Consider the following 72,089-nt stretch of genomic DNA (forward strand, 5'->3'; position numbering starts at 1 on the left):
TAAGTCTTCTGAGAGACTTTTATGACAACTGAGGGAGACAGATACATAGACATAAGGCTAAGCAATGGGTCAGGCTCAGGGATTGCTATGGAAGATTGGAAGGAAGGATAAAGTGAACCCGAGGGGTCAAAGGCACCACAAGAAGTCCTAGACAGTACTCTGCCCTGGGCCCACAGCGGCTCACAGAGACTGAACCACCAACCAAAGAGCTTGCAAGAGCAGAACCTAGACGCCCTACACATACGTAGCAAATGTGCAGCTTGGTCATCATTTGGGTCCCCTAAAAATAAGAGTAGGGGCTGTCTCTGAGTCTGCTACCTACAGCTGGGTTATTTTCCTCTAGCTGTGTTGCCGTGCCACTCCCCAGTGGGAGAGAATGTGCTTAGTCCTGCAGTGACTTGAGATACCAGGATGGATTGGTGCCATTTTGAGGCCTGCCCTTCCCTGGGAGGAAGAAGAAGAGGGAATGGGAGGAGGAGGTGGCGTGGGACTGGGAGAAGAGGAGGGAGGGGCCTGGGATGGGGATGTAAAGTGATTAAATAAATAAATAATGAATAAATAAACAGAGGAAAAAGATATCTGAAAAGTTATATAGAAACATAATATTGTTTATACTTTTTTTTTAAAGCCCTATAGCCAGGAGTGGTGGCTCATGCCCTTAATCCCAGCATTCGGGTGCAGAGCACCAGTGGATCGCTGTGAATTCAAAGCCAGTCTGGTTCTACAAAGCAAGTCCAGGACAGCCAAGGGTAACACAGAGAGACCTTGTCTCAAAACCACCCGCCTCCAATAAGCCCTATAATAAATGTAAGTCTGGGAATAAATATGCACATGGAATTTAAGTGAAAATTTCCATTTGAGATGACTCTACATTTTTCTACTTTCATCATTAAAAATGATTTTACTTAAGTAGAATTATAAAAACAAAATTTCTTTCAGCCTGTTAAGATATTCTGGGGACATCCAGTTTTTATTTCATTTCATAAAGATTCTGAGTAAAAAAATATTTTCCACAGAATTATTGTTCTTTGTAAAACATTTTACTATTTTAAAATATTTAGTGTTTATGTTTAAATGTTTTTACAAATATGTATGAATTAGTGTATTTATGTATATTTAAGAGGCTTTATTGCTCTTGCAGAAGACACAGGTTTAGTTTTCAGCATGCAATAGCAGCTCACATTCACTTTTGTTCAGGTAATAACATTTCACTTATGTTTATTAAGGCAAACCTACCTAAAGGTGAGTCTCTTACACACAAAAAGAATTGAAAATGAGGTAGGGAGGGATTTGTTGGGAAGATAAAGGGATCTGTTGGAAAATGAGAAGATGAAATAGAAGATAAGTGAATGAATATGACAAAATACAATAAAAGCAATGAGAATTTATGATACTATGAGATAAATAGTACATTTTATAAAACAATACATTTGTCTGGATGTCTTCATAAATCTGAGAATTTCCTGTGACAAGTAATCTAAAGATAATCTTCTAAAAGATGTTCTCATAATTACATATTATTTAATTTTTGCTTTTCCAGGGTTATGACTGATAGATTTTGATAAATGTGAATGAAGTATAAAAATTAAATTATGCAGAAGAAAATAAACACAAATGATTGATGCTTGCAACATGTATTTATTTTAAATTTTATATTTTTGACTCAGCATGGATTGCAATAAATGGGTCTTCAGCAGAGTTACTTATAGAAAAGTGAGCATTGCCATCACTGCCAACATATACTTTTATTCCAGTGCAATTGCCATCAATTTTATCTCCAGAAATGACATCACAGTATGTGCCAGCAGGAAGACCAGTCTGTAACGTTGTTGACAAAGGCCTGAAAAAGTGGAAAGTTAATTCTAAATTCAAATTCAACATATAAGCGCAAAAGAGCAAACTATCTCCAAAATAAATAATTGCCTAAACTTTGTACTGTAAATTACAAAAAGTTATACTTTACTAGACAAAGTCCGAGTAAACATCAGAAGAGCACATGGTAAGTTGAAAACTTGGTCACACAACAAGTGCTGGCAGAGATTGGGGAGGTTGAGTGATGTGGACTGGTTGGATGAATTCTGTCACTGAAGACAGCTTTGAGAGTAAGAAGACTTGCACCTGTTCTAGCTAGCTCTTTCTGTATTGTGCTTGTGGGTCAAAAGGTGAGTTACCAAATTCCTGCTCCTGACCTCATACCTTGCCTTCATGTAGTCTAATTGTAAGTTCAAATAATTATTTTCTCTATAAGTTGTTGTGGTCATCGTGATTAATCATAGCGCGCGCGTGCACACACACACACACACACACACACACACACACACACACACACACACACACAAAATGACCTAAAAGATCAAAAGAATACATTCAAATAAATTTTCAATTACTTGCAAAGAAATTGGATTGAGATCTCTTAGTATAGTTGCACATGTGAGGAAATTACTAAAGGAGAAGTTGCATGTGTAACAAGAGAAAGGCCAATCACTGGAAATGGTAGAACCAAATGACAACTGTCTCTTGAGGAAAACCATTATCCATGGCCAAGTATACAAATGTGTTGAAAAGATTTATCACACAGAAGCAGAGAATTATAATATAGGCAGAAACGTTTTATGTCAAAAATAAAACAAAAGAAAAGAAAACCAAAAACATATAATAGTTGCGATACAGAGTTAAAGGATGGAAGAAAGTAATTTGAAATCTACATTCCTCATATTTTCTAAATGTTTATGAGTTTTGTACAGGTGTCACATGAGTGTATAAATAAAAATATATGCAGATGGTAGTGTAAGAATACATCTAAAGAAACAGAAACAACAAAACTCTGCCTATAACAAAACCCGAGAAAGTAGAAAAACACATTAAGAGCAAGAATCTTTATTTTCAGGGTTTCAAGTCACTGTACTTTCTTAAATGCAATAATGAAAAGATTTTCAGCTACAAATGAGCAGAAAACAAAAGTAAGAGTCTAAGAGTGTAACAGTATCCAATCCTACTTTAATTGATATTCACTCACCAGTCATCATTGTTGAAGACAATGAATCCTCTGTTTCCTCTGCCAAAAGCTACTTGGTTGCTGTCATTATCCCACCAGTTAGCAAAAGGCTGACCATTGACTACGTTTCTGAAGGCCACCATGTTCCTAAGAGCACAATGTCATGTGAAATGCTGGTATCCTTAAATGTCAACAATTTAAAATAAAAAGTGAAACAACTTTCTTAGAGAAAAAAATTTACAGAGGAAAGTCCCACCTTATTTGACGCCATCGATGTTCACAGACCCAGTCATTGCCACATGTGGTGTCTGGGTTAATGGTCACTTCTTTGGTTGCTCCATTGTTATTTGGTGGTCCAACCCAATCATTGATATCCTTAATTAAGAGGGAAATCTCAGATTTTTAACATACATGCTCCATTTCCATTGCACTAAACTCAAAGAGTTATGCTACTGAGTACGTGAGAAAGTCATATCCAACTCTCCACTCTACTGTGGAGAATGTTCTGACCATTGGCTAGATCTGGGTAGGGGTTTAAGGTTTACCGCCTGTATTGTCCTTGGCTGGTGCCTTAGTTTGAGCGGGACCCCTGGGCCCAAATCTGCCCATCATAATGTTCTACTTGTAGGTTTCTAGTACCCTCTGGATCCTTCTACTTTGCCATTCTCCCATGCTTGTCTCATCTAGAGTCCCAATAGGAAGTCCTCCCCACTGTCCCAGTTTCCTGGTACTTGAAGGCTTTCATGGGACATGCCCCTTGGGCTAATATGCCTCATATTTGACCATTTTCCCTGGAGGGGGAGACCTGGTGGCACTCAGGGGAAGAACAGCAGGTTACCAAGAAGAGACTTGATACCCTATGAGCATATACAGGGGGAGGTAATCCCCCTCAGGAACAGTCATAGGGGAGGGGAATAAGGGGAAAATGGGAGGGAGGGAAGAATGGGAGGAGACAAGGGATGGGATAACCATTGAGATGTAACAAGAACAAATTAATAAAATAATATATATCTTGGAAAAAAAGAGTTATGCTACTTCAATCTGTCTAGTATCTACTTACTCTCAAATTCCTTCAATAATTATATAAACCATTACTGAGTATTTACTATTTGAGTGTATGCACTATAGTTGTCTAAAGTCATAGTTCAGAGACTTATACATTTTTATTCATTCAGTACCTTTCCATGCAACATTTTCTTCACATATCCTTTATCGTTTTTGTATAACTAAAAATAATAAAAGCTTTAGCATCAGAAAGACTAGGATTAAAGAAGAGGCTCCAGTGGCATGGGCATTCAGAAGACACCTAGAGGCCCACACAAACATTGCATGGTCCACTCACAGCAGAAGCCACTATGATGTGCAAGTATGTGGTAGAAAAATGGGAAGAAAGAAATACAGAATGACTGAGCACTATGAAAAGAGGTAGAAGTAGAGATATGAGCATGGGGAGAAATAGCCTGATGTGAGTAGCCTGCCTGGCCACCTGAGGACATGGTGAAATCCTAGCCCATTCTGCCACTGAGGACCATGTATGGATCCCTGGTCATGAGGCACAGGAATCTTTGTCAATGGCCATAGCTCGTCTTTTCATCAAAGGCCTTGGGGTCATCCTTGGTGTGGACTATGACTCGGGACCTTGTATATGTCTAGAGCTGGCTCCACCTGTTACTAGCTGCAGCATTTGGAAGAGCAGGCCATGCACCACACCCAGGTAGCACAGTAGAGCTGGCACTGGTCCTGGGGCTAAAGGGAGGGTACAGGTGAACTTGTTTTGAGAGTATGATCATAAGAGACATAGCCCTGCCCCTCATCTGCTCTATAGTGCAGTGGGTGAGGTGAAGGAGAGGTTATCAGCCCCCAGCAAGCTGAGGGAATAGAGCAGGAAAGCTGGCTCTTCCCCTTGTTGTCTGTGGCTTTGAATGTGTTAGCCAGTGCAGTGCTAGAGATCTCAGTAATGTAGGTTCAGGAAATAGTTGGCTGACAAAATGAGCCACTTCTTAGGTCCAGTTCCAAGGCTATTACTGGGCCCATGCCAACATCTACTCCAACCATAAAGTGCTGGAGCATGTGATGATACTAAGTGATTTGCAGTGAACGGTACTGCAAATGAAATGCTGCAGGATTTCCATGACACAAGGCAACAACAGGATATCTTACAGAAGGGCCAACTAGGATCCATTAATAGTGTAAAAGAAGCCAGAGACCTCAAACCAGACAGTGACTCATTACAATGAACATGTGTGGACAAAAATGTTATACTGTACGACACACTGTGACACCCTTCAACTTCAGCAATCAGGTTTTGCTTGTTTCTTTTTTATTATTATTTTTTAAATTTTTCTTTTAGTGTTGAGATAGCAAGGGGGATAGATATCAAGGGACAGGGAGATTAGTAGAATTGAGGTGCATGATGTGAAAACCACCAAGAATGAATAAATAATTTTTTAAAAGCAGGTTCCAGTACCAATGACATTTCATAACTGATTCAATATACATGAATTTTCTATGTGTGAGTTTTATTATTTATAAAATATTTTGTTTGGCACAAAATATTAATGTCTGTGAAATTCTTTAACAAATATAATTGATTTCCAAATTAATACTGGTTTGTTTATACCACATTTCAAATAAATGTCCTATTAAATATATCCTGATAGTCTGTTATAAATTTTCCAAAATTTTAATATCCATTTCATAATAGTCAGAAGACTTATACATCTTTCTGAAACAAATGTTCTGGGCATTTCTAGAGAAGCAGTGTTTCTCACATAAACCCAGAGCTGGACAGTTTGATGACTAGAGATCTGCTGTCTCCACCTGCTGTGCTCTTCTGATACAAATGAATCACAAAGCATGTTTAAAATTGCAAGGTGCCAGGGACCTAAATGCCTCTCCTGCAAGAGTTTTACCCTGTAAGTCATCTTCATGATCTTTAGCTGCTCTCTGAAATTGTTCAGACTAAGATATTAGAAAATAGTTTTGTAATGTTTGCTAATCTTGGATAAGTCTTCCAACTTATGACTTAATTTAACATAATTTTTCATGTATCCTCTATTTCCAATTAGTTTCAGTTAAACTTTATTATTTCTTTTCTAAAAATCTAAAAGTACTAGCAAATATTTATCATGGGCAAATTTTAAACAAAAGCGGTTTACCTTCTTTATAGATGTTACTATGTACAATACCCACATCAAATTGACAAGGTGAGCACTATTAGACTCCTATGTTTTACTTTTTGTACCTTGTTCTCTAATTTTTAACTATTTTTTCTATAGTGATAAAGAGGAGAATACTTCTATAATATACTTACATTACTTAAGTTATATAAATAAATATTTGATGGCATGTACTTTGTATAACAATTTCATGTGTAACTAAAACAGGAATGTTTCCTTTTTCTTAAAAAAATATATTCAGACTTACTCTTCCATTCTGAAAATATCTTGGCCACCGGTAACTTGACATTACTCGTGTGAATCCATAAGGATGGGCCAACATAAATCCAACAGCCATTTTGTACAGTCTAAAAATTAACAAATAATATGACAATAGAAAAATAGGAAGTTTACCATCACTAAAGGGCATGTAACAAAATGGTGAAGAATGGTTTTACCTACCTGGCATCCCAGAATGTCAAGATGGATGCTCCTCCAGCCCCATGCCCTCGCTGATTATCATGGTTGTCCACAAACACAAGGGCTCTGTCAGAAGGCAGGAAACTCCAACCTTCTCCCCAGTTCCTAGATTTAAACAATATGCATATATTATTCCTTGACAATACATTTGGAGTATTCAAATTTTGTGTCTCTTTCTATAATCCATTTCTATTTAAGTAATGATTCTCTAACTAAATGATATTTCACAGGAAAATTTTCTTATAGATGATTCTATAGATGGTGAGATTATTTGCTTTCATGCACATTGCTCATGTAAGCTTGTGGTATAGATGGACTCAAGAAATGTAAATATTCATTATTTATATACATTATCTACAATGTAAAACAAATAAAGTGAGGACTGCATGTTGAACTGTATATTATGACATATATATACATATATACATATATATATATGCAACAGTAGATCCACAATGTAGTTTTCTTTGTGCATAGTAGGATTTTTAAGTAATATTTTATCATTAGCAGACTATAATTACCAAAATCTAGTGGAATCACAGACAGAAAATAATCTCTGGTTTATGTTTTGTGTTACTAAAATGTTTCCTTTTTATTGATGTTTAATATGATAATTATTAATTTCAGGTAGTTTTTATGGTTTAGAGAACAATGAACCTTCTTGATAGCAAACTCTGTCATGAATAAATAATAATTAAGAATGTTCTAATATGACCATGTATTTGGATAAGATGACAGGATCTGTGACTGACAAAATGACCAAGTATGATGTACTTACTTTAAGTAGGCCATCTTCTCTCCATTCCATTTGCGCATAACACTGCCCAATTTTGCCCCGTATTTGAATTCTGTCACACGCCCATTTCCAATATACTCATTACTTGTCACTGCCTCACCACCCAGATCAATTACCTAGTAGAAGACACACAAAGATAATCATTGGAATAAAATGATATTAAAATGTTTAGCATAAAAGTAATATTCTAAATATCCCCTAAAGTTTGATGTCCAAACTGGTTTTCTTTATTTCTTTATAAAGTATATGCATCAATATTGAAAGAAACTTATCCACGATGTTACTCCTTGTTCAATAAAAAAATGCTAACATAATTCAACTTAAAATTCAATTGAAAATTTATTATTCATACTAACAGCGAACTTACTTTCCCAGAATTTCAGCACTTAAAAATGCATTTAATTCTCCAAAAATAAGTACAAACATTACTAAACCTCTTTACATTAAAAATATCCACATAAATATTATAAATTTATCCATGCCTAATTTACATGCCTAATAATATTTAAGACAAGGGTTAAACTTAGATAATGGGCTTGAGAAAACAACTAAGATTATCTGTCTTGCACAGTGGTCTCTGAGTATACACTAAATGGCACAATAATGTCACATGCAAAACAAATTCTCTACACTCCCTTAGGTCCTTATCCTGGTAAAGAATTAAGTCTTCTATATTCAAAAAGGGAAATTAAAGAAACAGCACATTTTATGAGGACTCGGATATTAACCTATTGAAATTATGTTTAATAAAATCTTCCACCAATCTCCTGGTCAACAATATGAAAATATTATATGCATATATGTATATATGTACATATATGTGTTAGTTTACCTCTTGATAAATGAAAGGTCGGCTTCCTTGAGAGAACCACCTTGTATTTAGGTTATGCAGTTTATCCAAAATTGCCTTAATGTCTCCAGGCCACATGTGCTTAGCAGCATCAAGTCGGAACCCGGCTACACCGATGTCGATGAGATGGTTCATGTAGTCAGCTATCGTGGTACGAACATAAGGTTTCTCAAGTGCAAGATCCAGAAGGCCAGACAGACGACAATCTCTGACCTGTTGAGACAAACAAAAGAACCAAACTATGATTGATTTATAAATGTAATCTGTCACCCTATAATCCCTTCAACTGTTCACTTATTCACTGATTGGTCTGCAGAAGGCTTCATAAAGCCTTTGCACGACACACTGGGAATGTTCACATTGTCCTGTGGATACCCTCAGAATAATTTCCAGTAGGAAGACTAAACAAGTCGGCAATAAAGTAGATAAAATTATTAGTTGATAAGGAAACATTTTCCATCCTTTCTTTTTTCTTTCTCTTTCCTTTCACTTATTTGGTACAGGAATAAAACCTAGGAATTCTAATATTTTTAGCTCCCTCATGGAGCCATCAAATAAATAAGGGAGGATTGTTTATTTAATTAATTTATTCAGATAGCATCTCAATTGTTATCCCATCCCTTGTATCCTCCCTTTCTTCCCTCCCTCTGGCTTTCACCCTATTCCCCTGCCCTATATCTGAGACCAAGGGGGACATCCTCTCCCACTAAATGGTCATAGGCTATCAAGTCTCATCTTGGTAGCCTGTTTATTCTTTCTCTGAGTGCTTCCAGGCCTCTAGGGGAGGATTTTTGGTAGTTGTGGTTCCTATGGAATCTACTCCACATGTCAAATGACCCTAAAAGTTCTGTTGAATGATGAAGCCCAGATTTTTCTTTTTAAGTCTGATCATTTCCCTCACCTGAGCAGCATCATTGTAGCTCTCGATGCCTCCACTTCTACTTCTACATTTTCCATCGTTAAAGTCCCAGCCAGAGTACGGAACCCCAGGAAAGTCCCTGTGCTGTGGGTTGAAATAACTTCCACACGTACTGCTTGTTCCTGCTGCAGCTCCTTCTCCACACATGTGGTTAATGACAGCATCCACATAAATACGGACCTGAGGAGAAAAGTGTGTACTTCAGTGCAACTTAGAAACCTAAAATTTAAGTAGTAAAATTTCATAGTATGATACCATAACTATAGTAGGTATTGCAATTTGATAGATTCATTTTTGACAAAAAGCCAGGTGTAAACAAAAATATGAAATGAAGATCAACAACACTCCTAGTATGTGGTTGAGGATTTATAGAAATGTTAAGTGGAAAAACAGAAACCATTTTCATTAAAATAAAAAGAAAAGTGCCATTTAAGAAACACTGGAATTAGGTTTGTTTTTTCAACTGGACACTGTTGATTTTAAAATAAGTTAATTGAGTCTTTACTTAGTCCCTGAAGAAGAAAATGTTGGTACTGGTCTTTATTAAAAGGAGAAATAGCAATTTACCATGACAAATAATGGAGAAAAGTACAGGAATTGTGGGTGCACCAAAAATCACACAAAAATGACATTAAATATAGCATCTAAAATGTCTAAATCCTAACCACAAAGGGGATAGTAGAAAATGCGAATGCTTATAAAAATTAAAATTCAAAGTTTTGTTTTATAAGTATTTTTCTTTAGATGGTTCATATGAAAGAGGTTTTCAAAGTTGACCATAAAGTAGTAGTTAATTTTGAGTTATAGCTAAAATGTGAAGAAAGCAATTAAAAGCTTTGAAGCTTTTCGGTCAAGGAAAATAAGAAACAAAAGGCAGAAATTGGTTTTGCATTTATGACTACAAAGGAAATGTGACTTTACTTACACCAACGTTGTTGCACCTATTCACCATGTCCTTGAATTCTTCTTCATTTCCAGACCTTGAACATATTTTGTAGCTAATTGGTTGGTATCTTTCCCACCATGGTCTTGAAGGGCTGTTGACTACAATGTTTTCACTGGGTGGAGAGACCTACAAATGACACAGTTTAAGTTTTTCAGATTATGGTTTACTTTACCGAAATTAATCTGTAGAAATCTGTCAATGTCCCTGAAGTTTCACATGGTAAACTATGGATATAATTAAGAAGACTTACCTGCACACCTCCAAATCCTTTAGGAGCTAAGTATCTCTCACATTCCTTAGCAATATCCACCCAGCGCCACTCAAACAGGTGGACAATAGCAGTTCGACCATATTGAGTATGGGGGTCGTACTGAGCCCAGCAGAACCCAGTGACCAAAAGCAGCAGAAAGACCTTCATTTCGTTATGATATTTTCTTTCTATTATTTTATTTCTGCAAAAAAAGACATATTGATATAAATGTTAACATGAATCAATATTACTGTACCAGCTTTTTATAAACTATAAGGAACTATTAATAGTAATGTCAATAAATGAAGAACCTTCAATTTTCACTTGAGAAAACTAAGTGTCCTTTGAGTTTCTAAGATATCTTAATGTTTTTGTCTCTGAAGAATATTAGCCCTTTTCAGACATCTGGATGTGTGTGTGTGTGTGTGTGTGTGTGTGTGTGTGTATGTGTGTGTGTGCATGCATGTGTATGTATGTTTGAGCGTGTTTTATATGTGTGTTGGTAGATTATCTGACTTATATTTGCAGTTATGACATCATCCATTCAAGAGAATTACAACTGAAGCCTTGTATAGTTTTGGAGCCTTGTAGAGTTTAAATATCTCTCTAAAGTTTTCATTCCAAATATAAACAGCACAATCAATTAATCTCTATTTTCTTCTCCTAGACAGTTTTGTGACTCATTAAGTACTATGCTAAAATCAAATAATTTTTGTTGAAAATATCTTGGAATATATAAAATGTTTAACATAATAAAAGTGAACATTATATTTAGGGTTTTTTTTGTTTGTTTGTTTCAAACATTCACTCCACATGAGAGTGCCTGTTTCTCTTTTCAGGAGAGAGAATGTATTATTAAGAAACTGTTCATGCTCTTCAATTCACACAGCCACATATACAACTAAGAATTAATAGAGTGAATACCAGATGCAGGCAATTAAATGTGAAAAGAAACGATGTTTCACTTAAAGGCATCCTGAACTGTGCTTGTGTATGTAAACTTTTATAGTGAAAACAGATTCTTCTCTCAAACAATATATCCTAATTATAGGTTCCCTTCCCTCCACCCCACCATGGCGATTCCCACTTCCCCCTTTTTGTCTCCCCATTCTACTCCCTTTTTGTCACTTATCAGAGAATTACAGACTTCTAAGAGACAACAATCAAGATGACAAAATATTCAACAAGATAAAGCAAAAACTATGATACCAAAAATGGACTTGACAACCCAGTAGGAGGAAGAGTACCAAGAACAGGCACAAGAGTCAGATACCCACTTGTTCTCACAGTCAGGGGTCCCATTAAAAATAATAAGCCAATAGCTCTAATATATGCAGAGGACTTAGGGCAGAGCCTTTTAATCCCTGTGCTTGCAGCTTCAGTCTCTCTGAGCACATATATGAATCATGCTTAGTTGATCAGAGAGCCTTGATTTCCTGGTGTCCACCATCACTTCTGGCTCCGGCAATTTTTCTGCCTCCTCTTCTGAAGGATTCCCTGAGCTCTGATGAGAGGGATTTGGTAAAATGTTCTAGTTTATATTCTCTCCATATAATGAATGCATCTGCATCCGTTCCCATCTGTTTCAAGAAAAAGGCTCTCTGATAATGACTGGATAAGGCACTAATCTATGAATATATCAGAATATTATTAGAAAACAGTATGTTGTTAGTTTTATCACAGAGCCCTGGGCTATTTGGTTTCTGCTTCTTGTTGACCAAAGTGGCATCAGGTATGAGTTTCTTCTCTTGCAGTGGGCCTTGGGTCAAATCAAACACTGCTTAGCTACTTTGTTAAGGGGTGCCTCCTGCAAAACGATTCAGGGAAATGCAAATCAAAACATCTCTGAGATTCCATCTTACACCCATCAGAATGGCTAAGATAAAAAACTCAAGTGACACCACATGCTGGCAAGGATGTGGAGAGAGAGGAACACTCCTTCATTGCTGGTAGGAATGCAGACTAGTACAGCCACTTTGGAAATCTATCTGGCGCTATCTCAGAAAACTGGAATAAGGCTTCCTCGAGACCCAGCTATTCCACTCCTTGGAATATACCCAGAAGATGCTCCAGCACACAACGAGAATATTTGCTCAATCATGTTCATAGCAGCCTTATTCATAATAGCCAGAACCTGGAAACAGCCTAAGTGTCCCTCAGTAGAAGAATGGACTTTAAAAAAAAAACCATGGTACATTTACACTATGGAATACTACTAAGCTATTAAAAACAAGGAATTCCCAAAATTTGTGGACAAGTCAATTGAACTAGAAATGATCATAATGAGTGAGTTAACCCAGAAACAGAAAGAGTCAAGTGATATATACTCACTCATATCTGGACACTAGCCCAAGGGGCATGTCCCGTGAAAGTTTTCACTTACCAGGAAAGTGGGACAGAGGGGAAGACTTCCTACTGGGGCTCTAGGTGAGAGAAGCATGGGAGAATGGGGAAATAGAAGGATCCAGAAGGTCCTAGAAACCTACAAGAAGAACATTATAATGGGCAGATCTGGGACGAGGGGTCCTGCTCAAACTATGGCACCAGCCAAGGACAATACGTGCAGTAAAATTTGAACCCCTACCCAGATCTAGCCAATGGACAGAACATTCTCCACAGTTGAGTGGAGAGTGGTGTCTGACTTTCACAGGAATTCAGGTGCCCCATATTTGACCATGTCCCCTGGATGAGGAGGCTTGGTGGCACTCAGAAGAAGGATAGCAGGCTACCATGAAGAGACTTGATACCCTATGAGCATATACAAGGGGAGGACATCCCCTTCCATCACAGTCACAGGGGAGGGAGCAAAGGGAAAATGGGAGGGAGGGAGGAATGGGAGGATACAAGGGATGGGATAACAATTGAGATGTAATATGAATAAATTAATAAAATACATTTAAAAATAGCATAACCTTAAAGAAATCTGAAAAAGTCAGAGACATATGATTGACTATATTTTTAAATTAATTTATTCAGATTACAACTCAGTTGTTATCCCATCACTTAAATCCTTCCATTCCTCCCTCCCTCCCGCTTCACCCTATTCTGCTCCCCTAGGTCTGTGACCAGCGGGGACCTTCTCTCCCACAATATGGTCATAGGATATCAAGTCTCTTCATGGTAGTCTGCTATCCTTTATTTGATTGCCATCAGGTCTCCCTACAAAGAGGTGGTGGTCAAATATGTCGCACCAGAGTTCATGTCTAAACCCCTACTTTTCTAGACAATGGGCAGGACATTCTCCACAGTTATGTGGAGAGCACGGACTGACTTAAACATGATTATACTTATTAAAAAGTCTTATAATGCATGTAAGTCTGTGTATAAATACACATATAGCATTTAAATGAAAATTTCCATTTGGGATAGCTCTATATTTTTTACTTTCATTGTTAATATTACTTTACGTAAATAGAATTATAAAAACAATTTTACACTTTAGCCATTTGAAGATATTCTGGGTACATCTGGCTTCTACTGTATTTCATAAAGATTATGTGTAAAATATTTTCCACAGAACTATCATTATTTGCAAAATATTTTACTATTTTAAAATATTTTGTGTTTATGGCTAGATGTTTATACAAGTATGTATAAAATACATGAATTTTTAAAAGTATGTTTCTTGGAGATGGAAAGATAACTCAGAGGTTATGAGTGCTTACTGCTCTTGCAGAGGACCCAGGTTCAATTCCCAGCATCGACATGGCAGCTCAAATTCCCTGTTATTCCAATTCTAGGGGAAGCAGTGCCATTATCTGACTTTCCTTGGCTCCTGCACATACATGGTGTACACACATACACTCAGGACGATACGCATACATAAAATATAGTTTTTGAAGATTCAGCATACATACAGTATGATATATTTATCAGAAAATGTAAGGAATAAAGAAATATTCACCTATGTTTGAGTTGCTAGAACTTTCTTTTAGGTAATTTCTTTTAATGTTTTTTAAACTTAAAAGAAGAATATCCAAGTTATCATTGATACTAAAATTTCCATTAAACCACTTCCATATGACCAATTTTTTTTCATTTTTTGCCATCAAGGCTACATTTTGTAGAATCTTTTTTAAATATTTATGAAGAAAAGGCTGTGTCCAGCCCTACGGTCCACTCTGTTGTATAGAATAATAAGATTCAGGCTATACTTTGCCTGAGCAATTTGATCTTACCCATGAGGTACTACATTTTGAATGTAAGTGTCAAAGTAGAATGCCCTGTTTATATAAGTAAACCCCCACTAATAATCACATTATGGGTCACAGCTGGTAAATAATTTAAGTGACAATAAAATGTTCCACTCATGGATATTTTAAATAAAGAACTATCAGAAACATGACCTGCTCCATTACAACAGGTCTATCTCCCATAATGAAATACTATAGCCAGTGGCACTCCAAGGCAATGACACAACTGCCTACCCGTAACTCTGTTATTTGTCAGAGAATTACTCAGGTGGGTCAACAAAAGAATTTCTAGTCATCTTCAAATTTCAGTTCAAGTGTGATTTCTTTTTCAGATGCTGTATTGTCCACATCAGGATGACACCCCAAAATGACACTCAAATGTCCTGCCATATGGGCCAATGCATAATTGCTCTGTGTCTTGTCAGTGCTGCAAAAGGTTTCTTACTCATTTGTTCAGCTTATACCATCAACCTTCTACTTGTAAATTGTGACATAGAGATAAGGTCAATATATCTTATTACACTACTGACATAGTTTGTCAATAAAAATTGTAGTAGTTATTGTGACACTGAGATTCAAAAAATAAACTGCAGAATATTGGAAGTGATATAACTTTTTTCAAACAAAGTAATCTATTTCATGATACAAACAAATCCCTATGAGGTTTGTGATCACGGACTAAAACTTGAGTTTGCTAACCCAATGCCTGCTTTTTACTGTACTGTAACATTGCATCCTTCAGTGTCGTACATGACCACAGGGCTAGAAAGAAGCATAACTCCAACCAAGAGCTCATGCCAAACAAGTGTAGAAGTCATATCACTTACAAAAGTAAAAGTGTTATTCTCATCAGGAACTGGCTAGTAAAGAAAATACTCAAGGCATCCTAAAGAAGAGAAGCATACAGCAGATCTTGCATCTAGCATTATGTTCATGAAAAATCCTGTATCTGTCCTGATTAACACTGACATCAGTCCAATCTTATTACAAGTTTTTTATTTAATGGTGCTATATATTTATATGTCAATTGTTGAGAGAGAAGTTTTAATTTAATTTTATAACTTATGTGACTGATATTTTTATGTTTTCCTTAATTACTTTGTGAGATAATATGGATACTCAGATACAAGCATATGTATAGATATTTTCATATCCAGCTAAATGATTACTGAGTATCACCTAACTCCATTCAATGCAGTGGCCAATGTCTTCCACTAACATAAAGCAAATATGTCTATGGATTTCAACAAGCCATAATGCAGCCACAATATAAAATACAAACTCAGCAGCACTGGCAAAATAACATGAAGACGTGTACATGAAATTCATACTCAAGCAAACTAGCATACCCTTCAAAGACTACATACCATGTGCTGCCGTCCAGTACAGTTGGAATTTCCTGATTTGGTTTGAAAGTGGCTGCTTTATCCTGAGCAGCACAATTTATTATCATCTAGGAAAAACATTGTACTTATTTTTGGCCATTGATTTGGATTCCACTTCCATAAAACGTTCACCGGTAATCTCTGTAATGCACCATGTAGCAAGAACAATGTGTGTTTCCTCTAGTCACAAAGTCATTGTGCTTCTAATGTCAGAGTCACAAGGTAGATTGTAGAGAACAGGCTGTGCTCTGGATCTGAACTGCTCAGTGCTCAATAGAATAGCAGCGTTTCGGTTGTGAGCTACTCTGAGATCTCTACTTCCTGAAACAGTAGTTTTTCATGAGTTATTCCACTATGAGCACAATGGCCAAAGCAGAAAAGCCCTATACTATGTTTAAAGATGTAATCAGCCACCATCTACCTACCAGCCCATCAAAAAAACGGACTGATTATTTATTTATAATGATTAAAAATTCTATTTGTGTTTATTCACAATCATATCAGGAACATCGAACAAACACATGAGCTGATCAATATGACTTCCCTCCATAAGATTTTAAAAGAAGTCATAATACTAGATAACAGTAGCATAGCATTCAAACCCATCACTCAGTCACTTCTCAGGGGATTTTCTTGAGGAAAGCACCAGAGAAATAACCTCTGGGTTTTTCCAGATTAAAGCTCAAGCATGGTTTCTTTGTCAACGGTATATGATCAAGTTCAGAAGGACACACTACATGTTCACTAAAAACTGCCTGCCATGTGTACCTGTACTCGATTGCTTTGTGTCTTAGCATCTTCGTAGCTGAATTTATGTCTTAGTTTAATGACAATCATCAACTTTTGGTTCCAGCAGCTTTTCTCTACATGTGTTCTCAGTACGAGCTCTGTATTCCATGGCTTATTCAAACACTTTCTTAGCTGCTCTATAACATTTATGTTATACACATATATATATAGCTTATATATGTATTATGTAATGTATAAAGTAATATCACTGTTACAGACTTTATCAATTAAAATGTAATAAAACAGTACTTGTTGTCAAGCAATTCACATGTACAGGGAATTGAAAGATGCTCAGATAGGAATACTTTTATGTAAATTTAACACAAAAGAGTTAATCAACTCAATGTGTGTGTGTGTGTGTGTGTGTGTGTTATAAAATTTATTTACACTGCAGTGCAAGATTATCCTACTTACAGTAGAATACCTGTTTTCTTGAATGGGAGACTGCACACCACTGACATAGAGATCAAAAGCTAAAACTTATGAGATACTGGGAAGCACACACTGTCTTTCCTGGCTACACAGAAAAGAGTCTCATTCTTGAGGAAAACTACCTAGCCAAAAAAATATACAAAGCTACAAAAAAGTAAGAAAATATAATTATCAGTGTAAATTAGATTCTAAAATTACACTATACAATGCACAAGTTATACAAACAAGCAACAAATGAGGTAATGAATATTTTTTAATATATAGCTATGATGCCTAAAATTCTCATTCCTGAATGCAGTCTCAGATTTCCAAAACAGGCTTAATATACTACCACCATTTGAATGACCACCATTATGTCCCAATCACATAAAATAACATTCAGAATAGAATACCTCAAAATAGGACCTCCCACAGCCAGAAACCCAAGAAAAGACAACAAAATAAGCACATTATTGTTGTTGGTTGTTGTTGTTGTTGTTTTTTCTCAAAAACTGGAAAGAAACCAGTACAGAAATACCAGCATGGAATTTGGGGGTAGTACATTTATGTACAGTTGGCAATATACATTTAAAAATAGAAAATCACATTCACATAGTGCAGGAGCCTTATTTTACACATGAAGGTATACGTGAGAATTTATGGGAGGCCAAATTTAAAGACATAAACCAATTAACATGTTAGTCAATTTCACAGTAGACCAGGAAGCAGAGCAGAAAAAAAAATGCTTTCAATATAGTAAGAAAAGTAACAAGTTTAAAGTTGGGGATTATAAATTGTGGCTGAAGAAATTAGCACCACGAGGGAAAAGCAACATGAAGAAGAAGAAGAAGAAGAAGAAGAAGAAGAAGAAGAAGAAGAAGAAGAAGAAGAAGAAGAAGAAGAAGAAGAAGAGGAGGAGGAGGAAGAGGAGGAAGAAAGAAAGAAAGAAAGAAAGAAAGAAAGAAAGAAAGAAAGAAAGAAAGAAAGAAATTCACTTTGAAGCAATAGTAAAAGTGCCATGAGAGTATCTCAGGAATTGATCAGATCATATCTATTGCAAGTTAAACTATGAAAAGGTACAGAATCATTGGAAAGATGCCGATTTTTAAGTATGATCTTTCCATGTTTCAAGTATGATACAGCTACACATTTGCACATTTCGCTATCCTGCTTCTCAGTGGCTACTGGAGCAATGATTGAAGAGGACACAGATACTGCTCCAGGTCTTAGTAGACATTCCTGTTAGCCACATGAGAGTGGTGTTTTTAGGTGTAGAGAGGGAGGCTTGTAGAGCCACATAAGCTTCTGCCAGACATTCACAAGATGTGGGAGTCAGGTGGATAAAAATTCACACGGTTAGCTCTTCAAGTATGAGTCATGAAACAGTAAAAATGAAGCTAACACTAAAATGTTACATAAGAGGTATAGATATTACAGGTGGAATATCTATGGAGGAAAGCCATGGGCCATGAAGAGAGGCAAGATAAGAAATAGATTGCATATCCTGCAGTTGGCAAGGAGATCAAGAAGGGAATCCCCATGATTTGGAAGTTCACATCACAATGTAATATGATCAGGGTGCTCAATATGGAGACACAGAATTTATTATATTCTTATTAGGTTTTGTTCTTTGATTGTTCTTACTCTTTTTTTTTTTTTCTGTTCCTCCTCTTGAAAATGAACCTTTCAGTCCATGGCACTTTGCATTGAAAGACAGAGCTTACCTTAAAATTTTCTAAAGAGTTTCACAGATCAGACATTTTCTTTAGTGTCAAAGAAACTCAGGGGTTAAATTATGTAAGAAATACAGGATGGCTGAAAATTTTAGAACTCTTGAATGGTTAAATGTACTTTGAATTTTGATTAATATGTGACTTTGGAGATATCATCATCCAAAAAATGTATATCTAGTGAATGTTTGATCCCTAACTTATAAACATATTAAAAAGTCATATAATAAGGATTCTTACTGCAGTAATCAATCTCATAAGCTCATGAATTAATCTATTCATGAATTATTACTGATTGAGATGACAGAAGAGAATGCATAGATGGAGAAGAATGTTACTGAGGTCATTCCTGCCTTTGAAGGAATGTTTCGTCCTTGGTTGGCTTCACTTCCTGAACATGAGATGAAAAGCTTTGTTCCAACTCATGATCCCTGTCATGATGTTCTGCCTCATGACAGCTTAAAAGTAATGAAGAACACTGATATGTAATAAAATATCTCAAACCATGAGACAAAGTAAATCCTTTTCATTTTTTCTCTTGCATTGGTGTCACAGTGATGGTAAATTAGTAATGTACTTTTCTTACTGGAAATTGTACTTGGATTCTATATCCATAAGCCATGTGCCACCAACATCTGCAATGCATTGTGTAAAAGGAATAATGTGTGGTTTTTCTTACTCAGGAAACTTTTTGGCTCCTGCTACTAAGAATGACAGTGTGCACTAAAATGCACTGACATACTCTGTGTTGAATAGAATAGACCTCAGGTTGTGAGTTGCCTTGGTCTTTTCTAATTCATAAACCAGAAGTTACTTTGTACATATATTAAATACAACAAAAACAGTAAAATGAGACTTCTTAAAATATTACTTGAAACTTTTAATTTTATGAATAGCAAGAAAACACATTATATAACATGGTAATAGGATGACTTGATATGGTTTTAAACTGAAGGTAAATTTTCAAAGTTAAAAATCTATTACCTTAGAACTTTAAAAAAAACTATTTGTTTTAAATGGAACAATGTGACAAATATACTCAGTAACTCAGTAAAGTTGAATTCACATATCCCCCTTATGTGGGAGAGGTGACTATAATAGAATTGAAGTTAAGGGGAAATGTGGGCTCCTTTTTCCGGAGGCTAGGCTGAGAATCTGGTCACAGAGTTTTCTCCAGCTTTCTGGAGGCTACCTGAGGAAGGCTTTGTCTGGAGAACCAGTCACCTGGAGGCCTCCTCAGCAGGGAGCAAGGGAGCTTTCCAGTCAGATCCCCCAGCTTGAGGGAGCTCAGGGTAGCCTTGTGCTTAGCAGGGTTTGAGACAATGGCAGGAGTCCCTTCCAGCCGGGGAGGGGGAATCAGACTTGTAAAAGGCCAGGTAACCTACTAACTGGCACTTGGTTAAAACAAAGACAGTCAAGAGCTAAGCATTTAATTACTGGATTTAAATCACTAGAATTAATTCTGTAAGCATAATGATAAAAAGAAAGGCAAAGACAGGGAGCTACAGAGGGAGAGACAGGGAATGAGCGCCCCCACCCCAGACCTCTGGGTGTTTTAATATAGGGTATCTGAATTGGAAGACATTTCCAGGGCCTTGTCTCCAGCCAGCTTTAATATGTGTTTCTTCAAAGAGCCAGCTTTTGACACCTTTTGGTTTGCTTTGGCAGTGTCTCTGCAAAGAACTAGCCTTTTTACACATTTTGGTGTCTGGTGGGCTGTTGCCAGCAGAGGATACACTCACCTATTTCCTAGCAGCATGAAGCTTACCAGAAGGGAGCTTCTCCTCCACCTACAGACAAAGGCCCACAGGAAAATTGCTTTTTAAAATTTATTTATGTGTCTAATTCTTTTTTTTAAGTTATTTATTTATTTATTTATTTATTTATTCACTTTATATCACCATTGTAGACCCCTCTCTCCTCTCCTCCTGGTCCCACCCTTCCCTCCCTCTTTCCTCTAACCCCACATCTCTGACCCCTCAATAAATGGGAGCTCCTCCCCCACCTGCCCATCCCAGCCCCTCAAGTCTTATCAGGACTGAGCACATCCTCTTTTACTGCAGCCTGGGAAGACAGGTCCTCTAAGGAGAAGTGATCAAAAAGGATGCAACAGAGTCCTTGTCAGAGACAGCCCCTGCTTTCCTTACTAGAAGATCCATGTGAAGACCAAGCTGCCCATTGGGTACATATGTGTAGGGGGCCTAGGTCCAGTCCATACATGGTCCTTGGCTGGTGCTTCAGTTGTGGCAAGCCCCTCTGGGCCTTGGCTAGTTGACTTTGTTGGTCTTCTTGTGGATAGCCATACTATAGTTCACAAGCCCAAAGAAGCTAAGTAACAAAGAGGGCCCAAGGTAGGATGATTGAATCTTACTGAGAAGGAGAAATGGAATAGAGAAAGGAAGTACTTGTTGATAGGGAACAAGATAGGAGTGGGAGTGCTGAGGGAAATGAGGTTAGGGATCAGATGTGGGGAGAGGAGGGACAGAAGGACAGAGCTTTCGGAGAGAGAAGAGAAACCATGGCCATCTCTGAAACAAGCTGAAGACCTAAGACAGAGTAGGCTTCTGGGAAGATATAGGGGTGAGTCTAACTGAGACCCCAAGTAACAAAGGATTTGGAGATTGAACAGGCCAACCTCTAACCAGATAAGACTCCTAGTGGACCCCAAATTGGCCCTTCCTGATACAGATGGAGCACAAAGAAAATGTCCAACAAACTTCTTGCCCAACACAAGACCCACACAATGGGAGAGAGCCAACTTCTGATACTATTAAGGATGCTTTGCTATGCTTGCAGAGGGGAGCCTAGCACAGCTGTTCTTTGAAAGTCTCCACCCAGCAGCACTTGGAAACAGATGCTGAGACTCACAGCCAAACATTGGGCAAAGCATAGGGAGTCTTGGGAAGAGTTCAGGGAAGGACAGAAGGACCCAGAGGGGACAGAAGATCCACATGTGTCTAATTTCTATTGCACTAATGGACAGTGGAATGAAAAGAGAACCCAAGTTTTGTATCAATTTCCTCAAAGTAATAATACATGTTGGATTCTTTAGAATATGAAAATAGTTGGTACTTCTTAAATACACAGAAAGTTGGATTCACATATGCACCTTGTGGAGTGACTATAGTGGAATTGAAATTAGGAGAAAATAGCTGTACATACTCCTTATGATTCATATGTCCTTTTGCCTCTATTTCATCCTTTCTCATCACCTATCTAGGCCTCCTTTCTAAATGTTTAGACTTTACCTATGTGTATGCCCATTTATATATATGGATGTATGCATTATGGCCTCAGAACATAACATATGAGGAAGAGTACACTGGTTTTTTGTTTGTTTGTTTGTTTGTTTGTTTTTGAGTTTGGATCACATCACTTAATATTATACTTTCTTTGCATGTGCATTTTACTGCAAGTTTCATTCTTTTCTTTTTCTTTAGAGTTGAGTAATTCTCCACAGTGCACATTACACCACATTGTTATTATCCATTCAGCTGTTGATGGACACTGATGCTTGTTTCATTTTCCTGCTTGTGAGTGGGGAAGTAATAAAAATAGATGTACAACTATCTCTGGGATAAGTTATGTGGCTATTACAGTACATGCTGTATCATATAGCAGTTCTATTTTTAATGTCTGAAGATCTTCAAAGTTAATTTTCACAATATTAATTGGCAGGGCTGCCAGCAGTTAACAAAGGTTCTACTTTCCCTACATGCTTTGCTACATTTCTTGACAGATTTCTTTTTTAATGTACATTTCATTTAGTATAATTTATTCACATTATATCCTGATTGTTATCCCTTCCCCCTTATCTTCCCATTCCCACCCCTCCTCCCTCTTCTGCCTACTCCCCTCCCCTAGACCTTTGATAGACAGAGCCTCCTACCCCAACTGTCTGGCAATAGCCAATGAGGTCTCATTAGAATAGCCTGTACTCCCATTCCTCTGTGTGCTCACTAGGCCATCTTGACAAGGGACAGTGACCAAATCATGGGCACCAGAGTTTATAATGGTGGCCATTCTGACTAGAATGAGATAGTATCTCATAGTAAGTTTGTTTGAACATTGAGAATATCTAGTTATTTTATCAGCCCATTTGTCCACCGCCAATTTTGTTCTCTTGGTGTTTGATTGTTGTTATAATTTCTAAATCTGAAAATCAGTCCCCTGTTCGAAACTAGCTGATAAAGATTTTCTCCCATTCTGTGATCCTTTTTATCTGCTGGTATTTTTGGTTTTTGCTTTTGTTTTTGTTGTTGTTGTTTTGTTTTGTTTTACTGTACATAAACTTTTAAAATCTCATGTAGCTGCATCTGTTGATTCTATTGTATTTTGCATAAAAATATATCCATAATCTCCAGTATACCACAAAATATACCAATAAAAATTTTGTGCTGAATATCAAATGATATTCCAGAATATGATCAATAACCCAGTATGATTCTCTCACCTAAGACTATAAAAGTAGAATTGGCCCTCAATAGATTTCAGAGCATGTGACTCAAATGCTTCACCACACAACAAGGACATATGCTCCACCATGTTCATAGCAGCCTTATTCATATTAGCCAGAACCTGGAAACAGTCTAAATGGCCCTCAGTTGAAGAATGGATAAACTGTGGTAAATTTATATAATGGAATACTACTCAGATACTAAAAACAAGGAAATCCTGAAATTTGTGGACAAATGGATGGGACTAGAAATGATCATAATGAGTGAGTTAACCCAGAAGCAAAACGACTCACATGGTATATACCCACTTATAATTGGGCACTAGCCTAAAAGGCACATCCCATGAAAGTCTTCACTTACTAGAGATTGGAATAGATGTGAAGACATCCTACTGAGACTCTAGGTAAGAGAAGTATAGGAGAATGGGGAAATAGAAGAACCCAGAGTGTCCTAGAAACCTACAAGAAGAACATCATGATGGATGGATCAGGGCATGGGGGGGGTCTGCTCAAAATATTGTACTAACCAAGGACAATACAATAGTAAACATTGAACCCCTACTCTGATCTAGGCAATGGACAGGACATTCTCCAGTTATGTGGAGAGTGGTGAGTGATGTTGACATAAACTCTGGTGCTCCATATTTGACCACCTCTCCTTGGTGGGGAGACCTGGTGGTACTCAAAGAAAGAATAAGCAGGCTACTAAGATGAGACTTGATAGCCTATGACTTTATAGTGGGGGAGGAGGTCGCCATTGGTCATAGACCCGGGGAAGGGGAGTAGAGTGAAAGCAGGAAAGAGGGAGGAATGGGAGCATATAAGCAATGGGATAATAACTGAGTTGTAATCTGAATTAATTAATAAAATTAAAATTAAATAAAAACAGTCATTTGTTAAGGAACTTTTAAATAAAGATTTACTGAGGATCAACTTTTGAATGCCACTGGTCTCAGGTCAACCATAGTTTCTCCTGACCATATTACATGGTCCACTTAAAGATGATACTCCAAACTGACATTCAAAACTTCCTGCCAGGTGGATTTGTGCCTGAAAGTTCTATTCATTGGCAGCCGTTTATCTGTGTTCTTTAATCACTTACCTCATCATCAGTGTCACATTTCTGCACAAGTACCTACTTTGTGTTTTTATTAAATATTAACTCCTTTTTTCTTTATAAGTGTATTCACTTTACATCCTGGCCATAGCCCCATCCCTCCTCCCCTTCCAACCCCACTCTCTCCCCCTCTATTCAGAAAAGGGGAGCTCCCCTTCCCATCCACTCCAGCTCATCAAATAACATCAGCACATGTCCTCTTCTCGATGGCCTGGCAAGGCAATCCCACCAGGGGGAAGTGATAAAAAACATTTGGAAACAGAGTCAGAGACAGCCTTCACTCTCATTACTCAACATTAACTCTTAATATTCTATTAGCTCAATCATTTGGGGCTGTTTTGTACTTGGCATATCTGATTTGTATGTGAAATAAAATGTGTCAACTGTTACAGATTTTTAACAATCAATATTGGAATGGAGATGGCAGATTCCACTCAGGGTTCTCCTGAATTTTAAGAGTAGCAAATTAGTCTAAAGAGGCAAAGATCCTTAGAACATCTGAGTTCAGAGAGGAGATGATAAGACAAACACACACACGAGAGAGAGAGAGAGAGAGAGAGAGAGAGAGAGAGAGAGAGAGAGAGAGAGAGAAGAGAGAAAAGAAACAGAAGGCTAATTCAGCACAAAGTGCAAAGCAAAACATCAATTGTGGCTTGACTCCCCAAAGTTTTGGAGATGTGAGAAATAAAACATCTGAAAATTAAAATGCACTGAACATACAATTATGATGTAATTATTTATGCAAATATGTATTTATCATTGTTAAGTAAGCAGTATTTCTTATAGATTGTCTGCAATATCTTTGTATTTCTATTTCATGTACCTAAAGAGTTCTAAATATGTAAAAATACTTGACTTCCAAAACATAGTTCTTCATATTTTGTGAAGGTACATTTTGATCAATAGTTAACTTAGAACTTTTGAAATACATTCAAGGCACGCTTTTCTGCTTACCTTTTATTTTATATTAATATAAAATGTTTCTACTTAAATAGTCATTTTTCCTTGGTGTTTTACTTGTTTGTGTCACTTTTATAGATAAACTGTTTTTAGCTTGTACTGTGACCTGTAAACTATTCCCAGGAGTACCACTTTTTTTGTATAATGAACCTCACTTTAATAATGGGCTTTAGATAAATTCCACCTAAGGGCCACTGTTCCCAAACTTTTTTTCCTTAGATTTGGTGGAAAGGCATTTTTTCTTTACATTGTCATCCCCCCCCCCAAAAAAGAGATGACATCATGTCACATATATTCCCCAAACCACAAAATGATTAGTGATGTTTCCGACAAAGAAATTTCAAAGATTGGAATGCCCCACCAAAAACCTCCAACTAAAACACACATGATCAGAGTTTCTGGTTCCTGGTTCACCTCATTGCTTATACTGGTTTCAGGCAGCAACCTAGGAATCTTTAGTTACTGATGTGATGCAGGTGCCCTCAATGGAGTCCATGGATGAATTCAGTAACAGATGGGCAAACAGATGACTAGGTGTCTAAAATGCCTTGATATTTGGGAAAGATGAAGAAAAGCAGAAGAATATAATTAGGACTCCAGGATTAGAATCAATTTTCAAAATGTGCTGTCTTCTTCTTCTACTTCTTCTGTTGCTTTTCTTCTTCCTTCTCTCTTCTTCCTTCATTCTTCCTTCTCTTTTCTTCTTTCTGTTTCAGCTCCCTTAAAAGACCAGGCTGTAGTGGAAGCAGTCTGGCACCATAAGAAAGATTTTATCTTCAAGTTACCTATAGTATCTTATAAATCAAACATATATTTATTGGCTTTTGTTTCATGTTTTATATGACCTATAACTGATGTGAGCAAAAACTGAAAAGTTATATTTTTGAGCAAACTATAAATTGTTTCCTTCTCTCCTCTCCTCTCCACTCCACCCTACTTCCTTGGGGGTTGCATTGTATCTGTAATTAACATTTATAAAATAGTCATTTTCCAAATATTGTCTACTAACCCATAAGATTCATGTGTCTCCCCGTTTCCTATTATTTTTATCTCCTCCTACATAGATTTGAAAGTTTCACTGTAGAGGTTCTGTACTTCTTTGCTTAGGTCTATTCTTATTTTCTTTGAGATTTCAGAGAATGGGAGTGTGTCCATGGTCTCCTCTATATATAGTTTGTTGGTGGTATATAGAAAAGGTACTGATTTGCTCAAGTTGATTCTGTATCCTGTCACATTGATCAATTTACTTTGATGAAAAAACTTCTGGAAGTTTTAACTTAGGACTTGTGTTATCTTTATCATGTCTTCTGCAAATAGCAAAATTTTGATTCTTGTGTTTCTACTTACATTTCTTTAATTTCTTTCGCTTGCCTTACTGCTTCTGGCACTACTAACAAGCACAGCATTGAAAAGGAGTAGGGAGAGTAGAAATTCCTGTTTGGTTTCTGCTTCAGTGAGATTGCTGCAACCTTTCCTCTATTCAGGATGTTGGCTGTGGGTTTCTCATATATAGATTAGTTTTGATTTTGTCCGTCCTTACATCCTCTGGGATTTTTATCATTTTTATTATTAAATACTTAGGGTCAATTATTTGTCTTATTATTATATATTATTATAATTATATAGTTTTATTATTTCTTGCCATCAACTAGGTTTGGATTTGAGTTGTTTTTATTTTTCCAAATTACTGAGTTCCATCATCAAGTCATGTGTTAATGTTCTTGTTCCTTAGTATAGCCACACAGAGCTAAAAATTTCCTTGATAAATCTTTCAATGTGTCCTTGAGGATATGTTTTCATCCATGTAGTTCCAGGAAACCTTTCCTTGATTTTTTTCCCTTACATTCATTATTAATGAATTGTTAAATCTCCACAAGTGTATTTACTGAAGATTTGCTTGTTGTCAATCTGTTAAATTGCACTGTGGTCAGTGGAGACACAAGGAATCATTTCAGTCTCTGAATCTGTAACAATTTTATGTCCCAGAATATGGTCTGTTTTAGAACAGCTTCCATGTCTTTCTGCTGAGTAGAATGTGTATTCTTTCGTGTTTGGGTGGAATACTTTGTACTTATCTCTCCGGTTCCTTTATTTTATTTCAATTAACTCATGTCTATTTTTGCCCACATGATCTGTCTATTGGAGGAAGTGGAAAATGGAAATTACCTATTATTAATGGGTTGATATAAATTTGTGTCATCAATCCAGTTGAGTATACACACATCATATATATAATGAAATTGTGTACCACAGAGTTTGGTGCACATATGTTTAGTGTCTTCTAAGAAGACAGTAGTGTCTCAAGTAACTGTTCCATTAATTAGAATGATGTGTGCCTATATAACTTTTTTGACTTAGTTTTAGTTTGAAGTCGTTTTCTCAAATAATAGGATAACAACACCTACTTGCTTCCTAGTCCCATTTGATAATTTTATCCATCCTTTTACTCTTAAGGCGAAGCCAACCTTTAAAGCTGTGACTCTTTTGGACAGAATACCAATGAATTTTGTTTCTTGATATATTTAGCCAGCTTTTGTTTTCAGTTTGATAATAGAGGCCACTAACATTCAAAATTATTGAAATTATTAGTCACAGTCACTGTTCGATAGAATTCTGGTGGTTTTGGGTACTTTGTGGCATTGTTTTAATGATTTTGGTTTTATATTTCTTTAGAATCTCTCTGCTATGCTCATTCTTTTCTACTGCCTGAAATATTGTTTCCTGTATTTTGTTTGGTTTGCTGGATATAAATTTTTAAACAGTTTATATGACGGAAAGGATTTCTTTCTCCTTCAACTATGGTAGGTTGATTTGCTGGATATATTAGTCTAGGCTTGTAATGACAGTATTTGGGAACATTTAGCTCCTGGCTTTTCTGGCTTCAAAGTTTCCATTGAGAAACCATCAGTTACTGTTTCATTTACATGGGACTTTTTTTGTTGTTTTCCTCATTTGCAGCTTTAATATTATACTGTATACTTAAGTGTTCTATGGTATGCCACATATATTTTCTTTTAGGTCTTATTTGGTGCTTCCAGTATATATATGGGTTTGTCTTTCCATAATGTTTTTGGTTTTGTTTTTTATTGTCTTATATTTCCTGCACTATTCTGTTCTTCTAATTTGTTCCAGGTCCTCTACTTTGAGTCCTAATATTCTATCTTTTCTTTAAAAGGGTACATTGTCAGAAGCACAAATTCATGAACTAGACAACAGATTTTACTATATATGAATTCTACTTGTAAGGTTTTGAAATTTCTAGTTGAATCACTTTGATTTTTCAATTCTATTTTCATTTTAGCTGTCTTCAATTTTTGTTTTTGTTTAATTCCATTCTCAAATTCTGGATTACCTTTGTCATTTCCCATCAACCTTATGTCTGTGTATTTGGAGGGGATCATTTAGGTACTCATTATCCTTAAATTCTAACTTCTTTGAGCTTGTCCTCACCTGTCTCTTTTGCTGTTTTCAAAACATGGTTTCTCTGTGTAGTGTCGGGCTGTGCTGGAATTCAGTCTGAAACTAGGCTTGGCCTGCCTCTGTCTTCCATGCGATGAGATTATAGGCGTGCACCACCATTGCTCAGCTATTCACCTCTCATGACAATAAAAATATCTCTCCTTAAGATATAATTTTCTTGAAAGATGGAGATTTTGTAAATATAAAACAATACCAACGTGATAAATTCATTACAAAGTTTGGGTCAGTACAAAATTCTCTCTGAAGGTTCAGAGTTGGGGAACATTACAGCAATAACAGTAATTGTGACATATTTTGGTAAATCCCTTCATGTTATGTACCTGTTTATTTTTCTTGAATATAGTTCAACATACTTTAACAATCTCCCAGAAATAACATTTTCACTTTTACATATTGTTGACAAACTCACTAACATTTTAAGGAGTTTTCACATTATATATTTGTGAGGAAGAGTAACCTGTGGCTTCATTAAACATGGTCTTGAATATGGAGTCATTGCAAATAAACTTGAAACTAGAGAAGTGAACTCTTTTCCTTTCATGTTTGGCAGAATTCAACAGTGAAACTGTATGGATTCTGAAGTTGTACTATATGAAGACTTACAGAGTAAATTCCATAATCAGATATGTTAGATTGTCTATTTAAGAGTAGATTATAGCCTTGTAAAAACTGGTCCTCTTCAGTAACTTTTAATGTTATTAATTGAAATAAAATTACCTCACTTTTCCTCCACATTTATGCATTCTAGCAACCCTCTCTCAAACCCTCCATGTCCCTTCCACTCTTAATTTGACAGCCTTTTGATTGTTATCATTACATAAGTATATGTTATGTTAAGCATGTTTCTTCATATTTAGAGGCATTCAAAATGTTATCTTTTCAGAATTTGGTGAATATTTAATGAAATCCTTAATTATGTCTTTTACCTGTTCATTATTTCCTTTTGTTTACATTAACTCTCTAAATGTAATTTTAAAATTATTTATAGACAATATAATCATTTCTTCATGTCATATATTTTGCCATGATCTATTACTTGAAACTGTGTGAGCAATATAAGATACCATTGCAATTTTTCTAAGTAGAAAGTTTCAATTTGTGATTAGCCTTCACTCTAAAATAAACAACTTTTGCAAATTCCTTTAATTGTACCTTAAAATTTCTCATTTCCACTATATTAAAATGTTGATTTTCTTGAAACATTGCTCCTTAAATCTAGCTTCAACCCATGCTCAGAAATCTGTTATTTTATAATTTGAAGAAATTTCAAATTTCTATTTTGTTTAGTCAAGTTTAACTTAATTCAGCCCTAATAAAAGAATATACTTTCTAGGAGTTGAAGACCAAAGAGCTTAGTTTTACAATGAGGCTTAGTTGTTTAAGTGTTAAGATGTTTTTAGGTCTAGATAGATGCTTTTAAGTTGATAATGACAAGATGTGATGGAGATTGATTTACATTCAGAATTTTAGATGCACTGATAGGAAAGATGTTTTCTTCAAGGCTGTCAAGTGCAAATAGCCAAAAACCTTAAGAATGTAACATTTATATAATTCTTTATTGTAGCTACTAGCTATAGGTAGTTTATTGTATTTATGTGTAATATATAAATGTATATGTAAAAATTTTTAAATCAATTATCCAGATTAGAAAAACATATTATACTGGGCACAGCTATTGGCAGTGGAACGTGAGAAGAGGAAGGCCAACCCAAGAGCTAGGAGGTGGACTAACAAGAGTTGATGCATCTGCCTGGGGGCTGAGAGAGCTAACCATTCCCTCCTACTCACTACTCACCCAATTCCCTTTCACAACTCTTCTGCTTCATGCTGGAGAACCCAAGACATGTCATGTCAAAGTTCATCCTTTACTTATCTATGTTCTTTTCTAGAATCTCACTTCCTTTCTTAAATGTTTTACCACATATCTAATTTCAGATATCTGGTGAAGCTGTTAAAAATCATGTTTATACACACACACACACACACACACACACACATATAACTTAAATGTAAATGAAATAATAAAAATATACAAAAAATAAAAAATAATATACTTTGCATGATCTTTAAAGTTGTCAATTTGTTAACATTTTAGTTTTCCGTAAAATGTATTTTGTTCCAAGGTGTAGAGGGAAAAAAATATGTGCATGGACAGTGTGTGTACAATACAGAAACAGACATACACTATATACTTTTCTGGAAATTTCATGAGTGACTTATTAAGGGAAAATAACTTTCATTGAGCCAAGGCTGGCCAGTACCTCAAGATTCCCTTGCCTCTTCTAAATGCACAGATAATAGGACATATGCTGGTACAAATTTTAATTTCATGATTCTTTTCTTAAGGGAAAAAAATCCATACAAAATTGCTCAATTTCAAACTTTTCGCTAGAAAACCTGTGGCTCAGCAAGAGTGCTTGCTCCATGCCTGAAAGCTGAATTTGATCTCTGGTACCAACAAGGTGGCAAAGTAGTGTATACACGTATACACCACACAATCACTCTCTAAATGTAATTTTAAAATTACAATGTGCATATTACAGACTTAATGTCATTTCTACATGTCATACATGTTGCTACCACATGTCACTGTTACTTGATACTGTTTATAAGTAACACAAGGTAGCATCATCTGGCATAGCAATCTTTTTCTAAATTCTTGAATATCACATCCAAGTGCTCAAAGTCTTTTTCTAACTTTTAGACTTCAAAGGTCTTGGTATAATCTGTGCCTTTCTTCGTATAGACAAGTAAACATATTTTACCTTAATTTTTAAAAAAGTGTTTCCTTTGCAAAGCCTAAGAAATAGCAACTTCAAGGTTAATGTGTTTGACGTTTTAATCTGGATTAAGCAATTCTGTTAAGAGACAGGTCTTAACCATATCACACAGCAGATCAGCCACATGTGAGGATATAAACAGTAAAGGACATACAATTGAGCTTTATATATTGTACAGAAGAGACATCTGCTTTTAACCACCTAACTAGTTTCTTCTCCTGACCTCATAATGGCATACTTTCCCTTTGCAGACTACATTACCACTCTCATGTATTTAAAAAAGAAAACTTCACCTCTGTGATCATTCTGACATTCATTTAACCACTAGTTAAAAAAAAAAAAAAGGAGCAGGACTGGCTTAATGTAGAGGTTATTCAACTAGTTAATAGGGCTTTTTCTATAGATACAAATTACAACGTCTGTCTGTGATAACCCTCCCTGGTTTGGGTTCATAGATAATGACAGTGTACCACCATAAGGATGACTGACAGAATAATGGAAGGCAACAGTATCAAAGATAAAATAAGGTTCAAGTAGAAGTGTAGAAAATGTTATAGCTTGGACACTTGGGCCGCATGTTCCACATACAAACACAAGGTTCAAATTTTATTATTTCTCCTGAACTATGGTGCTCTGAATGAAAATGGGCCCATAGGGTCATAGGGAGGGTATTATTTGAAAGGATTACTGCATGTGGCTTTCTTGGAGGAAGTGTGTCATTTTGGTGTGGGCTTTGAGGTTGCAATGTTCACGCCAGGTCCAGTGATTCACTCTCTCTTCCTCTCTCTTCTCAGCTCCTTCTCCAGTGCCAGGTCAGCCTGCACGACACCATGCTTCCCACAGTAACAATGGGCTAACATCTGAACCTATAAGCCAGTCCCAACTAAATGTTCTTCTGTGCAAGGGCTGCTGAGATCATGGTGTCTCTTCATAGCAGTAGAAAAGTTTTGTTTTGTTTTTTAATAAACTCCTGTCAACTATAATCCTCATTTTTCCAAGTGGTCATGTGGCCTTAGTAGTATTTACTTATTGGTGTTTTGCCTACACATGTCTGTGTGAGGATGTCAGATCTCTGGATCTGAAGTCACACAGTTGTGAGCTCCCATGTGGGTATTAGGAACTGAACCCAAGTCCTTTGGAAGAGCAGCCAGCGCTTTAAAAAAAATTTTTTATTTATCCATTCTTCTATTGAGGGACAGAAATGATCATAATGAGTGAGTTCACCCAGAAGCAGAAACACTCAAATGGTATATACTCACTTATATCTGCATATTAGACCAAGGGGCATGTCCCACGAAAGCCTTCACTTACCAGGAAACCGAGACAGAGGGGAGGACATTCTAGTGGGACTCTAGATGAGAGAAGCATGGGAGAATGGCAAAGTAGAAGGATCCAGAGGGTCCTAGAAGCCTACAAGTAGAACATTATGATAGGCAGATTTGGGCATAGGGGTCCCGCTCAAACTAAGGCACCAGCCAAGGACAATACAGGCGGTAAACCTTAAACCCCTACCCAGATCTAGACAATGGACAGAACACTCTCCACAGTAGAGTGGAGAGTGGGATATTACTTTCTCACATACTCTGGTGCCTCACCTTTGATCATGTCCCCTGGAGGGGGAGACCTGGTGGCACTCAGAGGAAGGGCAGCAGGTTACCAAGAGACTTGATACCCTATGAACATATACAGGGGGAGGTAATCCCCCTCAGGAACAGTCATAGGGGAGGGGAATAAGGGGAAGATGGGAGGGAGGAAAGAATGGGAGGATACAAGGGATGGGATAACCATTGAGATGTAACAAGAATAAATTAATAAAGGAGAAAAAATAAAAAAATATTTATTCATATTACATCTCAATTGTTAGCCCATTCCTTGTATCCTCCCAATCTTCCCTCCCTCCCGCTTTCCCCCTACTCCCCTCCTGTATGTCTGTGACTGAGGGGGACCTCCTCCCCCTGTATATGCTCATACGGTATCAACCACTGAGCCATCTCTGCAGCCCCAACATGGGCCTTATAATTTCTGAAAACTTGTTAAACAGCCCTAATGTCTAGATGAGGAAAGGGAAATAAAGGATAAATAGGGCATCTCAGAGATGATTGAGGATGACTTGACTGCTATATGATTCTTACCCAATTCACAACTGATACTAATTTTAATATGACTTCAGTTCATCCTTTAAGAGGTCACACATTAGTGGCTTATTCTTTGGTGTGGCAATGTTGAAACAATCTTTTATGAGGTGGAGCCTGGTCAGGTGGCTGGGTCTCTAAGAAGACATCCTCAGAAAGGCTGAATATTTCCCATGGGACCCAAGTTAGTTCCTCAAAAGTAATTGTTATAAAAGAACAAGATTACTCCTTCAACACCCATTCTCTGTCCTCCTGACTCACTATGCCATCTGTTACTCTAACAATACACTTCTATGATGGTAATGCAATTTACCATAAAAGCCATCAGAACCCAGTGGAAATTAAAGCCATTCTTGGCCTTTGGAGATTTCAGTTAAAGAAGCTATTCAGTCTAAAACATTTTCTTATAGCTATAGAGAACAGACTAATAAGTTGAAAAGCATAACTGAAATCTCTTAGTTCAATCTTACCATTTTATGTTTACATATTTATTAACCTGTGGTACCAACACCACAGATACTGTTAACACTATAGGAAATGAGGCACAGAATAATTTCCTTATGTTATAATTTAGGCCATTTTGCCATAATTAACTCAAAGCATTTATCCCTGCTGCCACTACCTCTAGGACATGTGGAACATGAGATTGCCACATAGGTGGCAGAGCCAGAGCTATAAGCTCAAGGCCAGCCTGGGTCCCACAGTAAGACATCTTTCAAACAAACAAACAAACAAACCAAACAAAAATCACAAAACCAAACACAATTATAATGTGTTTGCATTATTTTAGACAGAATTTATTACGACGACAGGATGTGGACTCAAAAATTTAATGAATTACTCTCTCTCTTGAATATTTAGTATTTATATAGTTTAATAATAACTTACCTATTTAGCCACTATTTGAGCATAATTCCTGAATTTATCTTTCCATCATTCTATATTAACTATACATCCATCTAAACATCTTAGTATGCACCAAATTTATTTTCTTATATTTTTATTAATTCATTCATATTACATCTTAGTAATCCCATCCCTTGTATCCTCCCATTCTTCCCTCCCTCCCATTTTCTCCTTACTCCCCTCCCCTATGACTGTGACTGAGGGGGACTTCCTCCCCCAGTATATGCTCATAGGGTATCAAGTCTCCTCTTGGTAGCCTGCTATCCTTCCTCTGAGTGCCACCAGGTCTCTCCATCAAAGGGATGTGGTCAACTATGGGGCAACAGAGTTCCTGTGAAAGCCAGTCCCCACTCTCCACTCAACGGTGGAGAATGTCCTGTCATTTGGCTAGATCTGGGTAGGGGTTTGATGTTTACTGCACATACAGTCCTTGGCTGGTGCCATAGTTTGAGCAGAACCCTTGGGCCCAGATCTGCCCATCATAATGTTCTTCTTGTAGCTTTTTAGGACCTCTGGATCCTTCTATTTCCCCATTCTCCCATACTTCTCTCACCTAGAGTCCCAATAGGATGTCCTCCCCTCTATCCCACTTTCCTGATAAGTAAAGATTTTCATGGGACATGCCCCTTGGGCTAGTGTCCAGATACCAGAGTGATTATATACCATTTGAGTCTTTCTGCTTCTGGGTTAACTCAATAATTCCAATTTTATATACTCTGTTCCTATTTCTATCTCCTTTATTTTCAACTCCTACTTCTAGAAGAGAACATTAACACATCTTCAGCAGTACCATTAATCTATACATAATTATGTAATTTTTTCACAGTTTCAATCATTTTGTTTGTTTGTTTGTTTTTGGAGACAGCGTTTGTCTGTGTAGCTCTGGCTGCACTGGAACTCTATCTGTAGACCACTGGTCTCACTCAAAGGTCCACCTGGATCTGCCTCAGAGGTGCTGGGATTTAAGGTGTGACGCAGTACTGCCTGGCCCGTCTCAACCTCTATTTTACCTTATTACTTAGATTATCCTTAATAATTTACTGCTTGGCCTGTCTCAAACTTTGTTTTTTGTTGGTTTGTTTGTTTTTTTACCTTATTCCTTAGATTATCCTTCATAATTTCAAGTCCCTTCCAATTTTTCAACATTTGTTGTATTCATATAGGAAGTCTCACCTTTGATTAAAGTCAAACCCTGAAGCCTATTCAATGATAACACGTAGACACAATTTAAAACACTCAATGCACTATTTTTGGAAGTGCTGTAAATTTTAAAGGGGGTCCAAACTGGAAACATTGGTCACTATGGGTTATTCTTAGCAGCTGTATCTTGCCACAACACCTTTTGTTTGTCTCTATACCCTTCCTGTGGGCTGAGATGTTGCTACTACCATGGGCTTCCTTCATGTTCAATTTTCTCACCACGGCCCCAGAAATAATGGAGTCAGCAACTATGAACTCTACCCTGGGAACTGAAGACAAGTGATTTTAAAAAAGGATATTCTCCATTTAAATGATATCCTGTCATTTAAACATAATAAATTTGATATAATTAATAGCAACAAAAATGTTACATGGGAGCCGGGCATGGTGGCGCACGTCTTTAATCCCAGCACTCGGGAGGCGGAGGCAGGTGTATCACTGTGAGCTCGAGGCTAGCCTGGTCTACAAAGTGAGTTTAGGACAGCCAAGGCTACAGAGACGCTGTCTCAAAAAAGGTACATGGTTTACTAAACTAAAAATATCCATGACATTCTGTCTTTCACAGCATTACTATTAATGAGCTATTTGTGCTCATCTTTAAAACTATCCCTTCTATGTATATGCAAGGTCTATAACTTAGAAATATTCCTCTTTTTTCCACAATGTTCCCTTCGTCTATTAGGCCCATTTCAAAATCAGTTTCCTTGCAAATTTTAAAAACAAAAAACAATACTCAAGAGATGTTCAAACCTCATTCAGAGGAGGAAATAGAACAGACAGTGATAGTGGTTAAAGAACAGGAACAAGATAAAAGAAGGAATGCAGAGAAATATTAGGGTGGAGATCAGACCTGGGGAAAGCAGGGGCCCGGAGGACAGAAGGCCTGTAGAGAAAAAGGGACTGTGGGCAGTGACATCTCTGTGACAAGCTGGAGACTTAAGTCACAACCCAAGACCCAGCACATGGCAGAGAGCTAACTCCTGACTCAGCCAAACATTGGGCAAAGCATAGGGATCTTGTGGAAAAGTTTGGGGAAGGATAAGAGGACTTGCGAGGTGACAGGAGCTCCACAAGACCAACAGAGCCAACTAACCAGAGCCCAAAGGGGCTTGCTGAGACTGAACCACCAATCAAGGTCCATGCATGGACTAAACCTAGTACCCAGTGGGCAGCTCAAGTTTCATGTGGGTCCTCTAGTAAATTCCTGACATGGAGGGTTCTGTTGATAGCTTTTGATGCCTTCCCTATGATGGGACTGCTTTGCCAGGCCACAGAGGAAGAGGACAAACTCAGTGCTCATAAGACTTGATGAGCTAGGGTAGGTAGGTAGGGGCCTCCCCTTTTTTTTGAGGAATAGGGGAGGAGGGATGGGGGAGGGTGGGACTGGTAGGAGAGGACAGAGGGGGTATGACTGGGACATAAAGTGTATAAATAAAGAAACAAACAAATCCCACTTCCATATGCCACTTTTAAGAGCTGTCTTCTGAGTGGATGGGATAATAATACGGTACAGTGAGCTCACATATAACTTCAAAACAAAACGATTAAAATTTTAGATAACTGAACATACAAAGAGTATACTTATTTACATGAGAATTGTTTTTAATTTTGATTAAATTTTCCCTACAACTTTACTGAATACCAACTCTAACTTCTTTCATCTAGCTAACCAGTTCATTCTGATCCAGGTCACATGTACAGCTAGCTATACCTTAATCTTAACTCTTCTTTAATGACTTACTAAGGAACTACTATATTTGATGGTCCTTTCTTATTTAGTCTACTGCCTACCAAAAGAAGATTTTTCTTCTTGTTCCATTTTAATGGTTCTTTACATAATTGACCAGCTAAGTATCAGCATGTTCCAGGGTTCACTTCTACTTCTAATTCCTATATTGAATTATTTTATCCGTCTAGTTTTGAAATACCATAAATACAAGGAAGAATGTTATAATTCTCAAGGGCATTTTATTGAAGGCACCAGCCTTTGGGGAGCAGCTCTAAAGTAAAGGCTGCTTTATACTCACCACTGACAACAAATAAAGACATTTTAAAAAATCTGTCTTTCTTCTACCAAAAATAAATTTTACTCAGGGGATAATTTACTGTGAGACACAATGTTTCTATACAAATTAACTTTAGAGGTATAAATTCACATTAAATTAGAAATTGTCACAAATACAATACTTTATAATAGACAAATGTACCACCATAAGAAATTGTAATAAAAATTGAAACTATTCTTAAAATAATTACCAGAATAATACTTGTTAAGCATAGGTGTAAATGTGAACTGCATATAGGTAAGAATAAAAAAAAATAAAAGAGTAAGAATCAGAAAAAAATGTATATCTGGTAATACAAAATTATTAATGAAAGCTTATATTGTTAAGTTATACTTTCTTAGATATATAAACCAAGTAATAAGAAATTATGGACACTGTTGAAAAGAAAATAATTTATTATATATGCAATAAGCTATTATAACCTATTTCCAAACACTAATTTGAAGATACATAATTTTTAATGCTTTCAAGGTTGTTACGCACAGTTCCATAGTCCAGATGGTTAATTTCTTCTCTCAAAGTTGCATAGTACTTGAAAGATACAGAATTCAGAAGGAACCTAAAACATCACAAAATCCCATTAAAATATAATCATAATAATTCAGTTAATTAACTTTAAGAAGTCCAAATATTTATATATAGAAAATTAGTGAATCATGTCAGCACAACAAAATGTATGTAAATAACTGCTACTTACACTTCAAATATTTCAACTGTAAATACCAAGGGACCACAATCTCAATTTTGGTAAGCTTCTACTCTTAGAAGATAGAGTCTAGACTCTAGATATATTTTTACATAGACTATATTCCTTGGTGGTTCTCTCTATATTAATAATACACTAGAATCAAATTCTAAGATAGAAAAATGAGCATCAACATGTATTCATTATTCATATTTTGAAATTCTCAGGTCCTATATGTGCAGAATTCAGGACTGATAATTCTAGTCATCATATAGCCTGGGAGCATTGCTCTTATTTCTACAAGATAATTTACTAAGCTACATGAAGCCTAACATATCTTATCGTGTGTGTGTGTGTGTGTGTGTGTGTGTGTGTGTTTTCTGGAATTTTTTTTTTTTAAGAAATATAGTAAGGGAAATCTTCCCATATGTCAAGGACATTTCAGTTAGACTTTTGATGCAAAATCTGTTATTTCATCTTCAGATTTTTATTGAAATCTCCTTAGTTTTCAAGATATTTAATACTAAAAGAAAACAGATCCTATCTCAGTCAAATATTAGAACATATTATATAAACAACTGTGATGGGCAGCTTTAACTGTCACTATGACAGAATACTGGATTGCCTGGGCAAACAGTCTTAATAAAACATTATCTAGACCATGTTGGTCTAAGGGCATAACATAGTCTTGATTGTTCGCTGATGTAAGATGCAGCCAATTGTGGATAACATCATTCCTTAGGTGAGAGGGTCATGAACCATGTAAGATAACAAACTATGGAGTGTATACTCTTTCTGCTCTTTACTGGATATTACAGATTAAATTCATGCCTTGACTCCTCCATAAGTATGTAACCTGGAATTGTATGACAAATAAGTCCTTCCTTAAGTTGCTTTTTGTGAGGGATTTGTCACAGAAACAAAAATGAAACTACAACACCACCTATATGTGATAAATCATAAAACAGAATGCATGTTCCTGAATTAGATTGAGGAAATTCATATATACAACTAATATTACCATATTCTGTGGTAAAGCAAATGTATACAAGTGACCTGATTCACTAACTTTCCCTGAAAAAAAATTTCCTTGATTATATAACAGAAAACTAAGCAGTGCTTCTAAAATACATGTAAAATGGTTGTCCAGGATACAAAATTAATTAAAGAAATGTTTCATTTGAATGCAGTATAAAAAGTATTGCTTAATCTAGATGAATGGTAGAAAGCATTTCTAGAAAACAAAACAAAACCACTGCCCCAAAAAGGATACAAGAAAGGATACACTTGTATGACAGTATTACAGCAGTTTTTACGCAGGAATGCTTCTAAAGAAGAACAGCAGAATGTAGTTTATTGTTTTCTAATCCTTAGCAATATTTATAAACAACTTACTAAAATACAGACTGAAATTCATTTTTTCTGTACAGTATTTCTGAGACATCTGTCTTGAAAGCAAACTTAAATATTCCCATGAGCTCAGAGATTAAACCATAACCAAATTATTTCTATTTTGATAGTTTTTTAAGCTAAACAGAAAATGTGACTAATTATTTTCATGTTCTTCCAGGTTCTAAGTGTAGGATAATTAAACATAAAATACCTCTAATTGGAAGCCTACCAAAAAGAAACATCTGAAAAGGACTCTTCCACTGATTTCTCTATGTAACATAACTTAAGAATTTAAAATCAGTAATTCCACCACTTGAAATCATTTATTCTTTCATTTAAGTAGTGAAATGTAACTGTTCCAAACAAATTTTGCCTCAAAATCATAATTTTGTAAAGAATGTTAACAACTTAAAATATATAGCATTGTAGAATTTTAAGTAACTATTTTTTGTTCATCCCAAAATCCACACTGTTACCTATGAACTCAATGATTATGCAATTTGTCCAGTGCCAAAGGACAGCCAACAAGCATTGGCTTGCCAGATATTTATTGTTCTTTGCAATACTTATAATTACTATATGCTGAGAAATCCTTTAGTGACAGAATAAATGTGACTACTGGTCACCCACTCTTGGAGGGAAGAGCCAACCTATTTTTAATTAAGCTCTCAGAGTGATTACAATATGGATTAGAAATTAAAACCATCATACAGGAAACATAAACAAAATAGCCAATACATGCTCTTCTATAAAATTTTTAAAAATTGTTAGATACAAACTTATTCCATTGTTACAATTTTTAATTAAATGGGAATGAACTGTATACATAGAAACTTTCTTCAAACCTCATAAAATTTCTGAATCAGTAAACTATAATACTTTTATGCTTCCTTACATTTACTCCAAGAATTGTCTTATCTTTTAATGCTTTATCCACACTTACCCATATTCATTTTTATCACTTTCGTTTTCCTTCTTTGGAATCTTGTTTTGGTCTAGCAGATCGAGCAAACTGCTAATATCTTAAAATTAAGGCCTCCATAGTAAAGTTAAAAGTGATTTTTTTTCAAACCATCAAGATCTAATACACAGAAATATCTACTATATAGTATTAATATCTAATATAGAATGAAAAATAGTATTCTATCTCTTGGATGATTTTCATAAATTGAAGGAAAATAAAAATATCTCTGCCTTTCTTCCTAACTGTGCCTTTTCTTGTCTGTATTTTCACTGATTTCTAATTTAAAACTTGAATTCAATACTACAAGACAGTTATGAACTGATATATTTTGGTCACTGAAATACGAAAATAGAAATGTGAATTGTAATAAAACTATAGAAGAAGCCCTTCCAGTAACTCCCAGTATATTTCTAGATATTATGCCTTGAGCTTAACAGAGGAAATAATTTAGAAATGAATAAATGAACAAATTTAGCCAAATTTTACACTGTTAAAGTGATATTATTTTCCAATAATGGTTAAGTAAGTTTTCTTCTGATTGAGCTAAGGCATGTTTAACTGTTAAGTAACAACTCAAGCTTGAACAATAACTGTTGACATTATTATAAATGATAAGTTGACTTAATTACTTATATTCTACTGCTAAAATGCATATGGTTTTAGGACGGATGGTTTAAAGGATACAACCACCATAGGTTTTCCAAAAAGAACATAGCCATTAGCTTCTTTTAAGGCTTTAGCCGCTGCTTTTTCATTTGGAAGTCCAACGAAAGCTTGTCCTTTCATGCGTCCTTCTCTCATCAAGCGAATATCAAACCTACAAACAAACAAAAAAGCCTAGTAATTCTGATTTAATGCACATCAATTTTAAAACCAAGTATCGACGTTCTTAACAATCCAAAATTTTCCTATATCAAAGTAACAACAGAACTATTAGTAAACTTAATTTGGATATTTTGAAATTCTGTTTTGAATACAAGTAACAATTATGTTATCCTCATAATTTTAAAATTATACCACTAAGAAGAATAAAAGCAAAATCTTACTATGTTGTTGTACTATGATCCAGGGTTTGAGTAGAGTTATACTATCAGGAAAGCAAACTAAAATTATTATTTTGTTTGTTTCTTTTGTTTTGGTTTTCAGGACAGAGTTTCTCTGTGTATCCCTGGCTGTCCTAGAATTCACTTTGGAGCAGGCTGAACTCAAACTCAAGAGATTTGCCTACTTCTGTCTCCCCAGTGCTGGAATTAAAGACATCCACCACTAATGCCCAGCAAATGTTTTTAATTAATCTTTTTTCTCTTAGCATATGTGGCATTGAGTTCGATGCTACACATGCAAATGATTTCAAATAAACGCTAAGAGGAACCAAGTAATTAATTTACATTGTTAGAAGAACGTACGGGGTGTGTAGAAGGCTTATCATACTCGAAGTTATCCTTTTATTAATGGTCCCTGGAGAGAAAATGGCTGTTCCGCACAGAGCTGAAGTCCTACGGTAGTCCTAGTATATTCCTCCCAGTATGCCATTATTCTACAGTATATTCATATATCAACATTTTTGAAAGAAAACTTTTTAAAAGCTTATAAACCAAAAAATATATAACAAACAGTATCAATTGATGGGGCTAAGTAAAAGATGAACAAGAAAAGTGTTGGCTTTGATCTCAAAAGGAATTGAGATCGAACTAGTATTTAAAAAAACAAACAAACAAACAAATAAAACAAAAGGCTAGGCATGGTGATGTACGCTTACAATTGCAAAACTAGAGATGCAGAAATATATGGCCCCTGACTTACTGCCAAACCAGAAAACTTGTTGAGCTGTAGGCCAAGGAAAACCCTTGTCTCAAAAATATATAAAAAAAGAAGGGTGTATAAAGAACATGGACAGGTACAAACACAAACAGGCTAACCACCTCCTATGTGTATGTATGTGTTTACACACACAGTCCCCACAAATCAAGTGGAAAAGTTTTAAGACCGTTACTAGTTTCAAAGGAACCATTCATTTGGGGATATACAGCTTTTATCTGAATGAAATTTTTCTTTCTCTTCAAATTGTAATGGTATGCAAGGTAGTACTGAAAATGTAATCTTTACAATACATTACAATACACACCTTGTATGTACTTGTACATATGAACACAAAATATAGGCAAAAAGACACATAGGGTAGGTATGATTTCAAAAGAATTGGTTTTACTTAAAATTAAGATAAAATTAAAAAGCTAAAGTCAGCTCTAGAAATGCAAATCCATGAAGTCTGACACAACTAGAAAACCTATCTTTGGAAATGGGCCAAGAAAACCATCTAACCAAGTTCTCCAGGTAATTCTCAGGTAATGTAAAAAGAGTTGAGTAACAACTTTTGTTTTAGTGTCAAGACGTTTGCGACAGAACTTATATGAAGACCTGCATTTATAAATAAGTATTTAATAGAATATAACCACAAGTGTTTTTTTATATGCAGTTTATATCAGCTTCCATACAAGGAAAACTTAACAACTGTAATAAATATGATGATTTAAGATATTAAAATTTTTATTTGCTCATTTACATAGAAATTTATTTCTGTTCTAGACTTCTATAACGATATTTATGTAAGAGAATAGATGATTGTGTTGGTTTTAGCACTAAAGAGAAAAGTCAAGCATAACTAAACATGGTGAATTTGTAACAGATAAAACACAATTTGACGTTATAACTGCCACTTACATGATCCGCTGTGTTTCTGAAGAAAAATCAACGTATCTTCCAAAGATAAATTTGAGGTCCTAGAATGTGAAATTTAAAAAAGAGAAAAAGAAGACAAATTAGAAAACCAGAGGGGAAAGGTGAAATAACAAAATTAAATTGCAAATTTCACCTTACCTTTTCCTGAACATGTCTAGCTAAATTCTTTACATAAATTCTGCAGTTTGGTTCACCAGGCTCATAACTTCTGAAAACTGAAAGGGTTTCCATTTCTTTTAAAGAACAAAACAAAGATATAAAATTAAAATATTTTTAGTAATCTTTCAATTAAAATTAAACATTCAATAGTAACTGCTAAAAAAGCAAAAATAAGCTTTAAGAAAATGTTAAAAGCAAACAATAGTCTCAATTACATAGAACTAAAATACCCAAAAACATTTTAAAAGTTCTTTAAGAGCCACTTTATTAAAAAGCCAAATATGTGACAATTATTTACATAACTATTCTGCTTAAAATACATTTCCCAAATCATTATCCATTTCTGTATGAAATGTAGTAATGGTGCATTCAAAATCAATAGCCAGTAATTTCAGACAAAAGTCTCTAAATTTCTTTATAGTTCCTCATATTCACTGGGAACAGGCTTTGAGGTTTTGAGAGACTTGCACCATTCCTAGTGCACTCTCCCTTCCTACAGCTTATGGATCAAGATGTGAGCTCTAAGTTATTCCTGACATGATACCTTTACTCAGTCATCATAGACTCTAATGCTCTGAAAACATTAGCTTAATTAAATGTTTCTTTTGTAAGTTGTTTTGGTCCTGGAACTTTGTATATAGAAAATGATTAAAATATACTTAAGTAAAGAATACCGTTGGAATGTAAAATCTTAAATTCAGAATTCCAATCACCAAACTTTAATAATCACCTTATATCTATTTTAGACTGTATTATAATGATTCATCAACTCTTTTATACTCAGAATATGTAATTCCAGACCTGTGGGACTTACTGGTTACTCAAATACTGACTGTAAAGACTGTATGATAAGGAACTTCATCAGTATTAGGTATGAAAATGTCAACAAACTAACTGGAGAGAGATTAAAATGCCTATCTTAATGTAATGTAAATGACTGGTAGAAATGTCCTATTTCAATAAGCTATGAAAAGTAGAAACAGAATATAAAATATGAGGCATTGTGTCCTGGTTTATTTCATTACATTACCTTCTCTAGAAATTCGACCCTTTTCCAACTCCCTTCTAGAAATACACTGTGAGGGCATTTCATCAGAGTCTTCTTTAATCTCTTCTGTGGTGTTCAAGTTAGGTTTGGGAAAGATTTTTCCAAATCCTGTATTTGAATCATCAAATCCAGTGTCTGGGGAATCTAAGAATTCAACATTAATTATCAGTTATTAAAAGAGAAAACAAAAAGAAAAATGAAATAAAAACAACTCTTGCTTCAATACATTTAAATTTCTTTCCCCATTTTATATTTACAAAAGTATCATTTGGTAATCTGTAGTGTTTCTCAGTGTCTCAGGACAGAAACAGGCCAATTTTTCTTATAAATGTCCAAAGAATAGTGTTTCAGAGTTTTGTGGGTCAAGGTGTAACTTTGGTTTTCACTATTCAATTTTCTTATTGTAGCAAAGGGTCAAATGCTTGCTTTGTAGTACTAGTTAGGGGGCAATGAGGAAATTAAAAGGAATTAAGATTTAGCAAACTTTTTAAACAAAGAATATCATTAATAGTTTAAATAAGCATTGTAATGTTTTAAGCCTCTGACTTTTACATAATACCTGTGTGTGTATGTGTGTGTAAAAATTTGACAATTCCGGCATAGTAGCAAGGCTTGCTTCCTCAAAAATTATACAATTCTGTTAATAAAATTCATAGAATACATTAAAAGTCAGGCAATGAAAAGTTAATATAAAAATTTCTATTATATGCATTTAAATCAGCAAATCTCCTAAATTTCATGTAGATGTTATCACTAACAACAACAACAACAAAACCAAGAGGAGCCAGGAATGCTGGTGCACAGCTTTCACTTTAGCACTGGGGAAAAGAAGACTGCATGGGTCTAAGCATGTTTTGGGATAGAGGATCCTATCTCAAAATACCAAAATACCAGAAAATAAAAACCAACAGTGACATCTTTCCCCTTAATCTAAGTTTTATTTAGATGAGTTGAAACTGAATTAGTCCAAGATATGGAGAGTCACCTAACCATATAGTTTACTTAATTTTTGAAGACAGGAAGAGCTTTCTTTTAACACTTTAGTTATAGTCTCATTTACCCCAGGTAACCTGGAGCCAAGGATATCCCTGAACTTCCAAGTCTCCTACCTCTACTTCCCAAGCAGTGGAATTTCAAGCCTGTATTACCATGCTTAGTTTATGAAGAATTAGACATGAGAGCTCCATGTATGTTCTACACCAAATGAGCTACAGCCTCAGTCTGTAACTGCATCTTTAAAGTAAAGATGACAAACACTAATATAGAATTTATTTGAACATAAAAAGTTAGAATCTAAAATAATCAAAATGTTCTTACCAGAATTCTTTTCCTCATTATTTTGTTCCTTCTCCCAATCTTTCTTATATGCTGCTGGCATGTTGGTAGATATATTGAATTCAATTTTTTTATTACCTACAGATTGTGGTTGGTCAAATACATCCGAAGGTAACAGTACAGGATGCAAACTGGTATTTATAAAAATCACAACATAAGTTTATAAATTAAAATAAAATTACAAGAACATTATTTCTTTAAAGTTAAAAAGCTGATGCTGATAAGTTTTAGGCACTACACATACTGACTAGATTTAACAAATAATAAATCTCAACAGTTTGATAATAATACTATTAAAGACCTAATTTTTAGATGAAGAAATTGAGGGTAAAGGACACCCAAAGTTTAAATAAAGTAATTTGGTAAATGAAAATGTTAAGAGTTATGTATTGATTTTTAGACAGCAGACTTTCCAGGACCAAGGAAGTGTGTGCTTTGTCAGTGAGTATAAAAGAGTATGTTTTAATTGTTTGACATTTATTTTTGTATGTATGTGGGGTCGTTAAGCTCAGAAGAGAAACTGGATAGACAGGTCTTTCCTTCCACCATGTGGAAATTTAGGATCAAATTCTAAGTATTACCACTGCTCACAGAAACCATTCTTAGGAAACCACTTTGCCAGACCATTGAACACAGGCTAAACTTGTTATATGTAACAGAAACTGATTTTAAACGTCGAATCATTCTGCATCCTTCTCCCAAGTGCTATGATTCCAGGTATATACCACATCATCTGGAAGTGTTTTAATACAGTATGTATTATATACTGTGTAATCAGTGTTGTAGTATGCAACTTAGCAGTCAGTAGCTACACGTAATTGATAAACTCTCATCAAGAAAAATGTAAATTGTCTAACTGCTCATAAATAAAATATTTTGAGTGTAATGGCTTAAATAATTATCATTATTTGCTTAACCTGCTCATTTTTTACTGTTTAGTACAGCTACTAGAATGTACTAGTTTCATTGTTTTTGCTGCTCAGCACTGCTAAGGGCTTAAAAGCATGGGACTACTACGTCCAGACAGGAAGGGGTTAAGGTATCAAAATATATACATCAGATGTTTTCTATTAAAATGTATTTTTGCAGAAAAGTTAAAAGAGTTAAAATTACAATCACTAGTAAGAAGTAGAAAATATGCCTATTCTGAGAAAAGATATTGTTATACTGAGTGTTATTAAATGCTAGTAATCAAAGATAACCGTGCTAACAGAAACCCAGTGGTCAACAAAGTAACTGACAAACAGCCACACTGAAGAATAATCTGAGTTTCGCAAATAAAGCACATAGAGACAATCCTTATTTCCTAAATACAAATATAATTACCTATGTGAAGCTGATGAAGGTATATTCAACATATCCTTTATTTTTCGCTTTTTTCTCACTTGGCGTGGCTTTATTGTTTTGGGTCTTTTGGGCTGAAGATTTGCTAGTTCCATTAGTTTATTCATTCTATGTTAGGAAAAGGAAAAGCAAACAAGAGTTGATACTCTAGAATATGGTCTGTATCTCTAATATAAAATGTAATTAAAATTAATTAGGATAACTTTAAAGCCAATAATAGGCATAATCAGTTTCACCAAAATTCACAGCCTAAATTGACCTTGCTATTTAAATTTTATTTTTAAAAAAATCACCCAACTATAATTTATCAATTTAAAAAACCTTTCATCATAAATATTAGATAGCCAATAAAATTACATACGAAATATATAAATTTATTGTATCTTTGGTTTTTTATTTTAATTATTAAACAGAACAAAGTATTTCTTTGAAAAGTGTTCTGTATATATTTATTGCTAATAAATCATTATATAAACAGTGATTACTTGAGGAAAAAAGTTTTCAAATACTAAAGTTGCTTACAAGTAACAAGTGGGAGCTGACAACTGGTATCTCATATACAACTTTCCTCCATTATGACTCTGGACAGTTAACGTTTAGAATCAATCTTGTTTAGGTGTTTGGGTATCTTTTAAGGAGCAATTAAGAACAACTAGGTACAACTCTCTCAGGTAAAATAAATATACAAACACAACAAAACATTCAGAGCAGAGGACACAACTGAAAACTTTAGGCTTTTCTTCCTAATAAACAGGTAAAAGGATAAGTATATGCTACATAGTATGATGCTTCCCAACAATCAAGTCTCAAAAATTTATATTACAAGCTGAGCACAGTAGCACACACTTGTAACCCAGCAGTAAACGAGCAGGGAAGACAAACCTGGCCTGGTATAAATAGAAAAGTGCAGGCAGCTAGGGTTACACAGTGGGACCATCTCTAGAAGACCACAAACCAAAACACCAACAAAAATGCTACTAACAATATAAATATTTGAATATTCAAACTATATACCTGTATTAAAATTATTTACCCAAACTATACCAACTTTCTAAAACAAACCAGGCACATAAAATAATAAATATATGACAGTTAAATATATTCCTAAAAGATTTCATTTCATTCCAAGAATGTTATAAATATATGCTCTAGAAATTGTATTTGTTCTAAGACTCAAGAGCAGAATTTCATGCTACATTTCTCTCCGCTTTCCACGTCCTCCCAGCATATCAAGTTGCATGAGGACTGAGGGATCTGCTTCCCCGAGGCTCAGCAAGGCAGCCCCACCAAGGAAAAGTGACAAAGAAGCAGGCACTGGAGTCCACGGCAGAGCCAGCCCCACCCTTCTCCACTTCCCCCGCTAGGGTGCCCACATGACTGATGACAGAGCTACCCAATGGCTACATCTGTGCAAGGGGGGGGGGGGGGACTTTTTACTAAATTTCTAAATAGGGATATAAGTTTACTAAAAATTAATAAAACTTTCTAAAAGAATAATTAACAAAATGCAACATTTTATACTAGCTTTTAGTTTATAATAAGGTATAATGTCTTTATTCCAAATAGATTCTTTCTGTTCTTACTTGGTAGTTTGAATCCCACCTGAAAATTGATTTTCCCATGGAGAGAGATACTAGGTATTGAATCACTATTTAGATAGAAACGGATTAGTAAAATTATTGCTGATTAAATGTGCTTTCTAGAGTCTCTGTTTGGGTTCTGACTCTTACTAATACATCCTTTTATACTGACATTTGTGCATAGTAATTAATAGTCATACCATTTACCATCAAGCTAGCTATTTGCTCTTGTATACATAAAGTTATGTTGGAACACAGAATTCATTAAGTATAAATATGGCAGATTTCCTGCCATGAGAGTAGAACATAGTCACAGTTATAACATGTGGCCAACACCACACAACACACTGAGTAAAAAGCATTTATTCTTTGGACTTAGAAGAAAAATGTTTGGTCAATTCTTATAACTAAAATAGGTTTAGACTATATACCAGACAACTGATAAGAGCTTAAAATTCTTTTGCAGAATCTTTAAATAAATGTAGACGCTCAAAATAAACAAATGAAGGGGTTTTACCAGCAGTTAATTAACTTGAATGATTATGCAAAGAATCTTAGAAAATTCCTCCAGAAATCATTCTGCAGAGAATACAGTTTAATGCTGCTACTTTATATCTGAAAATCTTCAGCACACTGTTTATACTCATATCTACAAAACACCTTATAAATACAAGTCCTTGTTTAAAAAAATACAAGTTAGAAAAAGAGTAACTTTCTTTTTAAAGAAAAAGGTAATTTTGGAGCTCTAAAATTTTTTTAACACACAATAACAAATACGGAACAATAAACAATGAGGCTCAAGGGTACTCTGTAATGCTAAATTCATCAATCTAAAAAATTAGGCAATCCCTAAAAACTTTTCCAAAGACCCTAATATCCACCTGCTTAAGGTCATGGAAAGGTTTGAAATACATTTTAAGCACTCTAATTTTGAATGATTATATGAAAAGTAGAGGAAAAGCAAGTCTTTCGCACATTATTATTCTTAGAAAAAAAATGAGTATGTCATTTCACAAACCTCTGTCGGTCCTCCTCATCACTGCTTTCATACTCTGATTCTACACTAGATAGATCCTCATCCTCATCAGGTAAGGGAGGCTCCTCAGGTGGAAGGGGTGCATGCAATGGCATATAGTCCTCATACTATTTAAAAGAACGAAACAAACACCATGGAAACCGATGATATTTACAAATAGACAAACTATACTCTGTAAGTTCTTGACTCTCATCAACAGAATCTTATTCCATATAAACACTTGATTCTGATTTCTCTGTTACAAACTCAGTGTACTTTCAGGGAATATCTCCAATGGCCGACTACCAGATGATAACAGTTTTGTTTTCTATTTTTCCAGGTCATCCAACTAGATAAAACATGAAAATATACCGTGTATTTCAATATGTAAATTGAATAAGAGCATAGGAAGTCTACACATAATCTCCCCTTTGTTTCTGATCTGCACAAGGTCCTAATCAGCATGGATGAGCACACAGAGAAGACAACTTGGGTCTTCAGAATGACTTAAAAATTACAGCAATGGAATGTCTAGATAAATCAGTAAAATACAATTATCTGTATTATAGATGATATATCTAGCACCAAAGGACTGGAAGAAAATTTGGCTTTATTCATGAAAGATTTTCTTTCACAGTCTCACTTCTTTCTACTTTTGGTTCTCAGCTTTACTACTAGTATATAGAAGGTTGTTACAAAACTTGTAAAATTTACCACTCAGGAAAGAAAACTGTGGTTCCTGAAAATTCTAAGAACTTCTTACCATAGGAGGTCGTGCAGTAATCGGTCCAAATGGTGTGGGCAAATTCATTTTATTCATAAGATGAAGCACCTTCAAGTGGCAAAATATTTCAAGGTCACATCGAATTAGTGTCATGATTAACCTCACATAATTTATATACTAACAATATTTTGGATAAATAATCTGACTAAGTAGATCAGGCTGACCTTGACTTACAGAGATCCTCCTGCCTCTGCATTCTGAGTGCTGCAATTAAAGGCCTGTACTACACTCCCACCGTATAAAAACACTCTTGATTAACTTGGTCCCTCTAAGGCCTTCATAGTTGTTAAAGCAAGAAAGAATAAGGCACCAGTATATCTTAAGACCTCAATCCTTCTACAATGTTTGTCGTATAAATATTGATTTTAATTCCTATTACTAAGAATATGATGGTCTTATAATCTACTTATACTTTACTTATAATCAGTAAAATCTACTGAAAATGTCATGAAATTGTCCCTGTTTACTGTGAGTCTATGAAACAAAGAATAAAGAAAAAAACCCTCCATTTATGTTTTATACTTCTTAGAAGTAACATTATTGTCAAGTTTTTCAAACATCTGCTAACATACCTTACCTTTTCTTTACAGATTTCTCAAAGTCAATGTGATACTCAATAAATTATAACAAATTACATTTCTCAATGTAGCCCTCTATTAGTATCCATTTACACTGTATTTATAAAGCCTTTACTGGAGAGTAGTATGTAACAGTTCATTTAATTTAAAACATCACCTACAATATTGTCTGTGTGGAATTAGTTACGTTTCATATGTTATAAGTATGCTTGAACAACAGAACAGTATCTATGGAACCAAATTATAAACCTCATACTATAAGCAAAAATCAAGTTGATTCTACATACCTGTACATAGAATTTGGGCACACTTGCCAGAGCATTTACTATATTTGCAAGGATTGTGCTTGAAGGTGGTGGGTACATATATTTGAGGCATGAATTTAGAGGAAAAGTTAGCCTACAAAAACAAAATAATTAAAGTATAAGCTTATTACATTTTAATAATCCCTTATCAACTCATTTTAGATAATCTACTAACATACAACATTGCAAAGACATATACTTATCTTATTCCTTAATATTCCTATACCTTATAGAAAATGGAAGCTTTCTTACCAAAGTTCACTTATAGCCTTGAACATTTTGACAGATGCTTTATTAAATTCATAGGAAAAAAACCTCAGACCTCAAAATGTTTTCAACACATTAAATTATATATGACATATTAAATAGCTGACTTTAAAAAGTATCTTATTTACAACATATAGTATACTACATGTATACACATATAGAGCAATAAATAATAATAATAATAATAAATAGTAATAATAAAAATGCAAACCCGTGATTTGGTGCAATTCCATTTTCTATTGTTAGAACATCAGGCTCTTTCTTCTCTTTATCATCTTCCACAGCATCATCCAACCTAAAACAGAGAATCACAGATACCTTTGGAAAAAATAAAAAATTTGGTATAGAAAAGAAAAATATTTTGAAACATGGCAATATGAGAACAATTTCATCAGAAAAACACAAAAAATTTTAAAGGACTTCTCAAAGAAGCACCACTGTGAAGGAAGAATACAAGTAAACTCTACATAATGCCTATACTTAAGAGGTTTCACATCCAGTTTATGAACATGGTATGGTAATTCCAAATGATCATAAGAAAACTAAACTAGATGTTATAAGGGTTTTGGGGGATTTGATTTTTTAAAATATGCATCTACTCACAAAATTACAGATTCGTAGGGCCTTACTTCTTTCACCTTCATCTCTTAAACATCTGATTCTAGTTAAAAAGTCTAGGATCTTATAATTCAGCCAAGTTCTGGATGATTGAAAGTAGTCTGAGTATTACACTTTGACATCATCTAGGGTAACAAAAAAGCTTGCAAAGGCTAAAGAACTCATAGATTGGATCAATAATACTGTATTTAACTTTTTTCTTTTATTGATAATAGATTGTTTTCTCAAACAATATCATGATTATAGTTTTCCCTTCCTCTGCTCCTCCCAGTTCCCTGCCCTAAGGATCCTCTCCCTTTCTGGCTCTCATTAAATAGGCTTCTGAGAGATAACAACCAAACATGGCAAAATAAAATATAAGATGAAGCAAAACTTTTCATATCTAAGTTGTACAAAGCAACTTCAGCAGTTAGAGTCCTAAAAACAGGCACAAGAGTCAGACTCACTCTAACAATCAGGGGTCCCATTAAAACAAAACAAAACAAAACAAACAAACAAACAAACAAACAAACAAAAACTGAGCTAACAGCTACAATACATACACACAGGACCTGGTACAGATGTGTATAGGCCTTGTGTTTGCTGTTTCGGTCTCATGTGAGCTCATATGTACCCGGTTTTAGTTGATGTAGAGGACGTTGTTCTCCCGGTGTCCTCTATCTCCCACTTCGCTCTAACAATCTTTCTGCTTTCTCTTCCCTGGAATTTCCTGAGTTCTGAAGGGAGGGATTTGCTGGGATTAGGCAGAGGAGGGGACTAGAGATGAGGAATTAGGTTGTGAGGGAGATGGAATGGGAGTTGGGAGAGAGACAACTGAATTGGGGAGGCACTTGAGAGATGATGTGGAAACCTAATGAAATGGAAACTTCCTGAAATGTACGACAGTGATTGCGGTAGTTTATATAGGTATAGCCCCCATAGATTCATGTGTATACATGTTTGGCCATAGCAAGTGGCACTATCAGCAGGTGTGGCCTTGTTGGAGGAACTGTGTCACTGTGTCACTGTGGAGGCAGGGCATTTAAGGCTTGAATGCTCAAACTAGGCCCAGTGTAAAACAAATCCTGTCTCCTGGCTGCCTTAGATCAAGATAGAAAACTCAACTCCTCCAGCATGCCACCATGATGAAAATGGACTAAACCTGTAAATCTGTAAGCCAGCCCCAATGAAATGTTTGCCTCTGTAATAACAGCCTTGGTCATGGTGTCTTTTCACAGCCAAGAAAAGTGAACTTAAGAGAGTGATCCTAATAAAATACACTAGTAATGAAGGACATGGGGTCTCACCTGGCCATCTCTTATGACCAGTTAAGGCTTCCAGTGGCAGGACTGGATTATATTTAATTGAGTTGTTGGCCATGAGAGTACCATGGAAATTCCCAAATAACCCAGGCTGTTCCTATAACAAAGGAGTGCTCTCCACAAAGCAACAGCTGGGCCCCCATTGCTAAGGACACAATTCACTGAACAAGGAAAAGTCAAACGGGTGCCTACATGGAGCTTTCACTCCTACATTCTAGTGTCTTTGGTATGGGAAGGTACTCTGCAGGCTACCAAGAGAAATGTGGACACAAACCCAGCCACAAACCTTACCTACCTTCTGTCCTGCCTGCAAAATACGCTAGGGCAATGATGGTACAGAACCTATGGGAACAGTCACCCAATGTGTGATTTGACTTAAGGTCAACTCCACAAGACAGAACACATGCCTGACATGACTTGGGTAACCAATAACCCAAGAATTAGATTTCCCAGAGGCCTAGGATAAACCAAAAATAAAAAACAAAATGACTCCTGAAGATATTCTGCTATATCATAAGTCAGTGCCTTATCCAGCCATCTTCAGAGAAGCTTCTTCCATAGAATATGGGAGCAGATGTGGAGACACACAGCCAAACATTACACAGACAGAAAGAGATTCTAAATGGGAAGCCATCAACAACAAAAGCTATAATTTTCTACTTGTTATTATTCCAACAAAGAGTTTTATTACTGCAGGTTGAAATCTGAAATGCTATGAAGTCTGAAAACTTGAGGCAACATTATAATACAAATTAGAAAGTTATACTGGTAACCACAAGTAACAGATCACAAAACAGTTACACTGAAAATATTACATAAATTACCTTTATGAAATGTGTACAAGGCAGATATGAAGCAAATGAATTTTATGTCTAGGCTTGGGATACACTTCAAAGATAATTAATCATGTACTGCAAATATTATAAATAAAATACCATTTATCTCAAACATTTTGGGTAATGGATAATCAGCCTGTAGTTGCCCATTTTCCACTAAATGTAAAATGCCATGCATCTCATTTCCTTTTTACTTAATTTGTTAAACTTTCAAGGCTCAGTCCTCATCACAAGATCAAAAACACTGCTTTCAACATATTTTCTTTGCCAACAACACAATATAATTATAAAAGTGACTAAAACACTAACATACACACATTCTTACTTCAAAATGGTAGGAAAAGCTGAATGTCCACATACCTTTTCTTTTTCTCTGTATTTGAGGTGGGACATGGTGAATGAACCCGATCTTGCTCTTTTGCAAATTCAACAACTAAAGTATGACCTAGTAGTTTCAGCTGGTGGAGTCTTGTCAATGCCTTTAGGTACAACAATTAAAAAACTTGTTAGACATCCTAAAAGCACATAATTTATACTCTTTTACTACTAATAGTACAAATATTTCCTTAGTTATTATTTATCTCCAGCTATTTTATCATTATTATCAAAGTACTCCTATGCTAGTAAAGTAAAATGTAACTGACTCCAATCCTCTGGCAACTTTGCTTCTACCCAAGCTGAATACAGCTACAAAACAAACATAATAATCCTGGTCATACACTAAATTCCAACCATAAAAATCTCAAAGTGATGTGTACTGACTCATAGCAACTATGTATCACAATCTTGGTCTAAATTACACTAATCTCTAAGAGAAATTTTTTCTGTTTTCCTTGACATGTAGTCTCACACTGTTTCTTCTCCCATTCTCTTAGAAAACACCTCATTTTCTACTTTGAGAAAACTGAGAAGACTAAACGGCAGATGTGAACTATATTCCCTATCACCAACATCTGCATGTTCCAGTTTGTATCTGTTACACAATTTAACTGTCCATATATTTATCTAAATCCAGCTATTAGACTAATTTGCTAAATTCTATCGACTATCCCCTGAAGTCTTTTCTTTAGCTACTCTCTATAAAGGTGAACCTTAAGCTTCCTAATGCTGCACCCCTTTAATACAGACAGTTCTTCATGTTGTGGTAAACCCCAACTATAAAATATTCTGTTGCTATTTTATAACCATAATTTTGCTCGTTATCAATCTTAATGTAAATATCTGACATTCAAGCCACAGGCTAAAACATATGGAGGAAAGTGTTCTCTACATTGTATTTTACAGCTTCATTGCAGTACATGAACTATACTGCCTAATAACAATCACCACATAAAATTAGATAATTATAGTCTGAAATATGAGTGCAAACAAGTTTAATATCTCTTATCTGAAATGGCTGGGATTGGAATTCAGATTTTTGAGTCTTTTCATGTTTTATGTATTTGCAGTCATAATCAAGTACAACTGAGCATAGTATTTAAGCCTAAACACAACACTCATTTCTGTTATACATGATATACTTAGACTAAAGATAATTTATACATATTTTCAATGGGTGCAGTTTGACTGTGACTTATTAGCTAAAATATAACACAAAAATTTCCACTTGTAACAACATATCAGAGGTTTCAGAAAATTCAGGTTTTTTTATCATTTCAGATTCAGAGGTACAGGCAGTGGCAAGGTGGATCTGTCTGTGTTTGACACCAGCCTGGTCTACACAGTTACCTCCAGGCCAGTCAGGACCACACCATGAAACCTTGTTTCAAAAAGAAGCCCTGATAACTGCTGATTAGCAAGGCTATGCTCACTTCTCAGTATGTTTCATCACAGAGTCTCTCAGATTTTTTTTTTTTTTTTTTTGGAATTAAGATAACACGTTTTTCAGCTTTGAAGCTATTCTTTCTTTCTTTTATACAAAACACTTCTCTAGTTTTTTCTCTTGGCTAATCTTCGTTTAGACCATCATAGGCATTTACATAGCTGGAAAAATTTCCTTTACCTTGCTCAGCTCTATAAAATATTTTAAATGTTCACTAGTTCCATAGACGTACTCTACTGACTCTTCAATGTTAACAGATCGCACAGCAATTCATCACATGACTGAGCAAAGACCATCATATCCCTTTGTCATGTAAGCTAATCAGTTCAAAGATCATGAAGCAGGGCGAACAGGGCAGCTCAGCTGGTAAGGGTGCTTGCTGCCAAGAATGGTATTATGAGTTGGATCCCTGAGACATAGACTGTGGAAGGAGACATCAACTCTGACTTCTGCATTTGTGCAGTCTGAGTTCGAGGCCAGCCTAGTCTACAAAGTGAGTCTAGGACACGAAAGGCTGCACAGAGAAACTCGGTCTCGAAGGAAAAAAAAAAAGTATTTAAGATCATGAACTACTTTTTTGGTTCTCAAATCTCAATCAGTAAGACCTACAAACTTTATTTCTGCAGTACTGGGATTGAACTTAGAATCCTGTGCATTCTATGCAACACTCCACTGAATTACTTCTGTAACACAAAACCCATAACTTTTTCTCTGCAAAGCATACATGTACCCTTGTTTTCTTATTGCCCTCTTCAGATTCATATTCTTGCCTCTGCCTCGCATGTAGTGTTCCTATCTTTCATTTTTCTCAATATCCAATCCACAATATAAACCTTATTAGATATCGTTCATGAGTGTAAACATATTTTATCCTCCTCTAAAGTATCAAGTTCTTTTTTTTTTTTTTTTAGACAGGGCTTCTCTGTGTAGCCTTGACTATCCTGGACTCACTCAAGGTTCTGCTTGCCTCTGCCTCACAAGTGCTAGGATTAAAGGCATGTCCCACCAAGTATCAAGTTCTTTTAGGACACTTACTAAACAAAACGCAATACCTCTTTTCTACTTAAATGTAGACTCACTTTCTGAGTCCTGCTTCTACCACTGCCTTTAGCTCCTGCCCGACCTGTAATATACCAAGCCTGATTTTATTGTTTCCTAAAGGTGAAAGAACAATTTCTTCTTAATTTTCTTGTCCAATTTCAAGGAATCATTTGAGGCCTAGTTCAAAAGTGATAGTTTTTACAAATGATTATTTGAGTTTATGCCTTTTAATGTTTTTTTAAATTTATATCTTAAAAATTACAGATATTTATCTAATATCCTTTAGAATTTCTTTTAAAATTACACATGACATTATACTATCCCTACCTGGTTTAATAATCTATGATTTTTCTGTCTTAGTATCTAAGTACCAGACAAGCTCTGACATCTTTTGAGCCAATTGTAACCTTCCATGAAAACTCTTGGAAAACAAATAATTTTGCTTTAAAAAAGGATAGTTTACTATTACCTCCCACTTTGTCCAAATATTGAATAAGAAATTCCTGAAAGATTTAGTAGTAAGGAAAAAACATACCTTTATTGCTGTTTTTTCATTAGGGAAAGTAGCAAATGCAGTATGTTTCTGAAATAAAATTAAGGTACATATTATTTCTAAATGATTTAAATTTCTCATAAATTTTAACAGAATTTAAATTTTCCTGATTGTTTCATAGTTGTTCTTGCTGTAGGTAGTTTACTGTATATATGTGTAATAATATAAAAGTATATGTAAAATTATAGAAAAGGATGGAAATTTTAGACTATTTAACTGATTACTAGCTTCAGTCTAGTGGTTCTGAACTCTTCTTGGGTTAGACTCCTAGGACTTGAACACTCTTCAGCCTTTGTGAACAAGGGCAAACAGTTCAACAGACCACAACTTTTACAATCTCTACCCTCTGGATCTAGAGAGATGGTCAGTGGTAAAAGTTAGTGGGGCTCTTCCAAAGGACCTCATTTGGGATCCCAATATCCACGTCAGGCAGCTTCATAACCACCTCTACTCTAGCCTCCAAGGGCACCTACACTCCTGCTGCACCCAAAACACACACACACACACACACACACACACACACAAAGTAAAATAAAACTTGAAATATAAAAATCTTAAAACATTTAAGCATCATGAATACCTTCTTTTACATCATACCCAAAGATCTTACAATTCTATTCTATACAGTCCAAGATAAAATTTCAATTTGATAACAGTGAAATCACTCAAGTCTCATGTTCTCTTTTTCCTTTATTTCTGTAATTTGTCTCAAAGAGTCTATGATGTAATTTAAATTCTACTTTTAAAGTCATCATTAAAAGATAAAACAAATTACATTATTGCTAAGTTTGAGTTATTAGAAATCTAAACATGTCCAATCTGACCCAATGTTTATATATAACACTCTATGCGCTCAAAAATCAATCTATCAGCAGCTCTCAACTTTGACTAATAGAGCCTCTTGTAACTTTAAATCCATTGATGTCTGGTTCCATCACAGATGACTATCTTGCATAAACTTATTAATAACAGTATGTTTGCGACCAAAAAAAAAAAAAATCAAACATTCGAGTAAAGAAAAAAAAAAAAAAAACCAAAAACCTGTGCATTCCAAAAGGTCTTTCACTCTCAAAATACTGTTCCCATAAGATTACTACGGGAAATTTTTATGACTGTCGAAAATCTACTACCTCAACTTAGTTCATTCAATTTTTTTGAACAAGGCAGTTCCTGTTCTACAACGCAGGATTTAAAAAAAAAAAACTTTTTCATACGTTTCTAAGAATCTAGGAAAAATATATCCAAGTCTAGGCTACTTTTGGGATTCAGGGGTGGGTGCGCTGATGGTACACAACTCCGGACAGCATCACTTGGCGACTAGGCTTCTCCCCAGCTCTATGGACAACGCCTCGTCCGCAGCCCCCGCTGACGAGCTGCGCACGCGCACGCCGCCTGCCCGGTCCCTGCAGGCTCAGCTTTCGGTCCGCTCCGCCCAACCCCCCGCGGGACGTGCACGCTCACCAGGCGCCCCTTATCTGACAGGACGCGCACCGACTGCGCCCCAAAATACTTCAGCAAATCCTCCTTCTCCTCAGTCGTCAGCTCGGCCGGCAGGTGCCTGACGAGGAGAGTACGGTCTCCCCGGGGCGGGGAGAGCGAAGCGGACCCTGGGCCTCCTCGCGACAGCGGCAGCGGTGGCTCCGGCACCGCCATCTTCCACGAGGAAGCAACCAGACACCGACACTCAGCGGGAGCTTCCGACCGGACTCCCGCCGCCACAGAGGCTGCGCTCAAGTAATTTTCCGCTTCGCGCTAAGGATTCTGGACCCAGAGAAATACCGCGAGAGTTAGTCTCCCCGCGAGAGTGTGGCTTCCTGGAGTGCGGCGCTCCTCTTATCCCGGTGCTGCTGCCGGGGAGAAAAGCTAGAGCCCGGGTTTATATTCAACACGTTATTGTAAGAAAACACGAGCCGGGCGTGGTGGCGCACGCCTTTAATCCCAGCACTCGGGAGGCAGAGGCAGGCGGATCGCTGTGAGTTCGAGGCCAGCCTGGTCTACAAAGCGAGTCCAGGACAGCCAAGGCTACACAGAGAAACCCTGTCTCAAAAAACCAAAAAAAAAAAAAAAAAAAAAAAAAAGAAAACATGGGCCGGCGGGGCGGGGCGGTGGCGGTGCACGCCTTTAATCCCAACCCTTGGGAGGCAGAGGCAAGTGGAGCCCTGTGAGTTCGAGGCTAGCCTCGTCTACAATGCTCGTCCAGGACAGCTACACAGAGAAACCCTGTCTTGAAAAACAAAACAACACACACACACACACACACACACACACACACACACATAAAAAATACAGGGGCCGAAGGAAACACCAAGTTTAAGGCCAGAAATCCAATCGAGCAAGAAAACAACGTCAGTCCTCTGAAGGAGGCTGCAGGCGAGTAGTGAGGGTACTGCTTACTGGCTGTTGCTCCCTAGGATCTTAATTCAGATTTTCAGAGAGTGACTATGGCTGGTGAATTGGGAACTCTCTGAAAATGCAAAATTGTTCTAGGGTTTAGGAGTGGTGAAAGACAGAGGTATCCATCTTAAGAATAAACCATATAGGCAGGAGAACACACCGTTATCAGTAGGCATATACAGCCTGAAAGTCCTTATTTGTTAAGCAGAATTGGCGACATCCAGGAAGAAATACTGTAAAACGTACGTGCATACCTGTGTATGTATGTAAATTCTCTTACAACCATCCCCACGACTGTGAGTACTGACTTAGATTAAGTCATACTAATATTCAGTAGGTGAGGGTGGATCCCTTACACACACATCGGAGTCTGCACTGTTATGATTGAGAGTAGACCATGGGGGTCAGAAATAACATCCCTTACGGATTAACTCAAAATGTGTATGTGCAATCTGTAAAACCGTGCTGTCTTCTCCTTTTCTCTTAATTTGACGGATGTGAGCCAAAGTTCTAATTTGAGGAAGCATTGGTTGTGGAGAAAAACTGCAAAAGTAACTAGAGCCCGACCTTAGAGGTTTATTAGGAGCATTGATCATATGAACAGAAAGGAACAGACTTTGTAAGTGTGGAAGGAATGATAACATTTTAGGTTTGAAATTTTCTCTGAAAAATAAAGCAGAGATGGGGCATGGTCAGCTCTCGGGAGGCAAGAGGCAGGTGGATCTCTGATTTTTGAGGTCAAAATGTTCTTCGCAGTTCCAAGACAACCAGAGCTATGTAGAGAGACCCTGTATGGACGGAGGAGGAGGAGGAGGAAAGGAAAGAAAGTGGGAGCACTAAGAAGAAGTCTGATTCCATTTCACAAGAAATTATTAGTTCCCAGGTATCAGACTGGAAAACATTCTACATACCCCCACTCACAATACTGTATTTATGGGGACAAATATCAGTCATAAGCTCTCAGGATAGTACATCTTTTTGTTGTTATTATTTCTTGTGCAATAAGTTACTATCTTTAGAGGGACAATCTTCATAGAAGATTGCTTTAGAGTTCAGCAACCCATTCCTGTGCTCTGTGGAAGCTTCCGTTCTTTGCCTAATCTTGTGCAATTTTCTGACCCATGATGTACTTCTGTGTTGAACTCCTTGGTTTCAGAATCATAACCAGAAAATTGTTTGATACTGTGTGGGATAGACAAACCTTCATTCACTAATCCCTTCAGGGCCCCAAAAAACTTTCTTGCCAGTTGTAATTCCGGCAACACCTGCATCCAAATAGCAAGAGAAGGCACCAGGTGGATCATCAATGCTTCCAACATTGCATTCATCCCAAGTCATCTCTGCTTGGTCTTCACAGATATTGTCCATGCCAGACATATAGAGAAACCTGTGAGCCAGCAGCAGGCCAGTACAGTAGATTGCAGCATAATCTGTCAGGCTAGTTTTCACACCATATTTTGGCAGTTCATGTGTATATGCTTCACAGACTATTATAGCACCTTCTATAGGCATGTACAATCTGGAAGATGATACCTGTTAGTTACATGAGTATGATCCTGTGTTTGGACATTTTGTGTTTATTTTTGTCCTTGATCATCAATCATTTCTGAACAGAGTAGTTATCTTTACCCTCTTGTGGCCTGCTAAATCTCATTTGGTAGCTCTTAAAGTAGGCCTTATCCTAGACAACTTTCACAAAGTACATCCTGTAGAACAGAAACCAGAAATCACTTGTCCACACAGACATGCTTGCTTGGAGGCGCTATGGAGAGCAAAGTCTCATTTGCCCATTTTAATTTTTTAGTTAAAACCTTATTTATGGGGACTAATTAAAGTTAACTAGTTTGCTTTAGTTAACCCCAAAGTTAAAACATATATGTGCTTTTTGTACTAAAAGTTCTTTTCAAATCTAATAGGAAAAGAATGGCTTCCATGTTTAAGTAGCTGAATGCTTGCATTGGTTAAGCCTAATGGAGCTACCTCTGTTCTGTAATGATCTATTGGACTTCTCTTTCTTGCCCTGTCATTTGGGCTGTATACTTATTTTGATTTCTGTTTCGATATTTAAAAAATCTGCCTCTAGGACTAGGATATCTCAGTCCATAAAATGCTTATCTTGAAAGCACATTGTAAAAGCTGAGCATTGTTTTAATTATATTATAATCTTAAAGCAAAACAAAAGGCTGAACATGATGGTCTGTTCTGGTAATCTCAGTGCTGCAGAGGGTGAAGACAAACAGATCCATTGGGCTTGTTGGCTAGCGAACTAATCAGGCTTCTCTAGAGTAGCAAAACCTACAGAAAGTGTGTGTGTGTGTGTGTGTGTGTGTGTGTGTGGGTGTGTGTGTGTAGAAAGGGATTTATTAGGATGACTTACAGGCTGTGGTCCAGCTAATTCTGGCTGACCAAGTAGCCAGTAGTTGCTGAATCCACAATGCTAGGTGTTTTAGTTGGTCTTCACTATACACTGGAATCCCAAAGATGTAAGCTGTAATGCCAGTGAAGGAATGGATGTGGTAGCAAGGTGAGAGCAGGCAGGCAAAGAGCAAAAGCTACCTTCTTCTGTGTGCTCATATAGACAGAAAGATAGGGATTAGAAGTAGATCTTTCCGCTTCAAATTAATCAAAACATCCTCACAGATGTGCTATCCACTTTTAGGTCTTAGTTAATTCCAGATGTAGTCAAGTTGACAACCTATAATAGCCATCAAAAGTCTACTCCTTGACATCTTGACACACAGTCTTCTCATGTCATGATTAATTTCAAGATAAAAATAATAACCAGGGCTGGGCGTGGTGGTGCACGCCTTAAATCCCAGCACTCGGGAGGCAGAGGCAGGTGGATCGCTGTGAGTTCGAGGCCAGCCTGGTCTACAGAGCAAGTCCAGGACAGCCAAGGCTACACAGAGAAACCCTGTCTCAAAAATCCAAATAATAATAATAATAATAATAATAATAATAATAATAATAATAATAATAACCAGATCATAATAATATCTAAATATGATATAACTATCTCATGTACAATCTCAAATTCATTCTATATTTAATCAGGTCATAATTACACCAAACATGATATAATTATTTCTCTTACAACCACAAAACAATATTGTAAACTTAGAATAGGTGGCAACCCAAGGGATGGGATAACCATTGAGATGTAACAAGAATAAATTAATAAAAAATGAATAAATTTAAAAAATAGATGGCAACCTATTACCCTCCCCTAGGTCTGTGACAGAAGGGGACATCCTCCCCCACCATATGGTCACAGCCTATCAGGTCTCATCTTGGTAGCCTGCTTATCCTTTCTCTGAGTGCCACCAGGCCTCCCCACCAAGGCGAAGTGGCCAAATATGGGGGGCACCAGAGTTCATGTCCGAGTCAGCCCCTGCTCTCCACACAGCTGTGGCGAATGTGGTAACTTGGTGAGCCCTTGTCAAGCATTCATTTTCCACAAAGGCCCAATAGCCGGCCAAGATCTGTCTTTCAAAAGGAGAATAGTTGTCTGTAGACGATAGTAGAGCCTTGCTCCAAAATCCCAAAGGTTTCTTTTGTGTTTCTTCTTTAAGAGCCTGCTAAAGGCTCCAGTCAGTGTATCTGTCACTGACACTAAAAGTACCATCAGGTCTACTGGATCATATGGTTCGGGTGATAAAGCAACCTGTACAGCAGCCTGGACCTGTCGAACAGCCTTCTCCAGTTGCAGGTCCTACACAAAGCTAGTAGATTTCCAAATTATTTCGTATAAGGGGCAGAGTAACACACCCAAGTGAGGAATGTGCTGTCTCCAGAATCCAAATAGGCCCACTAAACATTGTACTTCTGTCTCGGTGGGCTGATGAGCCAGGTGCAGTAAATTGTCTTTCACCTTAGAAGGAATATCAGTGCATACTCCATCCACACCACTGAATTACTAAGAATTTCACTAAGATAAAAGGCCCTTGAATTTTTCTTGAACTTATTTCCCGTCTTTTAAGGTGTATATGACACCCAGCTGGAGAGTTAACATATCCTTGAAGTATAATTAAAAGAATACTGGGGGGAACCAGCTTTGCCAGCTGAAATTGCTTCCCGGTGGTTCTTAATGACAGGTTCTGAGGAAAAGGCACTGAGAGATGAATAGCTGCATACCATGTGCCGGGAGATGTGTTGGTCTGCTCAAGTAAGGATACCATATCTGGAACAGCAGCTAGAGTCGGGGTCACTGCCTGACTGAATTGTTGAAAGTCAGCTGTTATCTTCCACCATCAATTTGTCTTCTGCGTGGGCCAGATAGGAGAGTAAAGGAGATATGCAGGAGCCACCAACCCTGAGTCTTTCAAGTCCTTTATGGTGGCACTAATTTCTGCAATTTCTCCAGGCATGCAATACTGTTTACTGTCCATTATTTTTCCTGGACAAGGCTAAAGTCTTCCAGTTAGCCTTTCCAACTATAAGAGCCCTCACTCCACAGGTCAGGGAACTAATGTGAGAATTCTGCCAACATTTAAATATAACCCAATTATACATTCTGGGACTGGGAAAATAACCACAGGATGAGTTTAGAGCCCCAGTGGACCTACTGTGAGTTAGCCTTCAGCCAAAATTCCATTAATCACGTGACCTGAATAAGTACCTACTTTCCCTTGAGGGCCACCAAGTTTCTTAGGATCTCCCAGAATCAGCATTAATTCAGAACCAATACCAAAAGACCCTCAAAAGTTTGATTGTTTCCTTTTCCCCAGTGTACAGTTACCCTTGTAAAAGGCCTTTGGCTCCTCTAGGAAAGGACTGGAGAAAGGATAACAATAAAATGTTAAGATATTTTATCAAGCTTCTTGCTCAGGGGAACCAGGCTAGCTCTTCATTCAAGAGGTTATGGATCTCCAAAACGCCTAAAGTCTAGACGTTGATTCATGGGCTGAGATTCCCTGTTGCCACCCTCCATGTTGCCTATCTTTCTTCTTTTTGAAAATTTGTCCACTTTTACAGATCAAACAAAAATTCAGTAGGCTTCTTATCCATTCCATGCCTGGAAATGCCATAATGTATTAGCCAGTACCAAAGGACCATTTGAGTCATGTCAACAGTCAACATAAAATTCATGTTACTTGTGCTGACAATTGTGAGTTAGGCCATTATGAGCATTGCTTTATTTATGCTGCCCATTATGGTGATTATGATCACCTTCCCTTTGGCAATTCAGTGCGGCCATCAGGCCCGTGCTGCTTTTGGTTCAATTAAACCCATTGAATTTAATTTGTTAAGCATCTTTATTCTTCCATTCTGGTACAAGGAAAAGGGTGACAACAGAACTCTTCAAGTGTCCTGGTCCTCCTCTCACCATTTTTGTCTTATAGTATTAGTAAAGGGCATATTAATTGGGCCTGCCCATTGTGGAGATTAGGTTTTTACACAGTGTTTTCACTCTAGCATCAACATTCCCCTAAGCCTTAAAATTTCTTTATCAACACTAAGCCAAGAGATATCAGATATCTCCAACTCCTCTTCAGTAGGCCATCTTTTGACAATCACTTCAGCCATCCATTCAAAGTTTTGACACTTTTTTTTTTAACTGTGCAAGCTTCTATATTAAGCTTAGAATCTCCACTCAGAGGGCTCATATCACAGAACTCAGTTTGATTCAGTTTCATGTTTTTTCCACCATTGCCCCACACTTAAAATTCATATATCCCAGATGTCAGCTTGAATAAATTGGCAAACTCATTAAGCTTTTAAATAGTGTAGCACACTTCATCATGGACTAGACTTTCTTCCTCCTCTCTAGGACCTTGGTTTGTCATAAGTTGGTTTTACAACTAGAGACAACTATTGGTGGGCCCTAAGATACATTAGTATTGTCTTCCTGGACTGTTTAAAAAGAAAAAGCTGAACTGCATGTATCCTCTTCCTCTGTGGCCTGACAAGGCCGCCCTGCCAGGGGGAAGTGCAAGTAATACAAGTTAATTGTTGGTTGACTAAATCATGGTTATGTCAATTACTAGTATTTTCCTATCACAAGAACAAACATCCTAGGTTTAACAGATAAATAAGATTCTATAGATAGATAAGGTAAAATAGATAAGGTCTTCAAAAAGTGCAGACACCTACAGAATATGGCATTTAAAGATGTTTTTATTAGTTTGAAGACTCTTTGACAATAAGACAGGTTAAATCCTGGCAACATCCAGTCTACCTCAAAGAAGATGATGAGCATCAATGATCCATCCCCCTCATGGGGATTGCTTCAAACATAGCAAACCAGCCACTGGGAGACAAGTGTCCTCATTTCTTTCACAGACAGAATTCTGCCTAAAAATGAGCAAGCAAGGATGCAGGCAGAGTCCACAGCCAAACTCTGCCAAGACAAGGTAGGCAAGTCTCCAATAGTTCCTGCTTCACAAATATGTCTGTCAGATATATTGGAGAAGAGAGACTGAAAATGATGCACCAACATTATAGAGAGTTTGGGTGACTGTTCAGGCAGCAAACTGTCTCTGCCATCCTCTCATTTTGGAAGCTGCTAACCTGCACCTCCTGTCTACTCAGATAAATAATTTTATTCCTTCTCAAGTTTCTGATGAAGTTGAAGACCAAATAGTTTAGTTTTACAATTACGCTTAGTTCTTTTGGGGTTAAGATGTTTTTAGGTCTAGATAGATGTTTTAAGTTGATAGAGGTGAGTCATTATGACAGTGATTTACATTCAGAAGTTTAGGCTTAACAAAATAGGAAGGAGGTTCTCCTCAAGGCTGTCAAATACAAGTAGCCAAAACATCATGAATGTAACATTTATATAATTCCTGATTGTTTCAGGGTTCTTCTTGTTATAGATCGTCTATTGTATATATGTGTAGTAATATAAGTGTATATGTGACAAAAGAAAATATAAAGACACATATTCCTTGCAATCAGCTTCTTGATTGTGAACACAATGTGAACAATTCCCCCAAGCTCCTGCTGCCTTGATTTCCTCAACCAGACATATTGTAACTTTAAATTGAGCCAAAACAAACTCTTTGGTAAGTTGAATTTTTATTTACTAGTTTTAAATGCCTCAGTTATGTCCACATGTGTGTGCCTGCTTGTCGGTTTTTGCACCATGTGCATGCAGGCACTTTTGGAGACCAGAAGATGGAGTTTGCATACCCAGAACTAGAATTAGAGTCAGTTGTGAGCCACCCAGTGTGGGAGATGGAAATTGAACACTGTAATCTCTAAGAGTAGCAAATTCTCTTAAGTACTAAGACATCCCTCCAGCCCCCATTAAGCTGTCTTTGTCAGGGTACTTGATCACACTTAAAAGAAAAGTAATGAAAAAGCAGGTCATGCTTGTTTATAAGTGCCTCATACATGGATATTCATTTCTTACTCTATAATTGGGGCTTTTCCATTTTATTTCATTTAATAGTTTCTCTATGCATTTAGTTTTATCTCTGGTCCTTCCATCCTGTATAATTTTAGGTTTAGTGTCTTGAACATATATTATGATTCATGGAATTTGTGGCCATCACAAACGCCATATTGAGATCTGAAGAGTGTGTACTTAATCTAGTTTTCCATCCTTACTGTTGTTCTTACTCTTTTTTGAGTCTTTGGTGATGCTTTCTGATGTTGTTTTTATTTGATTGGGTTTTTCACTTACAGCATTTCTATGTTTTTCCCCTGAAAAATCTGTTTCTTTCCTGAATTTTCTTTCCATCCTTCTGACTTTTTCATCCATATTAATATTCCCATTCACTTTGTTGATTTTTTACTATGCTGAATGACTTTGCTTTTCAGCTCCTAGTTTGAAATCCACTTGTTTTGTATGATTTCATGTCATTAATAATTTTACTAGTAAAGTTTTAAAATACTATATTCTGTATTTGCACTCCTTTATCACTAGATGGCAATCTTGGCTAGGCAACACAAGAGCCCACGTGAAGCTTTCATAGATTAAGTAGGGCTGTGGATAGGGATAAATGTTGAATACGTGGTTTCATGGACTGTAAAAATCATAGAAAGAGGAGAGTTTAATCATGCAACAGCAATTGCTTATGATTTACTCCTCTTCATACCACAATGTATGTTCCAGACAAGCTCATCTTTTGCATAATGATATTTTTTATTATCTCCACTAACTTCTTGTTATTATATTAACACCTATGTATTATAAAACAAAATCATTTGAAATAATGCTTAGTATTTTTGAATTATGTCAAACTCAGAGTTCTTACTCTGTGTCCAAAATATATTTTCATAAGGTATTTCAAAAGGTATTTCATAAAATCCCTTATGTTATTGTTTATGTCTAATCTCATAAATGGTATAATATGATAATATATAATATTTAAAACCTAGGTTATAAAGGAGTCTACAGATGACATGATAATTCTGCTGGTCATTTTTTAAATTATCAATTTCTATAAAAGTTACAGAGAATTAAATATACTTTGACAAATTACATGTATCAGATATATTTGTGGATACATAAAAATAAACAATAATAATGTAAGATAGTGGTAACAATCATAGCAGTATTTAGAATCATTATATTCACATTTTTTGAATTACAAAACTGACTTTGAAAATACTTTTTACAAGTGGATATGAAGTATTATGAGCTAAAATAATTTGTTTTGCCTCTGACATGTTATCTTATAGATGTTGTAGAAGAATACCATGTGCTAAGTATCTTATAAATGAGAAGCATTTATTTCTCACAATTCTGGAGTCTGGGAAATCCAACATCAAAGCACCAGTTAACCCAAGTGTCTGGTATATTCATGCTGTCTTCTCACCTTGGGGCAGAAACGCAGAAAAGATTTCCAGGACCTAGACACCAGTAAATTTTTGACTCAATCACTACTAAATAGGGTGGTTAAATGATATCATTTTGGGCATTAAAGTTGTCTCATGTTAGTTGGTGGTGGGAGAAACATTGAAATTGTTGTGTCTGTCCTTAGAAGTATGATTATTGCTTAATTCTAAGGAGTATCTTTAAATGCAGGGAATGTAAAATTTTCAATTATTTCTACTTATTTTTTTCTTATGCGTTTTATATTGCCTGGATTCACAAAGTTGTCTTATTCCAACTTGAGGCTTTGTGAGAAGAGCTATCATAGAAAGAATCATCGAAATACACTTTCCTGTGTAACTTTAATATCCTATACTAAGTCATCCTAAAGACTTACTTTTAAAAAATAATTATTAGTTGAAAGTATACTTTACTATTCTCCTGAGGGTAATTTGTACCCACTGTTGAAACTCAACAAAATGAAACCCCAACAAAATGAAAAAATTAAAATAAAACTTTATGAATATTGACAGTATTTTTAGCAAGTTAATACAATTCTTTCTACCCTTTTACCTATATTATTTAAATGTATTTGTAAAAACTGGAGCATTGCCATTCATATTGTTCTTAAACTTTTAGTAACATTCATTGAACATCCTTTTATATGATTTTGCTCTTCAACTTGTGAGTTCTGATATGCTGTTACTTACTAGAGTGAGTATTAGGAACATTTCAAATAGCTAGAAGAAAATTCTTGTTATGGAATGCTGTCCTTTAGACATGTTTTAGCCATTGTTCTCATGATCTCTCAGTAACTGTGATTACATAAAGAAGACAACACACAAGATTGGGCCATCAGTGTTCTGTCATAAATTGGGAAAAAGCTCTAAGACCTGCCCCTTCCCATCTATAGGAACCTAGAAGTTATTAGTAGAGATGACTTTGCAGTTCCCTACTCCTCCATGACCATGTATAGGCAATTAACAGCTGCTGGCAGAGAGACATTTCTTTCTAAATGGTGTAACCACTGAAGTTGTCCTTGCTCCTGTAAGTAACACTAATTCGATCCTTTGGTTCACCAAGAGTTGAATGGAATCATTTATTTTTTTTCTGTTCTTTTATTTTCATTTTGGTTTGATTTAATTTGAGTTTTTGTTTTGTTTTGTTTCATTTTCAGACAAGTTTTCTCTGTACAGCCCTAACTGTCCTGGAACTTGCTCTGTAGACCAGGCTGGCCTTGAACTCAAAGATTGGCCAGCCTTTGCCTCTTGAGTACTGGGATGAAAGGTGTGCATAATAACACCCTGGCTATTCCTTTCACTGTTTATTAATTTTCTCTTTTGAGAAAAAAAAACTTATAAGAGACTGGTATTGGCTCAGGGCCCCCAAGACCAAGTTCTCAGCACAAAGGAGATTTATTTGCCCCAGAGGGACAGAAGGCAGAGAATAAGAGACGAAGACAGGAGAGAGAGGACGAGAGAGAGGGGAGAAAGGAACAAGGTATAGAAACAGTGTAGTGGATGTAAACATTTTTTTGTTTTGATCTCAAGTGTGAGATATGAAACAGACTTGTGTGTGGATGTGTGGTGTTTGTCTGCTGGAAACAAACTTGTGAGAGGACAGGTGGTGCTTGTCTATTAGAAGTGGAATTGCCTCTTGTGGGGGCATGATCTTTGCCAACTGATAAACGTCCTAGTACAGTCTCTGAGAGGAAAGAGAGGCTTGGCTTTTTGGTCTTGGCATCAGTTTCCTATTTGGCTGTTCATCACTCCACTTTAAACATATTCCTAGAGAGGAATGCTCCAGAGACCACGTCGAGGTTCCATGTTCGGGCGGCTGCTCTGGGTTCCATCTGCTGCAGTTGCAGTCACTTTTGCAGAACTGCTGGTTTGCTGACTAATAGGTCTGCTGAAATCCTGACTACCATCACTACAAGGAACTGAGTCTAAAAAGATCTACTTCTCTTGTTCCCATTAACCTCTTTTCTCTCCTATCTAGGGTAGGTGGGTTGGAAGGGAGGTATGAGAATTAAAGGACTCCAAAAAAATAGGTTTGAAAAAGTTCAAAGCCTACAGAACAAGGATATTTATCCCAGAGGGACAAAAGATTGCCTGTACATAGAGAGAAGACACATGTAGAACATAGGGAAATGGCAGTTTATAAAGGCAAATAGGGGAAACCCCATGTTAGGATGAGGTGTTTACTTTTATTTGGGTGTGTTAATTAAATGAGCCAAGGGGGCTTTGATCATTGGACCTCAATATTTTATAGATGGACCTTGGTGGCTAGCTTTAGGAAGGTAATCTAATGGTTTTTAGTAAGGCTGAGGGAATGGGAGAGAAGGGCAAGGCCTGCCAAAGCCATGCTCGGCGTGCTTGAGCTGGCCAGAGTCCCTTCAACCTTGTTTGTCTCCCCAGGAAAAGTTCACACAACAGTGCTTTGCCAGTTTTCACAAAAAGGTAACAGTGCTTTGCCAAATTTTCACCAATGCTTGACAATATAGATATGTTTAACCTGATCTAAGTATCACACTGTACATACATACTGAAACAACACAATACTGCACTAA

General features: G+C 36.3%; 2 protein-coding genes across 7 annotated transcripts; both read right to left on the bottom strand.

The window, feature by feature from the left end:
• Nucleotides 1–1,201: 1,201 nt before the first annotated feature.
• Nucleotides 1,202–38,617, bottom strand: LOC311582914 (alpha-amylase 1). 3 transcript variants are annotated; one of them, XM_084756218.1, is made up of 11 exons: nucleotides 15,955–15,970; nucleotides 10,395–10,596; nucleotides 10,124–10,270; nucleotides 9,181–9,378; nucleotides 8,262–8,492; nucleotides 7,412–7,545; nucleotides 6,616–6,738; nucleotides 6,422–6,521; nucleotides 3,252–3,370; nucleotides 3,017–3,142; nucleotides 1,202–1,840 (listed from the first exon to the last, which is right to left on the bottom strand). In XM_084756218.1, the coding sequence occupies exons 2-11, from the start codon at nucleotides 10,560–10,562 to the stop codon at nucleotides 1,651–1,653; spliced, it is 1,536 nt and encodes a 511-aa protein (XP_084612344.1). In that variant the 5' UTR covers nucleotides 10,563–10,596; nucleotides 15,955–15,970; the 3' UTR covers nucleotides 1,202–1,650. The 3 variants fall into 3 exon arrangements, with proteins under 3 accessions (XP_084612344.1, XP_084612343.1, XP_084612342.1); XM_084756217.1 differs by lacking the exon at nucleotides 15,955–15,970 and adding an exon at nucleotides 11,672–11,882; XM_084756216.1 differs by lacking the exon at nucleotides 15,955–15,970 and adding an exon at nucleotides 38,483–38,617 and having other exon boundaries at nucleotides 1,636–1,840.
• RNPC3 (RNA binding region (RNP1, RRM) containing 3) lies at nucleotides 38,377–60,111 on the bottom strand. 4 transcript variants are annotated; one of them, XR_014774312.1, is made up of 15 exons: nucleotides 59,827–60,111; nucleotides 58,348–58,395; nucleotides 55,310–55,428; nucleotides 52,406–52,489; nucleotides 51,910–52,021; nucleotides 51,024–51,092; nucleotides 50,264–50,388; nucleotides 47,648–47,773; nucleotides 46,304–46,452; nucleotides 44,969–45,130; nucleotides 43,918–44,012; nucleotides 43,762–43,820; nucleotides 41,725–41,857; nucleotides 41,020–41,098; nucleotides 38,377–38,558 (listed from the first exon to the last, which is right to left on the bottom strand). XR_014774312.1 is itself a non-coding variant. In XM_084756221.1 (15 exons), exons 1-14 carry the CDS (start codon nucleotides 60,016–60,018, stop codon nucleotides 41,035–41,037), a joined length of 1,530 nt encoding a protein of 509 aa, XP_084612347.1. In that variant the 5' UTR covers nucleotides 60,019–60,111; the 3' UTR covers nucleotides 38,377–38,558; nucleotides 41,020–41,034. The 4 variants fall into 4 exon arrangements, 2 of the variants coding, with proteins under 2 accessions (XP_084612347.1, XP_084612346.1); XR_014774313.1 differs by having other exon boundaries at nucleotides 38,377–40,012; XM_084756221.1 differs by having other exon boundaries at nucleotides 41,020–41,091.
• Between the last annotated feature and the right edge of the window lie 11,978 nt (nucleotides 60,112–72,089).

This window comes from Acomys minous (genome assembly GCF_964271855.1).
Source record: "Acomys minous genome assembly, chromosome: 14".
In the NCBI taxonomy this organism is placed as follows: Eukaryota; Metazoa; Chordata; class Mammalia; order Rodentia; family Muridae; genus Acomys; species Acomys minous.

Bases quoted from the DNA above. Each gene is read 5' to 3' on its own strand.
- RNPC3 (XM_084756221.1), bottom strand. From the start codon at position 60,018: ATGGCGGTGCCGGAGCCACCGCTGCCGCTGTCGCGAGGAGGCCCAGGG. The intron at 41,858-43,761 runs GTAAGTGGCAGT...GTTTGTTTGTAG, and splicing joins TCAGAAACACAGCGGATCAT to GTTTGATATTCGCTTGATGA. The intron at 41,092-41,724 runs GTATCCTTTAAA...TTAAGATATTAG, and splicing joins TTGGAAAACCTATGGTGGTT to CAGTTTGCTCGATCTGCTAG.
- LOC311582914 (XM_084756216.1), bottom strand. The intron at 7,546-8,261 runs GTAAACTAACAC...GTCTTCTACTAG, and splicing joins GACCTTTCATTTATCAAGAG to GTAATTGATCTGGGTGGTGA. The intron at 6,739-7,411 runs GTAAGTACATCA...GTTTAAATCTAG, and splicing joins GAGAAGATGGCCTACTTAAA to GAACTGGGGAGAAGGTTGGA.